Source organism: Neovison vison, chromosome 1 (genome assembly GCF_020171115.1).
Source record: "Neovison vison isolate M4711 chromosome 1, ASM_NN_V1, whole genome shotgun sequence".
In the NCBI taxonomy this organism is placed as follows: domain Eukaryota; kingdom Metazoa; phylum Chordata; class Mammalia; order Carnivora; family Mustelidae; genus Neogale; species Neogale vison.
In genome coordinates, this window is record NC_058091.1 from 67,583,359 (window position 1) to 67,655,447 (window position 72,089).

Below are 72,089 nucleotides of genomic sequence, written 5' to 3' on the forward strand. Positions count from 1 at the left end.
CAATGAAAAAATTAGTATAGAAATTAGAGAAAATCATAAAGAAAGAAGAGATGGATAATGTATGGATTATATGCCTCAGATAGAAATGGAATAGTTGAGAAAGGAGAAAGGTTTGAAATGGACTTTTTGGTTTATATCTACATTACAGAATTTAAATTAGAAGCTAGAAGATATTGTAAATTTTTTTTTTGTAAACAGAAATCAGTGGTATATTTAAATCTATAGAATTTTGATTATGGTAACTGTAATTGAATTTTATCAGAGTAATATTTCTCCAAAAGATGATATTAATTTTATTAAGGAATTGAATTAGGATAAGAGATGACTATAATATTTAAAATGAAATGAAGAAAAATAAGAGAAATAGTTATTCTAAACTCACAAATGCAGGAGGTCAATATGGAAAGAATTTGAGCCTTTAGTCTTTATACCATTTTTCTCAGTTTTATAGTTTTAATCCTCATTATGTGGAATGACTGCTTAATGCACTTTAAGGACTGCATTGTGTATCTCCAAAATTTGTATGTTGAAACCTTAACTCCTAATGTGACTATATTTGGAGATAGGGTTTCAGGAGACAATTAAGCTTAAAAGAGGTCATAAGGGTAGTGTCCTAATGTGTTAGGATTGCTGGTCTTATAAGAAGAAGAGAGAGATCTTATTCCCTCCTTCCCTTTTTCTTCCTTCCCTCCTCCATGTGTGCACAAAGAGGTCCTATGAGCACAGAGTAAAATGATGGCAGACAAAAACCAGGAGAAGGGATCTCACAGTAAAATCTACCTTGCTGGCATCTTGATCTTGGCCTTCCCAGCCTCCAGAACTATGAGAAATAAATTTCTGTTGTTTAAGCCACCCAGCCTATGGTATTTTGTATGGCAACCTAAACAGAATAAGAATGAATTAAGTGAGGGGCGCCTGGGTGGCTCAGTGGGTTAAAGCCTCTGCCTTCGGCTCAGGTCATGATCTCAGGGTCCTGGGATCGAGTCCCGCATCGGGCTCTCTGCTCAGCAGGGAGCCTGCTTCCCTCCTTTCTCTCTCTCTGTCTACTTGTGAGCTCTCTCTGTCAAATAAATAAATAAAATCTTTTAAAAAAGCTAGAATGTTATACTGTAATTCTCCAACAGTCATATTATGTCATGTAGTATCACCTCCTCATGAGAAGACTCATTCTAAAACAGGTCTTTGCAAAAGAAAAATGATTAGAGTATATAAATCTCTTTCAAATTCCACTCTGACTAGATTTTCTTGTTCAGTTATTTACATGTGTTTTCTTTAGGAACATCTTTTCTGAAAGATGTCTTTTCTGAAAGTGTCTTAAATATTAACATAAGTATTATGAATACATTTAAATACTCTTATCCTTTTGGTATCTTTAACAGCTATTAGCATAACTCAATGAAAATCAGGCTAGATCAAAGATTAACATCACAATTCACTTTAAACGTCAAACATTATTGAGATGCCTGGGTGGCTCAGTCAGTTAAGTATCTGCTTCAGCTCAGGTCATGATTGTTGGGTCCTGGGATTGAGTCCCACATCAGGCTCTCTGCTCAGTGGGGAGTCTGATTCTCCCTCTGCTTGCTGATTCTTCTGCTTGTGCTCTGTCTCTTTCTTCCTCTGATTAATAAATAAAGTCTTAAAAAAAATAAACTTCAAACATTATTACTGAATTTATATATAACTTGGTTCCACTTTACATATCTCTAAAATATTAATTCTCAATAGGGTCACAAATTGTCCTTCAAATAATATTTTGAAAACAGGAAGATAATTATTTTATTTCTACCTCATGGTAAGGCGTATTTCCCCAAAATGGCCCTGGCATTATCCCTCAGTCTATATTTCTTCTTACAATGTGACTATGGCACTCATCCTATTAAGAAGTGGAATCTAGGTTCTCTCCCCTTGGACCTAAGTGGGCTTGTGCCTTATGTGACTTCAAAGGTTGGGTTGTAAAAGGTGATGCAGTGTCTACTTAGCTCTTTTGTAATGGTCTAGGAACCTAGCCACCATGCCATGAGGAAGTGCAAGCAGTCACATGGAGAGAACACTTGCATGTGGTCTGCCCAGTAGTTCCAGCTGAAGCCTCACCACCTTATAACCAAAATCCAGAGTTGGATGTGTGTACATGAACATTCAGATGATTCTAGTCCCAGTTACTGAGTCACCCTTAGCTCTCAAGTCTTTCTAATTGAGGCCTCAGATGTTGTGGTGCTGAGATACATTGTCACTGTTTTGCTCTTTCTGAATTCTCAATACCCAGAATTTTTGAGTCTAATAAAATTGTTTTTATTTTTATGTTACTAAATTTTGTGTTGTTTGTTATGCAGCACTAGTGACTGGGATGCTTCTTGAACATTTATATATTGAATTTGACATAATTTTAATATAAATTGCTTTGTTTTAATTTACTTTATTGATATAAAATATTATGTATCTAGGTATCCATATTAGTCAGCATTCTCCAGAAAAACAGAAGAAATAAGATACACATCTATATAAAATTTATATCTATATCTGCTTCTGTATCTGTATAGGAAATGGCTCACATGATTATGAGGGCTAGCAAGTCTGATATCCACAGGCAGACCCAAGGAAGAGCACTTATTGTAGTCTTGAGCTCAAAGAGACAGAAATCCTTCTTCTGAAGACCTCACTCTTTGGCTTAAGGCTTTCAACTAATTAGAAAAGGTCCACCACACTATGGAGAGTACTCCGCTTTATTCAACATCTACTTATTTAAATGTCATCACATCTAAAAAGGAATAAAGTCCCTGCAAGCTGGAGAGGATCAGGAAGATCTCTATTTTTCTTTCTTTTTTCATTCTGGGATCTGCCTCAAGGCCAGTCACAGGTGTTGACTATACAGTCTCAGTACGAGGCATGTGAATCTCCAACAGAAAATCTTTTTCTGAATAAAAATACCTTCCAAAGAGTCCTTTGTTCTCATCCTAAAATTTACATGGAAAGGGGAAGGAACTAGAAGAGCCAAAATAATTTTGAAGAAGAAGAAAGAAATGAGAGAACTCCGAATCCCTGCTTTTAAGATTTACTGTTAAGTAACAGGAAGCAAGGCAGTATGGTATTTGTGAAAGGATATCCACATGACTCAGTGGAGCAGAATAAAAGAGTCAGAAATAACCCACATAAATATTTTCCCTGCATTTAAAATAAAAAATAAATTATAAAGCCAAGAAGTTACAGGATAGTTTTATAGCAGCACTTTTTTTATACGGTGTAATCTGATATACTAAATGCTGATTCAGCCAAATATTGTGATATAACTATATTGGAAGAATAAGAGAAAGGGGCATGTCTATGTGGCAGTAAGGGTTAAATGTTGGCTATCTACTGTAGGTAGTCAGTAGATCGTTCCCAATGTTAAAACATTAAGAAACATGTTGCAGGAAAGAAATAGTTAAGAGTTGAAAGTGGTTAAAAAAAGAAAAACAAAACAAAAAAACAAAAAAGTTGAAAGTGGTTGTTTCTGTGTGGTGGGGTTCTGAGGTAGGGAGCCGGGTATGAACTCTCGTTTGATAATGTACTACATGGATAACTTGGGCATAGTTAAGTCTCTTTGTTCTCTAATATATAGTAGAAAATAAATGGGATAAATGGGATTTTAAAGGGTAGGAACCATTCTGGGTGAGGGAAAGAGTGAGAGCAAAGACTAGCTCTTTCAAACCAGGAGTTCTTCACCTGTAGATAATCTTGAGTCTGGTGGGTTCAGGGGACTATAAAAGAAATGAGCTGTCTAGAGTAAGGGGGTGTGTTCAAGAACAGTAGAACAGGGCGCCTGGGTGGTTAAGTGTCTGCTTTCAGGTCAGGTCATGCTCTTAGGGTCCTGGGGTCAAGCCCTGTGTGATGGTCTGGCTCCCTGTTCAGCAGGAAGTCTGCTCATCCCTCTAATTATCCCTCTTTCAACTACCCACCCCCACTTGTGCTCTCTCTCTCTCTCTCTCTCTCCTCTCAAATGAATAAATAAAATCTAAAAAAACAAAGAGTAGGACAAGTGATTGGGTCAATCTTGAATGCCAGGCTGGGAGGCATGGACTTGCAAGTCTGGAGGTTTTGAGTCCAGATTAGAACTGCCTTTACCATGTGACCTGGTACAAATCAATTATCCTGCTGGACCTCAATTTATCACTATAAAAATAATATCTTTAAGAGTTACTTCTGATTGTATGATAAAACTCAAGTTCCTGGATGATGATTAGTCTTCAGCAGTGGGAAAGGGAGAGATTCAAGCTGGCAGTCTAATTTGGAAGCATTGGAAGTATTTGTTTTAGAGGCCCAGGAGAATACACTAGGTATGTATTTTCTGAAAGAAATGAAGTTAGCGGGTTTAAGAGTATCAAGGTATATATATATATATACAGGGTATAAGACAAAATTTTGCAAATGCTTGATCATAGAACTCCCTGAATTTTTTTAAAATTGTTGAGCATTCTAAAGAACTTTTCTTATCTAGGTTATATAAACTGATATTTCTGTAATAGAATAAAACATGAATGTACACAAGCCTACACAACTTTCCATTCCATTTCAGAGGAACCCTGGGCTTCCCTTGTGGCACATTTATGGATTATAGGTTGAAAACCTCTAATAGACTAAAGTTTGATGTTAAAGTAAATGTGTAAGGCAAATATGATTTTGCCAGAATAATTTAGATTGGTTCTAGAACATGAGCTACACAACTTTGGTTTCATGTTGCCAAGTGAAAAAATTCTTTGGTGGAAATCATATTCCTGGACTAGATGACCTTTAAGAATCCCTTCAAGCCTAACTTTGTGTTATTCTATGAATCATTCTTATTGGCTAGTTAGACTGTTCTGATTTCATTGCTCTGTTGCACCACCCTTATTTCACAGGAATTATATCCAACTGGCCTCATGTTTATTCCCCAGAAACTATAGTCATAAATTTATCTTCCAGTTTCCTTTGCTTAATTTGGGAAATGTCTAGTGAATTAAAAAGTCTATTTCCAGGGACTAAAAAGCAATGGCAAATAGCCTATTTATTATACACATGCATACTTCTGATGACAAGGAACAAGAGAGGAAGTGTTTTTTGGCTAAAGCATTGCATTTTTACAATTCAGAATTTTTTTAAGCCAGTAAATTTCATCATTCTTTATTGCACCATTTTTCCATTTGAAGAAGATTTTCATTAAGAAGAAGAAGGAGAGGAAGAGGGAGAAGGAGGAGGAGAATGAGAAGGAGGAGGAGAAGGTCGAGGAAAAGAAGCAGCAGGAGGAGGAGGAGGAAGAGGACAAAGAAGAGGAAGAGGAGGAGGAGGAGGGAAAGAAGAGAGAGAAGGAGAAGGGGGCAGCAAAGGAAGGGGAAAAGAAGTAGAAGATGATGACATCCAAGTATACATCCCAGATGAACAAGGTCTTCTCTGTTTGGGAAGGGTTACCATGCCAGAAATAAGCACACGCAGACATTTTCAGAAATGGCAAGAACAAATTGTGACTTTGAACATATAATGTATTTTCCAAAACTTTAGGAAAAACTCGGAGGCAGATGATTCAACAAACGTCAGATTTGTATTTATATAACATGAAACAACCAGCTGATCACTATGAAATGCAGTCCTAAATGTGATTTCTTAAATATAGAAATGTTCAATATTAGAAAAGAAAAAGTTCAGACTTTTTTTTTTTTTTTTATAATTTCAGGGTTTGTTGTAGAGAGAGAACTCAAATCTCTGAAGACAGTAAGAAGAATTCCTAGGTTTGCTGGGAGGAAAACTGAATTCATATAAATAAATAATGATCATGATTCTCTCCCTAAATTCTCTTGGAGTGAAATTTGGTTTAGCCTTTATCTGAAATTTAAGCCAACTAACTGGCGTGCCATTATATTTCCAGTTGTCTTTCTGCCTTGTCCTCTTCCTTACTTAGCTTAAAATTCTTGCCAATGTGAAATTCCTGGTGAAATGCTTCTGTGTAACCTAGATTAGAATGCTAGCCCTCTCCTGTTAGTGCAGAATAGATATAGTCTATACTCATTAATAGTGCATTAGCGAGTTCACCTTGTTTCTGAGGGTAATGCATACATTAACATTAATAAGAAGAGGCAATGAAGTCTATATCCTTGCCTCTCCCTTTCCACACACACCCAATCCCCTTCCTGCAAAAAGCAAACCTGAATGCTTCCAAGTTGTGGGATTAGGCGCATCCAGCCCAGAGCTACTTTCAAAACCTGAGCAGTGGGGATGTCCAGGATAGACTGGTGATGCCTTAAGTCTTTTCTGTCAGTGGTGTAAGAATGAGTGGCCCCCAAAATTGCTGTCTTTCTTCCACAAGGTAGGGAGCGCTGGGATGGTACACGAGAGAAGTAGATGTTTTTTTCTCTCTGGTGGTCTCTGAAGGTTGTTGCCAGGCCCTATTCCTAAGCTATGAATGAATAAAATACATTAAAAAAAAAAAAGGAGTCATGTACTCAAAAGTGCAAGCATGGTAGAGAGGTGCATCTTTATCAATCTGAATGGCATTAATTAGCCTATCCTCTCAAATTAGGGAAAATTCCTTCTCCCTCACAAATCTTCTGCAAAATCAACTCTACCAACTATTAAGAGAATGTGGATCAATGGGAACTCGTAGATGCTGATAAAGTAGATCAATTGTTTGGGAAAACAATTTGACCTAACATGTGATGTGAAACAACCAAACAACCAGCAAATCCCTTCCAAGGCGATCACACTAGATGAGGAGTGGCAGGAGTGCTCCGGGAGCCATGGGCAAGGACGTTCAGAGGAGCCCCATTCAGACTTCTAAAAGCCAGAAACAACAAAGTTCAGAGCAGCTCCAGTTCAGACTTCTAAAAGCCAGAAACAACCCAAATATCAACAAGGAAAACAAATAATTGCACTCTAGGCTAGTATACCATATATGATCTCTACTCTACAGAATAGCATGGATGAACTTTAGAAACATGTCGGTAAGTGGGGAAAAAAGCAAGTTTTGGAAATCTGTAATAGTATGGTATCCTATCTATAAAATTCAGAGACTAAACCTTATATTGTTTAAGCTTACAGACATAGGTGATTGGTAGGATTATTTTTAAAAACAAGGGAATGATAAACATAAAATTCCAGAAACTGCATAACTCAAAATTGGGTCCAGAAAGCAGAGGTGTAGGCTAGGAGAGAGTAATCTCAATAGAGGCCAATTATTGGAAGAGTTGCTTTTCCTAGATTGCAGACACTATAAATTACAGAGACGAAGAAGAAAGGAAGAACTAAAGGACTATCCACTTTCATTTATTTCTGCCCCTAACCAAGGAAAAATAAATAAATTGCTGAGACTTCCAGAGAAAGTCTGGTTGTGGGAGAAGTTGTAGTTGAGTCCCTCCTAGAACCTCTTTTCTGTCTTCAACACATAGGAAGGATCCAGGGCAATGCTCACTATCAACTCCAAACATGAAACCTGCGTCCAAAGGCACATGGGAGGCTTTTTGGCTGCCAGAAGCTGCCCCCAGAGAATCCACTCATTCTATGTGCTTGTCGACTGTGTCATAGCTCAGTTTGAGTCTCAACAAGATAAGCTCAACAAGGCAGAACATTTCCAGCTGTTGTGGTCAGACAGCAGCAGGTTCTTATCTGAGGACAGCAGGGCCATGTGGCACACCGCAGCCGGGGCAGTGTCAGGGAAGCATGTGGTCTCTGTACACAGTAGCAGGTCCAATAGACAGCAATTAGCACCAGGAGAATGAAGATGAACGGGACATATACATAACCTTCATAAAAATGTCACAGGGAAAAGACTCACAAACCATATGGATCCGTGCCGGGGCTCTCCCAAGGATGGCCTTTTATATTACGCTAGTCCAAGTGATGGCTTTTTAAAAGAGATGTCTGTTCATTGCTGCGTCTTTCTGGCTAGACCTACGGAGAGAAGTAAAGGAATAGCCTACCTCTGTGGGGTTTGTGGAAACATGAAGAACCCTTGGGCTTTGACATGTTTTGGCTTTCTCAGCTCCGAGTTTTTGGGCTAGGTTGTCTAATCTGCATATGTTGATGGTTAATGAAGTGGGTCCCCTCACCTTGTAGTATTTTCTCTTTTACTTTTAGTGATATTTTTCTGAATCTATAAGTATTTCAAATATATCCTTATCTATTTTCAAAAGCACCCATGTTGTGTCATCTTTCTTCATGAAGAAAAATTGTTTTTCAAAAGGACTTTATCCCCCTTACAAGATCACTGACCGAGATGGTTACAAAATCAGTCCCATGGAACAAGCGGGCACCAAGGAAAAAGACTGAGCAGAAACCGTAGCCAAAATCCACCCACAGCTGATGGCTGTGAGGTCAAGGCTGACACTGCCAGAGACCACGGGATCACAGGGTTTTTTTTTTGTTGTTCTGGATTTTTTAAGATTTATTTATTTACTTGAGAGAGAGAGAGAGAAAGTGTGAGTGAGTGGGAAGAGGGGCAGACCTGAGCTGAAACCAAGAGTCAGCTGACTACCCAGCTGAGCCACCCAGGCACTCCTGGATGTGCTGATTTTACTGCTCCTGGATGCTCCTCCTGGGAAGGTAAGGGTGGGGTCATAACAGCCAGAATGAAAAATCATTTTGACTTTTCTTCTTTGAGATTTCAATTCCTGATTCAAAATCCAGAGATCAATATTCAATTAATATATAATGAGCTCCTAAAATATGTGTGGCTCTAATCGAGGAGCTTAGGATACATCACTGAAGGAAAAAATGAATGCTTCTATCCTCTTGGAATTTATATTCTGGTGGGCTAAGGGGCAAGCAGGGCTTTAGGAGATAGGCCATAAACAAAAAGAGTAAGTTATGTAAAGTGATGGTAGGTGATAAGTGCTTTAAGGAAAAAGAAAGCAGAGTAATGAGGATAAGGAAGGTAGAGGTATGGGCAGGTGTTGATTACAGGTAAAATTTTTAAATGGAGTGGCCTGGGAGTTCTCATGGGAAGAGTGACATTCCAGCGAAGATTCCTGAAACATAGGGATGGGAGATCTTGTGGCCACTGTAGAAAATACAGTCAGGCACTTGAACCATGAATTTCAGAGGGCACAGGGAAATAGCTTGTGGGATTGGAGATGGTAGGAGAGCAGCAGTGTAGGAAGTGTGTTGAACCTTATGGGGAATAAAGGGAGATAAAAGGTTTAACTGGGAGCCAGGGCTTTCTGTGATGATTTATAAAAACAGGAATAACGGGGCGCCTGGGAGGCTCAGTGGGTTAAGCCGCTGCCTTCGGCTCAGGTCATGATCTCAGGGTCCTGGGATCGAGTCCCGCATCGGGCTCTCTGCTCAGCAGGGAGCCTGCTTCCTCCTCTCTCTCTCTGCCTGCCTCTCTGCCTACTTACAAATAAATATTTACAAATAAATAAATAAAATCTTAAAAAAAAAAAACAGGAATAACAAGCTAAATGTGAGTATTTCCTGGACGAATTTAAGGCAGAGAATGTGCATTAGGGGATTGGGAAGGCAGTGGTATCTGCAGTTCCCTATTAATAGGGGTAAGGTAATCTGGGGGAGTTGGTTGTAGGCCTTTTCTGACCCTTAAAAATAGTGGTGAAAAGGATGGGGGAGCAGTGGCCACAGACCCAGTGCATTTCCTGGAGGAGATTGAGGCTTATATTAGGTGTTTGGGTTCTGTCTTGAGACCTGCTACTGGAGTTGTTATGAACTGAATGTTTGCATACCCCTGATATTTTCAAGTTAAATCTTAATGCACAATGTGATGATAATTGGAAGGTGGTACCTTTGGGAGGTGATTAAGCTATTAAGATAGGGTCCTCATGAATGGGTTTAGTGCCCTAATGAAAGAAGCCTTAGAGAGATGGCTGTCTATGGGCCAGGAGACAAGCTCTCATCAGACACTGAATCTGTCAGTACCCTGATCTTGGACTTCCGGCCTCCAGAACTATGAAAAGTACGTATTTGTAGTTTATAAGCCACGGCATTTTGTTACAGCAGCCTAAGTAGACTAAGACAGGAATTGAGAATTTTGGAGAAATCAGTAGTGGGGACCCTTTGTTGGCTCTTGATGATGGGGTAGAAAGTCTAGGTAATCTCTGTGGGATCATCTGATTGGCTGCAGCTAGGATGGGTGCTTAGCCCTATTCACAAAGGAGGCTGGTGAAGAGAATATCTGACCATATCTGACCCATATGATGGGAAATACTCAGATATTATACAAGGATTTCAATGCTGGACCATCAAAAAAGAGAAGGAAGATATTCATATTTTTTAGTCTTGCTTTTTAAAAAAAAATATAATGAAATTTTGATGTTCTTTAATGTATACACTCCTCTTTCATCACTTTCTTTTCTTTACAATTTATTTGCTGAAGAGCCCAGGACATTTGCCCTGTAATTAATACTCTGGGGTTTGCTGATTGCACACTCTTGATGCTGTTCAACAGGTTCCTCCAGGCTCTGTATTTCCTGAAAATTGGAGCTGAATCCAGAGCTGTGATCTGACTTCACTTCTTTCCTTTATGCAAGATTGCATGGAGCGTTTTTCATTAAGATGTACATGATATCTAGTTATCTCTTTATGTGGGACTTACTGGCTACTACTAATGCTAAATGACCTAGCTCAATTAATTCATTCAGGTTGAAAAGTTATTTTTAAAATTCCACAAATTATTTTTTCTTTATTAGTTTTGAACTACCTTTTTTTTTTTAAGGAAACTTCAGTTTTTAGTATAGTGTTAGATTTACAAAAAAAAAAAATAGCAGTTAGTACTTAGTGTAATATGTATGGCACATTTGTTATAATTAATAGACCAATATTAGAGTCCATACTTTATTCAGGTTTCCTGAGTTTGTACTTGATATTCTTCATGAATGCCCCTCCCCTAACCAGATCCCATATAGGATACTATAGTACGTTAACTCATCATGTCTCCTTAGGCTTCTTTTTGGCCATGACAATTTCTTATTTTCCTTGTTTTTGATGATCCTGACAGCTTTTTTTTTTTTAAGGATTTTATTTATTTATTTGACAGACAGAGATCACAAGTTGGCAGAGAGGCAGGCAGAGAGAGGAGGAAGCAGGCTCCCTGGTGAGCAGATAGCCCGATGTGGGGCTCGATCCCAGGACCCTGGGATCATGACCTGAGCTGAAGGCAGAGGGTTTAACCCGCTGAGTTACCCAGGCACCCCAGATCCTGACAGCTTTAAAGAGCATTGGTCAGATATTTTATAAAGTATCCATCTACTGGGATGGCTCTAAGGTATTTCTTATGATTAAGCTGGGGTTATAAGTTTGGGGGAGAAGATCACTTTTCCCCTCTACCTGCCAAAGTGTGGACAAGACATTTCTCACAACTTCACCGTGAGGGTTTCTGGAGGTAGGACCCATGAAAGTGTAGATGCCCCCAGTATTGTGGTCCCAGGAGTTTCTGCCTTTTGAGCTAATCCAAACTCAGCTACCAGCAACCTGTCAAAATTACCATGTAAGTGTTCCCACTAGTTTGCAGCTGTAGTGGATTCACCACCCGGTAAATAGAATTTGGCTATAACAGTGTAAATTCGCTTATCTCCCCAGATTTCTTATGACCTCATTTCCAAAAACTAATAAATAGGAATTACCCAAGACTTCTAATTTCATCCCTGATATATAAGGAGCTTGGAAATTATCATGCTTGTTTTTTTGTTTTGTTTTTGTTTTTTTCCAATTTATTTATTTTCAGAAAAACAGTATTCATTATTTTTTCACCACACCCAGTGCTCCATGCAAGCCGTGCCCTCTATAATACCCACCACCTGGTACCCCAACCTCCCACCCCCCCCGCCACTTCAAACGCCTCAGATTGTTTTTCAGAGTCCATAGTTTCTCATGGTTCACCACCCCTTCCAATTTACCCAAAAGCACATACCCTCCCCAATGTCCATAACCCTACCCCCCTTCTCCCAACCCCCCTTCCCCCAGGAACCCACAGTTTGTTTTGTGAGATTAAGAGTCACTTATGGTTTGTCTCCCTCCCTATCCCATCTTGTTTCATGGATTCTTCTCCTACCCACTTAAGCCCCCATGTTGCATCACTACTTCCTCATATCAGGGAGATCATATGATAGTTGTCTTTCTCCGCTTGACTTATTTCGCTAAGCATGATTCGCTAAGCTTGACTTATTTCGCTAAGCATGATACGCTAAGCATGATACGCTCTAGTTCATGTTGTCGCAAATGGCAAGATTTCGTTTCTTTTGATGGCTGCATAGTATTCCATTGTGTATATATACCACATCTTCTTGATCCATTCATCTGTTGATGGACATCTAGGTTCTTTCCATAGTTTGGCTATTGTGGACATTGCTGCTATAAACATTCGGGTGCACGTGCCCTTTGGATCACTATGTTTGTATCTTTAGGGTAAATACCCAGTAGTGCCATTGCTGGGTCATAGGGCAGTTCTATTTTCAACATTTTGAGGCACCTCCATGCTGTTTTCCAGAGTGGTTGCACCAGCTTGCATTCCCACCAACAGTGTAGGAGGGTTCCCCTTTCTCCGCATCCTCGCCAGCATCTGTCATTTCCTGACTTGTTGATTTTAGCCATTCTGACTGGTGTGAGGTGATATCTCATTGTGGTTTTGATTTGTATTTCCCTGATGCCGAGTGATATGGAGCACTTTTTCATGTGTCTGTTGGCCATCTGGATATCTTCTTTGCAGAAACGTCTGTTCATGTCTTCTGCCCATTTCTTGATTGGATTATTTGTTCTTTGGGTGTTGAGTTTGTTAAGTTCTTTATAGATTTTGGACACTAGTCCTTTATCTGATATGTCGTTTGCAAATATCTTCTCCCATTCTGTCAGTTGTCTTTTGATTTTGTTAACTGTTTCCTTTGCTGTGCAAAAGCTTTTGATCTTGATGAAATCCCAACAGTTCATTTTTGCCTTTGCTTCCCTTGCTTTTGGCGATGTTCCTAGGAAGATGTTGCTGTGGCTGAGGTCGAAGAGGTTGCTGCCTGTGTTCTCCTCAAGGATTTTGATGGATTCCTTTCTCACATTGAGGTCCTTAATCCATTTTGAGTTTATTTTTGTGTGTGGTGTAAGGAAATGGTCCAATTTCATTTTTCTGCACATGGCTGTCCAATTTTTCCAACACCATTTATTGAAGAGGCTGTCTTTATTCCATTGGACATTCTTTCCTGCTTTGTCAAAGATTAGTTGGCCATAGAGTTGAGGGTCTATTTCTGGGCTCTCTATTCTGTTCCATTGATCTATGTGTCTGTTTTTGTGCCAGTACCATGCTGTCTTGATGATGACAGCTTTGTAATAGAGCTCGAAGTCCGGAATTGTGATGCCACCAACTTTGGCTTTCTTTGTCAATATCCCTTTGGCTATTCGAGGTCTTTTCTGGTTCCATATAAATTTTAAAATTATTTGTTCCATTTCTTTGAAAAAGATGGATGGTACTTTGATAGGAATTGCATTAAATGTGTAGATTGCTTTAGGTAGCATAGACATTTTCACAATATTTATTCTTCCAATCCAGGAGCATGGAACATTTTTCCATTTCTTTGTGTCTTCCTCAATTTCTTTCATGAGTACTTTATAGTTTTCTGAGTATAGATTCCTAGCCTCTTTGGTTAGGTTTATTCCTAGGTATCTTATGGTTTGGGGTGCAATTGTAAATGGGATTGACTCCTTAATTTCTCTTTCTTCTGTCTTGTTGTTGGTGTAGAGAAATGCAACTGATTTCTGTGCATTGATCTTAAATCCTGACACTTTACTGAATTCCTGTACAAGTTCTAGCAGTTTTGGAGTGGAGTCTTTTGGGCTTTCCACATAGAGTATCATATCATCTGCGAAGAGTGATAATTTGACTTCTTCTTTGCCGATTTGGATGCCTTTAATTTCCTTTTGTTGTCTGATTGCTGAGGCTAGGACTTGTAGTACTATGTTGAATAGCAGTGGTGATAATGGACATCCCTGCCATGTTCCTGACCTTAGTGGAAAAGCTTTCAGTTTTTCTCCATTGAGAATGATATTTGCGGTGGGTTTTTCATAGATGGCTTTGATGATATTGAGGTATGTGCCCTCTATCCCTACACTTTGAAGGGTTTTGATCAGGAAGGGATGCTGTACTTTGTCAAATGCTTTTTCAGCATCTATTGAGAGTATCATATGGTTCTTGTTCTTTCTTTTATTGATGTGTTGTATCACATTGATTGATTTGCGGATGTTGAACCAACCTTGCAACCCTGGGATAAATCCCACTTGGTCGTGGTGAATAATCCTTTTAATGTACTGTTGAATCCTATTGGCTAGTATTTTGGTGAGAATTTTCGCATCTGTGTTCATCAAGGATATTGGTCTATAGCTCTCTTTTTTGATGGGATCCTTGTCTGGTTTTGGGGATCAAGGTGATGTTGGCCTCATAAAATGAGCTTGGAAGTTTTCCTTCCATTTCTATTTTTTGGAACAGTTTCAGGAGAATAGGAATTAGTTCTTCTTTAAATGTTTGGTAGAATTCACCGGGGAAGCCGTCTGGCCCTGGGCTTTTGTTTGTTTGGAGATTTTTAATGACTGTTTCAATCTCCTTACTGGTTATATCATGCTTGTTTTTACAACAAGAAAAAAGCTAAAGAATAATCAATTTGATTTTCAGCTTCTTTAGTGTTTTTTCTTTTATAAAAACAAGTTCCTTATACATCAGGGATGAAATTAGAAGTCTTGGGTAATTCCCATTTATTAGTTTTTACCTTTTAAGGAGATACTTTCCCTTACCTACTATTTGATTACCCTACAGTAGTATAGTTCATGGAGATGGAAGGTAAATACTTTATTCTTTCTACTTACTTTTACTAAAGTTAATGAATTGGTTACCTCTTTCTCTGAAAGTGACCAGTTAGCTTCTTTATACCTACAAACTCATGGACTAAAACACAGTTAATAGATTTCAATCCTTTTGCAATTATTATCCTTATTAAAGCTCAAGTTCCATTTTTGGACGATAAGATCCTCTTCAGCTTAGCTCCTCAGTCCTTTTGACATGACCCTAGTGCTTCCTAGCTATTAGTTATTATAGGATGGTTCTGTGTCATCTTGAACATTTTCTGCCCTAGACCTGAATCAGCCATGGATTCTTTCAATGGGAAATGGTATTTAAAGACCATAATCTGAGCACTAGAGATTTTTGTTCTTACTGTGTTAATCAGCGCTTTTAAGAGTTTTCAGTGTAGAGGGGTCCACACACATATATGCATACAAATATTATAAGTCACAATTTCATAATGCTATTTCCAATTAAAATTCACTATTACGAGGATTACATTTAGACCTTTACTAATACATGTGCATGTCCTTTCTTTTATACCACATATCCCAGTGCTTAAGCTGTCCTATCAAGTTTATAGAAAAATGGTTTTAACATAAAAATCTAGGAGATTATGGATTTGTTGGCTCTTTTTGAGGAATTTAATATAGTGATGACTTGGGAAATTAAGGCAAAACAATGGAGGGTAAGTATTTTCAAGTAATTAATGTACAGCTAAGATGGAAACAAAAGCAAAGATGACAGTGGGAGACTAAGGATATTGTGATATGAATAGATGACTCACAAGAAAGATATAAGAATGCCTCTCAAACATATTTTCAAATGTTCTACCTCACTCACAGAGAAGTGGAAATTGAAGCAACATTAAGATACCATTTGTCACCTATGAGACTGACAAAAATAAAAACATGATGACACATTCTGTTGGTGAGGCTATGCAGAAGCTGGCACTCCCACACTGCTGGTGTGAATGCAAGATACAACCCCTTTACAAGGAAATTTGGCAACACCTAACAAAATTATACATTCACCTACCTTTTGACCTAGCAGTCATACCTCTAAATGGAGGCAACTACCGATACCTATGTTGTTCGTTGCAGAGTTGTTTGCACTTGCAACATACTGAAAACAAACTAATGCCTACACATAGGAAGTGGTTGAATAAATAATGATGAATCTGAAAAATGAAGACCTTTGAGAAGAGGGAGAAATGACAGCAGGTTAGTAGGGTGTGAGGGAGCAACACTCCTCCAAGTACACTTTTTTGTATATTTTTGCCTCTTAGAAACATAGCAACAGTTTTTAAATGTGACCTCCCCCCAGTAAATAAATAATTTAAAGCAATCAGGATGTGGAGAGATTCAAAATGGAATAGAAACACCAACAGTCCAACGTAACTGCATTACAAATGATGAAAATAATCACACCACAGAAGATGGAGAAGAAAAGAATATACCTAACTTTGGATAACAGTATTTTGACTAGCTACTGTAAAGCTAAAGATGAAAATAATTGTTCAAAAACACTATGCTTTAGATAGTACACTGTTCCTTACAGGGGTTTGGGTGAGCATCTTTGTAACTATTTTTTTTCCAATTTATTTATTTTCAGAAAAACAGTATTCATTATTTTTTCACCACACCCAGTGCTCCATGCAAGCCGTGCCCTCTATAATACCCACCACCTGGTACCCCAACCTCCCACTCCCTCCGCCACTTCAAACCCCTCAGACTGTTTTTCAGAGTCCATAGTCTCTCATGGTTCACCTCCCCTTCCAATTTAACCAAATTCTCTACTCCTCTCTAACGCCCCTTGTCCTCCATGCTATTTGTTATGCTCCACAAATAAGTGAAACCATATGATAATTGACTCTCTCTGCTTGACTTATTTCACTCAGCATAATCTCTTCCAGTCCCATCCATGTTGCTACAAAAGTTGGGTATTCATCCTTTCTGATGGAGGCATAATACTCCATAGTGTATATGGACCACATCTTCCTTATCCATTCATCCGTTGAAGGGCATCTTGGTTCTTTCCATAGTTTGGCGACTGCTATAAACATTGGGGTACAGATGGCCCTTCTTTTCACGACATCTGTATCTTTGTGGTAAATACCCAGGAGTGCAATTGCAGGGTCATAGGGAAGTTCTATTTTTAATTTCTTGAGGAATCTCCACACTGTTCTCCAAAGAGGCTGCACCAACTTGCATTCCCACCAACAGTGTAAGAGGGTTCCCCTTTCTCCACATCCTCTCCAACACATGTTGTTTCCTGTTTTGTTAATTTTGGCCATTCTAACTGGTGTAAGGTGATATCTCAATGTGGTTTTAATTTGAATCTCCCTGAGGGCTAATGATGATGAGCATTTTTTCATGTGTCTGATAGCCATTTGTATGTCTTGATTGGAGAAGTGTCTGTTCATATCTTCTGCCAATTTTTTGATGTGTTTGTCTGTTTCGTGTGGGTTGAGTTTGAGGAGTTCATTATAGATCCTGGATATCAACCTTTTGTCTGTACTGTCATTTGCAAATATCTTCTCCCTTTCCATGGGTTGCCTCTTTGTTTTTTTGACTGTTTCCTTTGCTGTGCAGAAGCCTTTTGATTTTGATGAAGTCCCAGAAGTTTATTTTCGCTTTTGTTTCCTTTGCCTTTGGAGACGTATCTTGAAAGAAGTTGCTGTGGGTGATATCAAAGAGATTACTGCCTATGTTCTCCTCTAAGATTCTGATGGATTCCTGTCTCACGTTTCCGAATCTCGTGAATGAAACCAGCGTTCATGTACTAGAGGCTGAACGATCTCCACCCAAGATTATACACTCCAAAAAGACATCACGACACCTGATAGTCAAATTGAGAAATTATAATTGTAGGTATAATCTCTTGAAAGCCGCCAGGGCAAAGAGGCTCCTTACTTACAGAGGGAAGCCCATCAGAATAACGTCAGACCTGTCCACAGAGACCTGGCAAGCCAGAAGAGGCTGGCAAGATATATTCAGGGCACTAAATGAGAAGAACATGCAGCCAAGAATACTTTATCCAGCAAGACTGACATTCAAAATGGATGGAGAGATAAAGAGTTTCCAAGACCGGCAAGGCTTAAAAGACTATGCAACCACCAAGCCGATACTGCAGGAAATATTAAGGGGGGTTCTATAAAAGAGGAAAAATCCCAAGAATAGCATTGAACAGAAATATAGAGACAGTCTACAGAAAGAAAGACTTCAAAGGTAACTCGATGTCAATAAAAACGTATCTATCAATAATCACTCTCAATGTGAATGGCCTAAATGCACCCATAAAATGGCACAGGGTTGCAGATTGGATAAAACGACAGGACCCATCCATATGCTGTCTACAAGAGACCCATTTTGAACCTAAAGATACACGCAGACTGAAAGTGAAGGGGTGGAGAAGCATCTTTCATGTCAATAGGACTCAAAAGAAGGCTGGGGTAGCGATTCTCATATCAGATAAATTAGACTTCAAACTAAAGACTGTAGTCAGAGATACAGAAAGACACTACATAATCCTTAAAGGGACTATCCACCAAGATGATCTAACAATTGTAAATATCTATGCTCCCAATATGGGAGCAGCCAATTACTTAAGAAAACTGTTAATTAAGATAAAGAGTCATATTGATATGAATACACTAATCATAGGAGATCTTAACATGCCTCTTTCAGAATTAGACAGATCATCGAAGCAGAAAATCAATAAAGAAACAAGAGCATTGAATGACACATTGGACCAGATGGACCTCATAGATATATACAGAACATTCCACCCTAAAACAGCAGAATACTCATTCTTCTCAAGTGCACACGGAACCTTCTCCAGAATAGACCACATACTGGGTCACAAATCAGGACTCAACCGATACCAAAAGACTGAGATTATTCCCTGCATATTCTCAGATCACAATGCTTTGAAACTGGAGCTCAATCACAAGGAAAAGTTCCGAAGGAACTCAAACACCTGGAAGCTAAAGACCACCTTGCTTAAGAATGCTTGGATCAACCAGGAGATCAAAGAAGAACTGAAACAATTCATGGAAACCAATGAGAATGAAGACACTTCGGTCCAAAACCTATGGGATACAGCAAAGGCAGTCCTAAGGGGAAAATATATAGCCATCCAAGCCTTGCTCAAAAAAATTGAAAAATCCAGAACACACCAGCTGTCTCTACACCTTAAAGAACTGGAGGATCAACAACAAATCAAACCAACTCCACACATAAGAAGGGAAATCATCAAGATTAGAGCTGAGATCAATGAGGGAGAAACCAGAACGTATCAATGAAACTAGAAGCTGGTTTTTTGAAAGAATCAATAAGATCAATAAGCCACTGGCTACACTAATCCGAAAGAAAGGAGAGAAATCCCAAATTCATAAAATTATGAATGAAAAGGGAGAGATCACAACTAACGCCAAGGAAGTAGAAACAATCATCAGAAGTTATTACGAACAGTTATATGCCAATAAGCTTAGCAACCTAGATGAAATGGATGCATTCCTGGAAAAATATAAACTACCAAAATTGAACCAGGAAGAAATCGACAACCTGAATAGACCGATATCTAATAACGAGATTGAATCAGTGATCAAAAACCTCCCAAAAAACAAGAGCCCAGGACCTGACGGATTCCCTGGGGAATTCTACCAAACCTTCCAAGAAGAAATAACACCTATTCTCCTGAAGCTGTTTCAAAAAATTGAAGCAGAAGGAAAACTTCCAGACTCTTTCTATGAAGCCAGCATTACCCTGATCCCCAAACCAGGCAAGGACCCTACCAAAAAGGAGAATTTCAGACCAATATCACTGATGAATATGGATGCTAAGATTCTCAACAAGATCCTAGCCAACAGGATCCAACAGCACATTAAAAAGATTATCCACCATGATCAGGTGGGATTCATCCCTGGGCTACAAGGATGGTTCAACATTCACAAATCAATCAATGTGATACAACAAATTAATATGAGAAGAGAGAAGAACCACATGGTCCTCTCAATTGATGCAGAAAAAGCATTTGACAAAATCCAACATCTGTTCCTGATTAAAACGCTTCAAATTATAGGGATAGAGGGAACATTCCTGAACCTCATCAAATCTATCTATGAAAGACCCACAGCAAATATCATCCTCAATGGGAAAAAGCTTGCAGCCTTCCCATTGAGATCAGGAACAAGACAAGGATGCCCACTTTCACCACTCTTGTTCAACATAGTATTAGAAGTCCTAGCAACAGCAGTCAGACAACAGAGAGAAATAAAAGGTATCCAAATTGGTAATGAAGAAGTCAAACTCTCTCCCTTCGCAGATGACATGATTCTTTATATGGAAAACCCAAAAGACTCCACCCCCAAACTACTAGAACTCATACAGCAATTCAGCAACGTGGCAGGATACAAAGTCAATGTGCAGAAATCAGTGGCTTTCTTATACACTAACAATGAAAATACAGAAAGGGAAATTAGAGAATTGATTCCATTCACTATAGCACCAAGAACCATAAGATACCTTGGAATAAACCTAACTAAAGAGGTAAAGGATCTGTACTTGAGGAACTATAGAACACTCATGAAAGAAATTAAAGAAGACACAAAAAGATGGAAGACCATTCCATGCTCTTGGATCGGAAGAATAAACATTGTTAAAATGTCTATACTATTTTATATATAGAATAAGTAACTAGATAATGAAAGCCAGGATTCTCAGTATGGGAGAAATAAGCTTAAAAAATAAGATGAAAGGGAAATCTGGAATGAAACTTCAGGTTTTGGGTTGTAATCAGAGGTACTCATGAATTTTGGGCTTTTAACATATACACAGATAAATATAGAATTAACTATAGATGTGTGTTCATGAATGGGTCCATGCACACCCGTATATTCCCCAGGAGCAATGACATCTCAGCAGGGTGAGCACATCTTACACCAAGTTATTGTTTTCTAAATACTATTCTCCAAAAGCAAAGACCCAGTGGCTGATTCCAGGAGTGAGACAGCAAAAATACAAGATAAACCTGGGGCTAAAAAGTAGAGAAGTACTCAAAAAGGATGGAGACAGGAAGGGCACAGGAAGGAGTTTCCCACCACCAAAGGGAAACAATTTGAGCAACATGCAAATGATTGTATTGATAATAGCTTATGGACTAAAATATTCATGAGAACATGCAGACACAAATAATTGAATAAATAAATAGATTGAGAAAAAGTGATCTAGCCTCCTTACAAAAAAATACAGAAAGAAAGAGGGAAAAACAAACTCACCATTTGGCAATCACCGCAGTAATAATTGTTGCATGCAAGATGCACTGATGGAAAAATTGGGAAGTTTGAGGAGAAAGGGGATATTTACATAGGTTTAAAGACTATACTTTCAGGGATCATTTCTATAGTTTGTTACATAGGTTTAAAGTATCTCTCCCTAGATATTTATCAATCAAAAAGGGGAAACTAGTAACTACAGTGGAGAATCTCAGCAGATGCCACTTAACCAAACATTAAGCTTAACATTGCCAGTAGAAGGACATACTGACAACATGTGCCCCGTTTGTAAGATGCATTGAGGACAAAGCATTATTTCTGTAGTATTCTAGCCAAAAGCTGCATAACTTCAGTATAATTATTAGAAAACATTGAACAAGCCAAACAAGAGATATTCCTCAAAATAAGTCACCAGTGCTCATCAAAATTGTCAAGGTCATGAAAGAAAAGAGAAAAAAAATGTGGAACTTCCACAGATTGGAGATTAAGAACACACAATAACTAAATGCAATGTGGTATCCAGAACGAGATCTCGAAACAAGCAAACAAAATGTCAGAAAAAAGCTGATGAAATTAGAATAGGGTTTGTAGTTTGGTTAGTAGTGTTGTACCAACATTAATTTCCTGGCATTGATAATTGTATTTTGATTATATGAGCTATTAACATAAGAAATTGTACATGAATTATCTGTACTATTTGTGCAGTTTTTCTCTAGGGTTCAAATTGTTTCCAAATAAAAATTTGGAAAAAAGAAGAAAATACATAATGAAAAGGCATGACACAGTGTAATAGAAAATAATTGCAACACATGTGAAGATCAAAAGACTTGTATCCAGGGTAAACCACAAATCAATTAGAAAATCACAGATAACCCAATGAAAAAGTAGGCAAGAGACCTGCAGATACTTTACAAAAGAGGACGCCAAAAATTCCAATGAACTTGCTCAGTATATGAATCATCAAAGCAATACAAATTAATATCACAATGGACAATATATTAGTTCGCCAGAATGACTAATATTAAAAAGATAATAAAGTCAAGTATTGGTTAGAATGCAGAGCAACTGGGACTCTCATATACTGGTAGGCAGAATATAAATAGGAACAATCACTGAACAACTATTTGACCTTATCTGCTAGAGTTTAACATACATATAAACTTTGATCTAGCAATTCCACTTCTAGATATATAGCCATTAGAAATGAGACTATGTGTTCACCAGAAGGTATGCCATAGCCAAAAACTAGGATTTATTTAAATGTTTATCAATAGTAGGATGGATAAAGTATGGTAATCATAAAATAGGTTATTATAAAGCCATGAAAGTTAATGGTACACAGAATAACCTGAATGAATCTCACAAGCATAAAATTGAACAAAAAAGGCCAGACCCATAAAAAAGTATACTATGGGGGTGCCTGGGTGGCTCAGATGGTTAAGCATCTGCCTTCAGCTCAGGTCATGAGCCCAGGGTCCTGGGGTTGAGCCCTGCTTTGGTCTCCCTGCTCAGCAGGGGGTCTGCTTCTTCCTCTCCTTCTGCCTTTTTGCCCTACTCATGTTCTCTCTCTCTTTCTCAAATGAATAAATTAAAAAATATATTTTTAAAAAAGTATACCCTGAGGTTATTCATGTGAAAGTAAAAACAGGCAAAACTAACCTATGATTTTAAAATTTACAATAGTGATTAATGTTTGGAGAGGAGAGTAGGAGTAGTAATTGGAATGTATGGGTTGGAGATCTGGGGGATTTGGTAACATTCTGTTTCTTGATTATATCATCAAGTTGTCCTTTCAGTATTTTTACACTTTGATGTACATTTTGTGGACATCAATACAAATATTTTTAAGCCTCTGATAGAAAAGATTGTTACTGAGCCCCTGGGTTGCTCAGTTGGCTGGGTGTCTGCCTTCAGCTCAGGTCATGATACCAGGGTCCTAGGATCAAGTCTGTATCAGGCTCCCTGCTCAGCAGAGAGTCTATTTCTCACTCTGCTCCTCCCCTTGCTCATGCTGTTTCTCTCTCTCTCTGAAAAATAAATAAAATCTTAAAAAAAAAAAGACTCTTAACTATTCAGGAATAGATATAAGGTTATATGTAGATATCTTTTATTCCTTTCTTTGAAGAATTTCCATATTCTTCAAAGAATACAGAATATGTATTCTTTCCAATTTCTACCCACTTCTGTCTCTGATTTTTATTTAGAAGAAATTCTGTGACTCTTTTTTATTTCTTTTCTTTTGATTATTTTCTTTCGTATGCCTCAAATTGATACTAATGTGGAGCATAGGTTAACTTCCTTGATTTCTCTCCAAAATACTCACAGTGTGGGTCCCAGATTTTACTTATGAAATTTGGGACAAATGGGGCCAAGTAAGAGACTCTTGCACAAGATCATATGGTTTAAATATAAAGTTCTAAACTTAAAGGTCTTTCTTGTTATCCTTATCCTCTCCCCCTACACAATCTCCTGCAGGAAAAATGTCAGTTTATCTCCTCTTCTTGGATTCCCAAACCCCATCATGTTTCTTCTCTTCACCAATGTCATGGTTTTTCTTCTCCTCCCTAGCTAGCTTGTTGAAATCTCTCATATACTTTTTTAAAAACCACTTTATTTCATGCATAGGTTATATTGGCCATACTCTGAAAGCTAATTTTCCATATCAAAGATGTCTCATTAGTTAATTAACCCCAAACAGTCCTCCCCACTAAGATAAGGGTTTTCTACTCTCCTCTAGGTAGAATTCCACTTCTGGTCTTAATCTGACAGTCTATCCACTCTCTTTGAGCTCTACACTGTATTTATTCACACATGTTTTTCTTGGTGCAAGCCAAATGAATTTCTAAAAATTTTAGAAGCTTATCGTATTGATGAAAATTTTATGGCTCAGTGGTCTGGGATGTACTGGAACAACCCTTCTGAGGCAAAAGACAACTTCCTATTCATTGCAGCTCTTCTCACTAAAAAGGAAGCTCAGTGTTTTGTGAACCTCTGAATTTTGAAGCAGTATATACATTCTTGGGAATTATGCTCTGAATCAGGGTTAGGTGGCTCAAAGGGCTAACAGTTTTGAGTGGTAGACAGACTAAAGAAAAATTGTGCACCAGATTCAGACTCAGTGAGAACAGCCTGAAACTTGGACTATTAGTTTCAACATGAGAGTGCTAGAAGTTTCCATAGTGGTTAAGTATACAGGATAGAATGTCTACTAAGCTCTACCAAAAGAATCGCAGTTCAGACTCCCAGAATTCTAGGGCAAGATCATTCTTGTTTTCACAGAGAACCAACTCCTTGCTCTTCAGAAATAGTTCCTAGTGGGCGCTTATATGCCTATAGATACTGAGGGTCCGACCTTGGGACTCCAGTAACTATTATCCAAAGATGAGCTAGTTGAAACTCTGGATGTGGCACATTCCCTTGAGAAATCAGACAGTTATCTGGTGACAGATCTGGTGACATTACACCAGACCCCTTCAACCCTCAGGGAGCAGTGATGCATGCTGACCAAAATTGACACATGCAGTGGATATGGATTTTCCCTATCGGTCTGCAGTGTCTTTGTCAGCACAAGAATTTGAGGAATAATGAAATGACAATTTATTATTATAGTATGGCATACAACAGCAACTCAGATCAAGGTCTCGTGCTATGACAAGAGACATATGGCTCCAGACTACAAATTTTATTGATCAGAAACAGCTGAGCTAAAGCACTAGCAAGGTAAGTTGTCATAACCTAGAGTGTTGTATGTTTATCCATTTGGTACCAAGTCATTAGAATAATTGGGTCAGGAATATTTGGTGCTGAGTCATTAGAATAACTGGGTGAGAGAAAAAAAGAGCAGAAGTAACGTAGGATCCCCTCATCATCACAGTGACCCTCTTTTAAAATTTGTATTTCCGGGGTGCCTGGGTGGCTCAGTGCGTTAAAGCCTCTGCCTTCAGCTCGGGTCATGATCCCAGGGTCCCGGGATTGAGTCCCACATCGGGCTCTCTGTTCAGCCGGGGGCCTGCTTCCCACTCTCTCTGTCTTTGCCTGCCTCTCTGCCTACTTGTGATCTCTCTCTCTCTGTCAAATAAATTAAAAATAAAATAAAATAAAATAAAATTTGTATTTCCCATTCCTTATCTGTCAGATCAAAAGTCCCAGTTTCCAGGAAGGGAACACTTTTATTAGAGAACGCAGTAAAAATTCCTCTGAACTTACATCTCTAACTATAACATGGTCACTTTGGGTTTCTCATGTCAACAAAAAAGGGGTAACTTAATTTAATTTCCCAGGACTCTAATTTCCCTGAAGATCTAGGACTTCTGCCATATCACGGGAACAGAGAGGCTCTGGTTATACCACAAGGCATTTCTGGGTTGTCTGTTTGATTCTGTGCTCATTGATAATGGTGAATGCAGGGAGAAGTAACAATTGCAGCTTTAAAAAGGAAAGATATTAAGAGCTCAGACTCTCTGGAGAAGAGAGTCTAGGTCACGCTAGACATGCAACCTAGGCAGGCTGAGGCACAGGCAAAGGGTAAAAGAACTCTAGAATGGTTAGTAGAGGAGCTAGGTGGTAAATATCAGTTTCAGACTCAGGACAATGAGGGAATGTATCTTGTTGCCTTGAGCCTTTTGTATTGAGCTGTTAAGACATTGCTACTGATCATGACCTATAAAGGGACTTGGGGCTGAATTTGACTTAATGGGATCAATGAATGGAGGGCATAAGAAGATCCAAAAGGCACAGAGGGTAGACTATATCATATACTTCTTGTATACTAGTTCATATCCTCTGAAGATCTCCACTAGCTTTGCTCAGTTGCTTTTTGACACAACCTCATTCAGAACTGTGTCACATAGTTCTCGCTTCCTACCCCAGAATATCTCTGATGTTGAAATATAAGATGTTTGCATGAACACACTTGGCCTTCATAGATGCACAAACTAGGACTGCAGAGAAGTTAGTATCTCTGAGGCCATCTTTGACTAATAGGGGAAATGGAGCCAATTAATAAATACTCCTCTCTTTTTGTCCTGTGGTTGGACAATCTTAGACATATCCATGAGGCTCCTGAGAAGTTCCTTGCGTGATGTAGTACCAGCCCAAATCATGATGGCCAATTGAGTATGCACCTTAGATTAACTTTCCCTTCCTCCCTCTCTTACTCCTCATGTCCTTCTTCCTTTATCCCTGAGGTCAATACCCAAATAAACTATCTTCATGCAAGGCTTTGTCATAGAGGCTCCTTTTTGAGAAAACTAGATTAAAATAGATTAGAGAAGTGATTAAAGCTGGAGAATAAAGCTGATTAAAATTTTATTTCATTGACTCTGAAGGGATTGTAAAAAAGAATTTTCATGGGCTTTGCTATCACACACTTCTTATTGTGAATCCTAGAAATGAAGCTAGAGAAGCTTAGCCATCTGAAGAAAATGACACCATTATTATTCTCCAGTTTATTAAGAATACAGTGAGGTTCCAGTGGCCTGTATCAATTCAGCTCACCCCTCAGAGAACCCTCAAGAAACTGTCTATAGCCAAATTAAATTCTATGCTCACCTTATCAACATTATAAAACAGTTTCCCCTGTATTTGACAAGCATAGTAGCAATAAATCAATTTTAGTGTTTTAACATTAAAACCTTATCTTTTTTTTGATTGGGTCTGAAAATGATAACACTTCATTTGTAATGAGTCTGAACCAAGAATGCCCTCTTATAAAAGTCCTCAGTTTGTTTTTTCTCCATAGAACAATATCCATATAAACTGCAGGGACTCCATTGTTAAAACATAGAAACTCTCTTTGATGATTTTAACTATACTATGTAAAAAGTTAATTTTGATTCAAATGCAAAAGAAAACTCTACACTCTTATTTTATTTCTGTCTTATTAAAGAAAGGTCTAAGTATTAATTTAGGATATTGTCAACTTTAAATGATAAAGGAGATGGTTGTTTAGGTACCAATAATTCACAAATTTATCTTGAATATGTCAGCATTTGATAAGAAAAAGAATAATGAAGCTCGTAATAATTCTGTTTTGCTGTTACCAAAAATTGTTTTCAACTGGGGCAGTGTGTCTGGGTTTAATTTAAATCAGTCTAAGAGAAAGAGAGAGCATTACAAATAATTAGAAAATACAATTGAATAATCTTGATTCTGTTATCTCTCTACAGCACATCTAGGCCTGCCCTTCAAAACTGTAAAGGTGCTTTTCTGGTTCACTTTCCTTTTCCCAAGTTCACCTAGAAAAGATGTGAAGACCCAAGCAAGACTTCAGTTTTACCATATGCATTCAATTCCAAGAACTTGCTTCACTTAAAAATTCAACCTAGTCTAATGTGATGTGATTGTTATTTTTTTTTCCAGTTACAAAAATGTGACTCACATTTTCTAACTGATATCTGATTATGGTAGAGCAATTAGAATTAGTCCAAAACATTTTTAGATGAAATGGGAAGTTTTGAAAGTATAGGAGGATAAGAACCATGGAAAATCATGTAATATGATTGTTGCAAAAATTAAATGCAAGCTTTGAATCCTGCATTAAGTAAGTGACAACACATAAGCCAACTACACTGTCTCTATGAAAAATCAAGATGATGATTTTTATATCAGTTCTATATATGAGAGGCAGTCCAAAAGACATTAGTATCCTTTGAACACATTAATAATTCAGAGAGAATAGGAAGAGTAATTTATATTAAAACTATCTAAAAAATCCACACCAAATGGTCATTGCACTTAAAAAGAAAGTTTCAGTCACCATTAGTAACTTTTTAAAATATCCAAAATCACAAACACTAAAATAATGACATCTAAAACTAAGTATTTATTAATATTTTGCCATATTTGATATATCCGTATAATTTCCATGCATATGCTGTATTTTCACTACCTGTGTATTTAGTCACAATAATACATCTTATTATTTGTTTTTTAAAATGTTAAACAAGTGACATTGTGTATGTTTTCTTTCTGCAATGTTTTTTCAGCATTAAGTTCTTAAGATTTTTCCATTTTGAAATCTACTGTTAATGGCTGTGAAGTTTCTACGGACTGTTGTTTTTACTTTTGTTTAGTTTAGTTTGTTTGGTTTTTGTTTTAACAACCAGTGCTGCAATAAGCCTCACAGGATATGTTTCTTTATGCATGTGTGCTAGAGTAGCTGGTTATAGATTATACATTTTTCATCTTATTAGGTGTAGAGAAGCAGTGCATGATACAGTAGGTATGTTGTTTGTGTAAGCTCAGGGCTTGACTTCTTCTTTCATTCTGTGGGTAACTTTACCTCTTTGACTCTGTTTTCAGATCTCTAAAATAATGATAGTAGTAATTGCCTATGGCAGAGTTCTTGTTGTACTCCAACATCCTTTCTCCCTTCTGTCCATCCGAGAGTTTCAGGTGCACTCATGGCTATCCAGATACAGGTTACATTTCTCAACATACTCTCAGCAGGATGTGGCCATGTGGCCACATTATGGTTAATGGGATGTATGTGGAAGTGATATACATCCGTGTGCATGTTTGTCTGCCTTTTGCCCCTTCCTGCTCTCTAGGTAATGTTGAGAGAACAGCTGTTTCTAGAGATGGAATCTCCATATTGAACCTGATGGAGTTGCCTTGTTAGCCATCTACTGATGGACTATTATAGGAAAAATAAATAGACTTCTTTCTTACTTAACTATTGGATTTTGACTAGTCTCTCATTTCACATAGCCCATTTGCCACATACATAGCCACATATACAGCCCATTTCACACCCTAAAAAAATACAACTTGTAATATTGTCAAATGAAATGACAACTCTTGGAAGAGTACTTAATAAGTATCAATTATTTTTTATCATTACAACTGTTGTGAAATTGCTTTTGAAGATGGTTCACTATAAACTTCGCAGCAATCCCCAAATCTTCACACTTCATTGCATTTTTTGTATTTTGGCCATCTGATGGGTGTAAATTTATTTTTATTAACTTATATTTTCTTATTAAGCTTTTCAAAAATAAAGAACAAACAATTAGAAAAGTACACAAATCATCAGTATATAGCTTAATGAGTATTTACTAACTGTATTATCAGAAGCCAGAACTCTAGAGCTCCTCATGCCTGTTCACAGTCATTATTACCACCACCCTCCCTAAAGGTAAGCATTGTACTGAATTTAAGTGATATATATGGTTATGGGCTGAACCGAAGTCCCAACACACATCACCTCAGAATACGACCGTATTTGGATATGGGGTCTTAGCAATGTAATTAAGTTAAAGTGAAGTCATATGGGTGAGCCCTAATTCAATGCAAGCGGTATTCTTATAAGAGGAGATTAGGACACAGACACATACAGAGGGAAGACCACGTGAAGACACAGAGCATCTAGAGCCAAGAAGAGAGGCCTCAGGAGGAACTAATCCTTCTGACACCTTGGTCTTAGATTCTTAGCCTTCAGAAATGTGAGAAAATAACTATCCATTGTTTAAGCCACCCAATGTATGATACTTTGTTATGGCAGTCCCCCAAAATGAATACAGTAGGTAATTTTTAGCAAGAATGATTAATGTTAAAATCAATATCAGATTCAGAATCTTTTGTGTTAGATCTGTTCACTCAACATTATGTTTTGAGATTTACTATATTCTTGAACATGGTGGTAGTTAGCCAATCTTGTTGCTTCACAAAATTCTTTTTTTTTTTAAGGCTTTATTTATTTATTTGACAGAGAGATCACAAGTAGGCAGGGAGGCAGGCCGAGAGAGAGGGGAAGCAGGCTCCCAAAGAACCCGATGTGCAGCTCAATCCCAGGACCCTGAGATTATGACCTGAGCCAAAGGCAGAGGCTTAACCCACTGAGCCACTGGGGGACCTGCTTCACAACATTCTATTATGTGTGTATATGAAAATTTAGTTATCCATTTAATGTGGATAAACATTTGAGTCATTTTCAGTGTTTGGTTCTGAAGATTCTCATGAATCTTTTGGAGAACATATATTTTCATTTCTCTTGGGTATTGACATAGGAATGGAATTGCTGTATCATAATTCCATTACAGGAGGTTCAGCCAAAAACTTTTCTAAAGATTTTATTTATTTATTTGAGAGAGAGACAGTGAGAGAGAGCATGAGCGAGGAGAAGGTCAGAGAGCAAAGCAGACTCCCCATGGAGGTGGGAGCCCGATGTGGGACTCGATCCCGGGACTCCAGGATCACGCCCTGAGGCAGTCGTCCAACCAACTGCGCCACCCAGGCGTCCCCAGCCAAAAACTTTTCTAAAGTAGTCATACCAACCTACACTTCTAAGAGTAGTGTATTCCAGTTGCTCCACATTCCTTTCAGCAAGAGATATTTTCTTTTATTTTTCATTTTGGCCATTCTGATGTGTAATAATGGAATTTCAAAGTGACTTTAAAGATTTATTTATTTATTTAAAGAGAAAGAGAGAGAGAGAGTACAACAGCAAGAGGAGGGGCAGGCAGACTCCCACCTGCGTGTGGGGCCCCTGGCAGAGTTTCATCCCAAGACCCTGAGAGCATGACCTGAGCTGAAATCAAGAATTGGAGGATCGACCAACTAAGCCACCCAGTGGCTTTTAATTTGTATTTTTGTAATTTGTCATTTTAATTTGTATATTCCTAATTACTGATAAGACTGAACACTTGCTATATGAACTAGCATATGGTGATTTTTCACAAATATTTCAAGTATACTTGAAAAGAATGTGTATTCTATTCCAGTTTGTGTATTTCAAGTATACCTAAAAAGAATGTGTGTTCTATTACAGTTTGTGCAGTATTGTATATTATTTCCATTCAGCCAAACTGGTTATGTTTCTGAAATTCTGAAATTCTCTATATCCCTACAAATTTTCAGAATATAATTTCCCAATGATTCTGTATCTGTCCATTTCTTCTTAAGATTCTGTCATTTATTAATTTATACATTTTAATATTTTATAAATTGTTTATATATGCCTAGGAGATTAGAACTTTTTTTTTAGATTAGAAGTTTTTTTAAATTATTATTCTATTCTTAACCTCCTAGTACTTTGTAATTCATTATTTTACTACTCTTTTACTGGTTATCCTAAATATTAAAACATGAACCCCTGATTTATTATATTTAAATATAAGCTATTACTTTTACTACTTTTCAACAATACATATACTCCTTTCTTACCTATTGTTATTTTGTATTTTACTTCTTCAAATATTTTAATATTTTATTTTTTAAAGATTTATTTATTTATTTGAGAGAGAGAGAGAGAGCACAAGCATGGGGGGGAGGGGCAGAGGGAGAAGAAGAGAATTCTCAAGCAGACACCCCACTGAGCATAGAGCCTGACATGGGGCTTGATCCCAGGACCCCAAGATCATGACTCGATCCAAAATCAAGAGTCATTCTCCCAACCAAGAGAACCACACAGGTCCCCCAACTTTTTCCAGTATTTTAAAACACACAGTGTATTGAGCAATTTATTAGGCATTCATTCAGGTGTATTTAAATATTTATCCTTTTCTGTATTCTTTATTTCTTCCCATATTTCTATGCAGGCTTACTTTTTTTCTGCTTAAAGAATGTAATAATTTTTTAATTAGTAAATCTTCAGGTGACCAACTCTGTTTTTATATATCTGAAAATGTTTATATTGTGTTAAATTTTGATAGATATTGTTGCTATATGTGTAAAATTCTAGACTGTTAGTTATTTTCTTTCAGCATTTAAAAGAAAAAAAATGCCATGCCATTTTCTTCTGGTTTCTTAATGTTTGTGTTGAGGGGTTAACCATTAGTCTTTTTCTTACTTTTTGAAAATAACTTATTTTCTTTCTGGATGCATTTGCTATTTTCTTTGTATCTGTATCTTTGGATCTTTGTTGTGTCAGTAGTTTTATTGTGATGTATATCTTTGCAGACTTTCTTCATATTCATCTTTCTAAATAGTGGTTCATAAAGGTTTGTTTGTTTGTTTGTTTTTCCAATTTATTTATTTTCAGAAAAACAGTATTCATTATTTTTTCACCACACCCAGTGCTCCATGCAAGCCGTGCCCTCTATAATACCCACCACCTGGTACCCCAACCTCCCACCCCCCCGCCACTTCAAACCATAAAGGTTTTTAAGTCTGCAATTTGATATATTTTATAAATTCATGGAAGTTCATAGTCATATTTCTTCAAATATTGTTTCTGTCCCATTTTATCTCTTTTCTCCTTTTACACACATTACAATTATTATACACATTCATCTTCTTTATACATGCGAGACATTTTCATTATGTCCAATATACTTTTCTTTTTTTTTAAAAAAGATTTTATTTATTTATTTGACAGAGATCACAAGTAGGCAGAGAGGCAGGCAGAGAGAGAGAGAGGAGGAAGGAGGCTCCTGGCTGAGCAGAGAGCCCGATGCGGGGCTCTATCCCAGGACCCTGGGATTGTGACCTGAGCCAAAGGCAAAGGCTTTAACCCACTGAGCCACCCAGGTGCCCCAATGTCCAATATACTTCTTACAATACATTCTGTGCTCTCTTTATTTTCTTCCTGTACTTCATTCAAGCTCTTTCCTATCAACCTATCTTTCAGTTTACTGAGTCTCTTTTTTTTTTTCCAATTTATTTATTTTCAGAAAAACTGTATTCATTATTTTTTCACCACACCCAGTGCTCCATGCAAGCTGTGCCCTCTATAATACCCACCACCTGGTACCCCTACCTCCCACCCCCCCGCCACTTCAAACCCCTCAGATTGTTTTTCAGAGTCCATAGTCTCTTATGGTTCACCTCCCCTTCCAATTTACCCAAAAGCACATACCCTCCCCAATGTCCATAACCCTACCCCCCTTCTCCCAACCCCCCTCCCCCCAGCAACCCACAGTTTGTTTCGTGAGATTAAGAGTCACTTATGGTTTGTCTCCCTCCCTATCCCATCTTGTTTCATGGATTCTTCTCCTACCCACTTAAGCCCCCATGTTGCATCACCACTTCCTCATATCAGGGAGATCATATGATAGTTGTCTTTCTCCGCTTGACTTATTTCGCTAAGCATGATACGCTCTAGTTCCATCCATGTTGTCACAAATGGCAAGATTTCGAGTCTCTATTTAGCAGTGTCCAATATCCTGATACATCAACTCACTGAGTTCTTAATATTTGTTACCATGTATTTTAAAACTGGAATTTTTATTTAATTCTTTTCTATGGATTCTGATTCTCTACTAAAAGTCTCTGTCTTGCTATGTATCTTTCTGGAACATATTAATCACAACTCTTTTAAAATCTTTGAGAGCTCTAATATTTGAATTTTCTATTGATCTGTTTCTATTTTCCCACCTTTTTTTCTCTTTGTTTTAAATAATTTGATTCTGTTTCTGGTATAACCAGTCATTTTCACTGGATGTCAGGCACTGTATATGAAAGGTTTAAAGAAAATCTGAGACTCATAATGTTAATTTCCTACAGAAAGAACTAACTTTTGCTTCTAATAGGCAGAAATTAGAATAGATGTAGGTCATCTTAACCTACCTTGTGTTAAACTAATTCCAGATGTTTTTCAGTAATAGTGATAAACTTATTTGCAACTTCCCTAGTCTCAAGGTATAACTCTTTTGGGGTCTCAACTGAATGCCCAGAGGACTTTACCAGGATCTTCTCCTGATGAGGCCTCTTTGTCCCTCCAGACCTTGTGACTATTGAAAATTTTAAAAAGTTTCTTAATCTCATAGTCACTAGTTTTTGTTTGGCTTTTATCTCTTTGTTGAAAATAGCAAATTGGCAACTATTTTACAAGGCAGGCAAGAGTAAATGTTGAACTTACATCTTTATTCTTCCTTTTACTTTGGAATTGGCTCCTCGAGTCTTAACTATTTTGATTACTCTTTGAAGTCTAAAACAGATTTTTAAATTTTTCCAGATTTGTTTTGTTTCGTGTTAAAAGATTTAGTCTCATGCAAAGTTAGTCAGCTGTAGCCGGAAGTACACATCCTTTGATTCTTATTTTAATTTGCATGTCCATTTATTGTCATGAAGTTGAGGATACTTTTATATATTTACTGATGATTCTGTTTTCTTGTCCGTGAATCCTTTGCTCACTTTTTATTGGGTTGTCTTTTGGTTTATAATGCATGAAGAATTCCCGATATTATTTTGGGGAAAGGAGGCTTTAATATGCCTGCAAATATCTTCTTCTACTTTGTGATTTGTCTTAATTTTTTAATGTTATCTTTTATCATACAGAAATTTTAAATTTTAATAGATAAATTTCAAACATTTTTTCCTTTATAGTTTGTGCATTTTGTGTCTGGTTTAATAAATTCTTCTGTTTCCTGATGTCATAAAGATATCTTCCTAGATTTTCTCCCAATAGTTTTGCAGTTTTAATTTTCATTTGAGGTATTTAATTTACCAGGAATTTACTTTTTCTGGGTTGTATGATGTAGGGATAACCAAATGTTCTAGCATCATGTATCAAAATGACAAATATTTCCTAACTGTTTGGTAACGCCATTGTCAATGTTTTCTTTTTAAAATTAACTTTAGTGTTTTTATGTGTTAACATTATTAATAACATTTTTATGTTTACATAACATTTTAAGAACTGTGATCACATCTTATTGTTTTTTGACTCAATCAAACTCCTTAATGTTCATAAAAATTAAGTTCAAGAAAATATTTTTAATAGGTATATTGACCTAGTTGAATTGATGCTGAGTATTGACAAAAAACAGCACTTTCTACTTATCACAAATTCACATTCATGATTTCTATCAGGTCTTGCAAAAATTTTTGGACATGTACAACAAAATAGTCACTTCTGGTTGTCCTAAAATAAAGCTCTAAAAAATAATATTATTAGTACTAGCTAAGATTTATTGATTACCTATTATGTGCTTGGGAATGCTCTAGAATCTTTGTGTATGTGTTAACTCATTTATTAAAAAAACTACTGTATGGTGACTAACATAACATAACAAAAAAAGCAAAAAAAATGTCAAGTTATTACTAATGTCAACATATTTCATATGAAAACTCCACATTGAAGTTTTACTTATGTTTATAAGATAGGCAATGCAGATCCACTTTATTTAAATCCACTTCATTTTAATTTATATAAAAAATGAAGTTATAATATAACTTTCAGGTGAACATTGAAATATAAATATATCTGTAAATAAATTTATAATTTTTTGATGTATGTCCACATTTATATTTCAGTTTACAAATGCTGTTATCATAATCATCAATAATAATTTATTGGAAGCTAAACAGGTTTGTGGTATCAAAAAGGTGTTAAAATTAACTATAATTTTCTTGAATCTATGGAAAACATTTGGTAGTCTGACTTTCACTAGTCTTTCCTTGATAATGACTGCATTTCAAGGAATAATGCACTTTACATGCTTCTCTGGTGGTTAAAAACACATTTCACATAAATGGAGTAAAGGGCATTTAATGAACTGAGCTCTATGCATGTGAAAGCCAACAGCAATATTAGAAATGGTGTTTATTTTATGGCCCAGAAACTGCATTTTAAATGCTAGTATATGTTTATATGACAGTTCTATTAAATATAAAAGAGTCCCATTACAAGGGAAGTCCTTTACACGGGCCTTTTATATGGTCTAAATAGCATACCCAGCCCTGCAACTCCTCATATGAGACATTTTTAGAACCTTATTTATGTTAAAGCCATAACAAACTAGCAACTAGAAAACTATAATGGGCACAAACGGCTAATAAAAATGAGATTGTTGAAAATACTTCTTAATAGCAACTAAGGAAGAATCCTGATAAAACAAAGTCAAGCCTTGGTGTCTCTGGAAGCCTGCCACCCCAGTAATCACAGACCACAGGTACTCCCCCTCTTCCATCTTTGTTGCTTTCTTGGCTGGAAACTAAACAGCCAATGCACTTTAAGATTGGTATTTGCCCTATTTTTCATTCTAGTGCCTACTAAACTGCTGTGCTCTGGGAAAAATCCTAGGATTGTTCCTTCTCTCTCTACTGATGATTTACTGAGTAGATCAGGAGAGTTATGGCAAATGTTGCAAAACTGGTCAAAGGGGAAAGAACGCCAGGATGGGTACGTAGACGAGTCTGCATATGTGTGTAAATGTGTGCATGTGTATTATATAGGTAAGGCCCAGACATGTGAAATCTGGATCACTTCTCAGCTGAACTGCTATGTTTAGACAAGCTAGCTAAAATGAACAGGTCAAATCCTTTATTTATAGAGTAAAAACTATTTGATCTGGGGTAGATATCAGCCCTACAGTCAAACATGTGGGCCAAAGTCATTTTTATTGCTACATCTTACAGAATTCTGAAATGGTTCATGTGGCCATCCATGTGAGCGGAGGAAAAATTCCCACAGAAGAGTAAGCCATTCAAGTATAAAATGTTGCTCGAATCACCAAAAAAAAAAGAAAAACTCAAAACCCCAAACCAAACCAAACCAAAACAAAAACAAAAACCGTACTTGTTTGTATAATTCAGAGTGTAAAACGATGGAGAAAGGAATGACTTGAAGTTCTGAACTAGAAGGAATCTCCTAATGAATTTTGCTTACCCAGGCCCTGGTAGCACTTTACTAAGGTGGCAGCTGAGGCAGACACCAAAATAATCTCTTTCTATGCTTGGGGATACTAGAACCCTGTGAAATATAGTTTGAAAATGACATATAATGTAGTTATTTATGCTATAACAAATGGTTCAAAACCCATACATTTTTGGAGTTGAATGTCAACTTTAAAATCAGTGATATTTGCCTTTCACCTAATGTAGAAATTTGCTCCTCCACATCCATGATGAAGGTCCTCCAGTCCGCTTGTGAGCTCAGTGTTGGGAAGCTCGTGACCTTAAAATTGTCCATATTTATGTGTTAGAAAATTCTTTACAAGACTGTTCCCAACACATAGATGGTTAATTTATATAAGACTGTCATTTGAAATAAAAATGACCACCCCAAAATAGTTGGCTCATCTTATATGCTTGCCACTGCCATTTTTGGAATCTCCCTTTATGACAGAGAAAAATATTTAGTCTATATCTGTATCTCTATCTCTATCTGTGTGTGTGTGTGTGTAATGTATTTTCAGCCTGTGTCATCCTGTTGATCTCCTGAGACCATTGTGTTGAGTAAAAAAGAGAACTGGGAGAAGTAAGGTCTCCCAGGAGGCAGTAGATTTGTTTACATTGGAAAGGCAAGAAAGCCTTGGTGGTAAACTGGAAAAGATCTAGAAACCAGGATACAGCAGCAAGAATGAGCTATCATAAGCAGAATTTTAGGGAAAAGTTTTGTAAGAAATTTCTAGCACATAGCTCTGTTTTTACACAAATATATATAAACAGTTTTTAAATGATATCATATTAACTCATTAATCTATAATCTGTATTTTCTCATTTTACATATTATGGACAGCTCCCCATGTTTTCCCTTGAAGTCATTTTTTAATAAAGCAAGTATTCCATTTTATCGATTTTCTATTATTTATTTAATTAGCAATTAAGGAACTTTCATATTATTACCATTACTTTTCCCCTATAAACAATGCTTCCACATTCTTGTATAATAATCTTTTTTCTTCTATAGGAAAAATCCCAAATGTGGGGTTATTGAATCAAAGGTTATATACAGTTTATATTTTAATGATATTTTCAGATTCTTTTCTTGAAATACTTCCTAAACCAACCCACAAATGTACTAACTTCTTATCATTGCAATCAAATTGAATGTTATCTATCATTTTTAAAAAACGATTAATTTTAGAGAAAGAGAATGAACACTGGGGGTGGGATGTGGGAGGGGCAAAGTGAGAGGGAGAGGGAGTCCCAGGCAGACTCTGAGCTGAGTACAGAGCCTGACGCTGGGCTGTAAGCCATGAGTCCACAATCATGATCCTGAGATCACGACCCCAGCTGAAACCAAGAGTGGGATGCTCAATTGACTGCAACATGTAGGCACCCCATATTATTATCTTTTAAATTTTCTTTATAATGACACTTTAAGTTACATTTTCTTCAACTGCAGTAAATCCCTTGCCCATTTTTCTATTGGATAATTTTATTTTTTATTCATTTGTAGATTTTTAAAAATATTTTTGTATTTGTTGTAGTTTCCTCTCCCTTTCCTTCCTCTCTCCTCCCTTCCCCTCTGTCTCTTTCTCTTCTTTTTTTTTCTTTCTTTCCTTTTAACTCCCAGTCTATTTTTTTCATCTGATCTTGTTCATGGTGTTTTTTTTTTTTTTAATCATGTCTCAAAGTTTTTGTGTGGCAAAACAAATACACCTGTCTATTCTCACATTTCTTCTGAGTCTCCATCTTGTTTAAAAAAAGTCTTCAGTTTATCACAATTTTGGGAATTCATTAGTCCAATGTTCACAATTTTAGTCTTCTATCATACTCTACTATGATGAAGGCATGCAGCTGGAGATATAGTAGAAGGCTTGTCCTCTGGTTTATTGCTACTCCAACATAGCATGTGGAGAAAGTTATTTCTAAAAAATATATAAAATATAAAAAATACTTTTAAAATATAAAGAATTATTTAATGTTACAGTCTGGAGTATTTCTAACAATTGGTTTACTAATTGTTTCTTTTAATTTTAATTTCAGTAGAGTAAACATACAATGTTATATTAGTTTTAGGTGTACAGTATGATTTAATAATTCTATACACTACTCAGTATTCATTGTGATAAGCGTACTCTTAACCCCCATCACTTATTTCATCCATTCCCCCATCTACCTCCCCTCTGGTAACCATCAGTTCTCTATAGTTAAGAGTCTGTTTTTTAGTTTGTCTCTTTTTTCCTTCTTCATTGTTTTGTTTCTCAAATTCCAAATATAAGTGAATTCATATACTATTTATCTCTCTGACTGATTTCATTTAACGTTAATCTCTCTAGATCTATCCATGCTGTTGCAAAAGGCAAGATTTCTTTCCTTTTTATGGCTGAGTAATATTCTGTTGCATAGGTAAACACACCACATATTCTTTATCCATTCATCAATCTGTGGGCACTTGGGCTGCTTCCATATCTTGGCTGTGGTAAACAATGCTAGTGTAAACATCAGGGTGCATGTATCCTCAGTTGTTGGAACATAGGGTAGATATATTTTTAACTTTTGAAGAAACTTTATACTGTCTTCCACAGTTGGCTGCACCAGTTTGCATTCCCACCAACAGTGCACAAGGGTTCCTTTTTTCCACATCCTCACCAATACCTGTTGCTTCTTCTGTTGTTTTTAGCAATTCTGACAGGTGTGGGGTGATCTCTTTGTCGTTTTGATTTGCATTTCCTTGATGGTTAGTGATTGTTATGCATCTTTTCATGTGAATTGACTATCTTAACCTTTGACATCTTTTTCTATCTGCACAATAATACATTTTGGGTTAAGCTCTGATACTTTGTTTTCTTTCTACACTTTCATGACTTTTAAAATTGTACTACCTGTGCCTTAAATACAACATCTCCAAGTTATTTTAAGACCCTGAATATAATACTTTGAACTTGGAATATGAAAAAAAAATTAAAATGTTCTCTATTTTCTTATTCTCCATCTTGAGTTTTCATTCCCTCCTAACCAAGCTGATTCTTCCTGTTTAGAGACTTTCTCCCTGGTTCTTACAACAATATAGTTTCTAATTATGGAATAGAAAGACTCTGAAATATCAATAATATCAATTTGTATTATTTTAGTTCTTTTTAAATCTGATTTCTGATTAAGGGTGCTAGCATCATGATTTGGGGAAGAAATGTTAGTTTTTAACATCTATAAGTTTTAAGATCCCCGAGCGTACTAAGAGAGTTAAAAGAACTTTGAAAATAAAAGGTAAAGTTAGAGGACTAACATTTATGATTTTAAGACATGGGATAAGCTACAGAAATCAAGACAGTGTGATACAAGTACTAAGACAGAGAAATGGAAAACCGGAACAAAATAGTTCAAAAAGTGATTTATATGTAATGAACAACTGATTTTTAACAAGGGTGTGAAGGTAACTCAAATGGGTAAAAAGATCATCTTTTCAACAAAAGGTGCTGCAACAACTGAACATCCATTTGCCAAATAAAAGAATAAATGAACCAATTTTTTATCCTTTCTTCACACTATATGTAAAAATTAACTCAAAATAAGTCACAAGCTTAAATGCAAGACCAAAACCTACGCAATGTCTAGAAGAAAACATAGGAGAAGACCCTTTATGACCTTGGGTTAGGCAAAGATTTCTTAGAGGCAATCCTAAGAGCATAATCCATAAAAGAAAAAAAATAATCAGTTGGATCTTATTAAAAATAAAAATTGTTCCTCTTTGAAAACCACTGTTAAAGAAAGAAAAGGCAAACCAAAACTGGGAGAAAATCTTTGCCAAGTATACATTTGATAAAAAACTAGTATCTAGAATATATAGAAAGCTCTCATAACTCAATAATATGAAAACAAAGAATCCACTTTTTTAAAATGAATGAAAGTTTTGAACATGTAATTCATCTGAGAAATTAAGTGAATAACTAATAAGCACCAGAATAGATTTTCAATATTATTAGATAAATGCAAATTAAGACTACAATGCTAGGGCAGAGATTCATCATAACATCTTATTTCAATAGTCCTTTTATAGAACCCAGCTCTTCCCACGATCCCAGTTCTACCCTAGCTAGCCAACGCCTCAAAGCCAGTGTTCCAACACTTCCTCACAGATCCTTTGAAAGTCTCCAGGCCCCTGCTGTCAGCTGTGATGACCAGCCTCCCTCGCATGTGTATCTGAACTACCACCAGGACTCAGAGGTCACCATCAATCACCAAAATGACCCAGAGATCTACATTACCTATATCTACCTGTCCATGTCTTACTACTTTGACTGCGATGATGTGATTTTGAAGAACCAAAGAAAACTCTTCACTAATTTCATGAGAAGAGGGAACATGTTGAAAATTGATGAAGCTGTAGAACTTGGATGACCACTGTAACCAACTTGTGTAAGATGGGAGCCCTGGGTCCTGACATTGCAGAGCCTATCTTTGACAAGCACACCCTGGGAGAGAGTGACACTGATAGGTAAGTCTTAGGTTGGCTTCTCCTTAGCCATGTGGATAACTTCTGTCACCAAAAGGCTATACATGCATTTGGGTTTATCTTTTCCTTCCCTGTAAGTTGTACCAAAATATCAACGTAACTTCTTTCATTTGTACAATTCTTTCAAATAAAGCAATATTGTTATGCTCCTCCAAAAAGAGAAAAAAAAACCTACAATGAAATAATACTTCACTGCATACCTATTAGAATAGCTAAAAATTTAAAGAGCTGACCATACCAAGTGTTAGCAAGGAACTAGAGCTCTATACATTACTGGTGGGGATGTAAAATGGTGCAGCCACTTTGGAAAAAAGTTGGTTTCTTAAAAAGTTAAACATATATGTATCATATGACCTAGCACTTCCCAGTAGATACTTTCCTAAAAGAAATGAAAGTGTATGTCTATATAAAGACCTATACACAAATGCTCATTTATATATAATAGCCTAAAAGTGGAAACAATTTCAAATTCCCATAAAAAAGGGAACGTGGGGGCGCCGGGGTGGCTCAGTGGGTTAAAGCCTCTGCCTTCAGCTCTGTTCATGATCCCAGGGTCCTGGGATCAAGCCCCACATCGGGCTCTCTATTCAGCAGGGATCCTGCTTCCCCCTTTCTCTCTTCCTGCCTCTCTGCCTACTTGTGATTCTCTCTCTCTCTGTCAAACAAACAAATAAATAAATAAACCTTTTAAAAAAAGTGAATGTGTAAATTAAGTATGATACATCCATCCAATGGACTACTACTCAGTAGTAAAAATGGATGAAATATTTGTAAATGCTACAACATGAATGAATCTCAGAATAATTATACCAACTGAAAAAAGCAAGGAAATGAAAGAACACATCCTATATGATTTCATTTTCATAGAGTTCTAAAAATGCTAGCTAATGTATTCTGACAGAAAACAGATCAGAAGTTGCTTAGAGGAAGCAGGTGAGGACGTACTACAGGTAAGGATTACAGAGTGGTGCAAAGAAACTTTTAAGGGTAATGAATATATTTATTATTTTGCAGGAGTGGCTCAAATATGCATTCTAAATATGTGCAGTTTATATATGTCAACTGAGCCTAGATAAAGCTGTTCAAAAAAAATCTCTGTGTGGCATAAGCTTATGCCACATACACCCATAGGTTTATCTTAAATACATCTTTCAAATGCTACTTTGGAAATGACTTTGAAATGTTGGGTCTAGCACAGGGGTGAGAGCACAGGGAGCAGCAGTGACTGCTCCTTTCATTTGCTTGGGTTCTAGCCACCATCTCTCTGGCATCTTGCTGCTCTCTCTGGCTTTCAGGTCCAAGTTCATGCAGGGTCACTGCTGTTACTGCTTGCTCTTTCCCTGCTTATCTTTTTCTCCCTAACATTTTTCTCAGGGCTTAGATTCTCAGTGAGGTCTTTTATAAAAAGATATGTGCAAAACTTAGAAACACCCCTCTTCCCTTTCGTCCTGAAAAAAACATACTGGTTCTTAATATAAGTGACACTGTTTGGGGGGCGGGGTTCGTTTTTGGTTTATTTTTGGTTAAAGTATTAACTTTAGCCTTCTATCTGACATGTTAAAGTGAGAGAATTAGGGGTGCCTGAGAGGCTTAGTCATTAAGCATTTGCCTTCAGCTTGGGTTATGATCCCAGAGTTCTGGGATCAAGACCTGCATAGGGCTCCTTGCTCAGCAGGAAGTCTGCTTCTCCCTCTCCCACTCCCCCTGCTTGTATTCCCTCTCTTGCTGTCGCTCCCTCTGTGTCAAATAAATACAATCTTTTTAAAAAATTTAAAAAAATAAAATGAATTAGGAGAAGCTATCCTTTTTCTTGTTTCCCTCTGTAATTAATTAATTATTATTAATTAATATTGTATAGTTGGTATACAATATTATATTAGTTTCAGGTGTACAACATAGTGATTTGACAATTCTATACCTTCTGTATTGCTCACCATAGAAAGTGTAGTATTATTATTGACTATATTCCCTATGCTGTACTTTTCATCTCTGTGACTTATTTTATAGCTAAAACTTTGTGCCTCTTAATGCCCATCACCCATTTCACCCATCCCTCCATCCACCTCCCCTCTAGTCTGTTCTCCATATTTATGAGTATGTTCCTCTTTTTTGTTTGTTTAGTTTTTATATCCCTCACTTAGCATAATACGGTCTAGATCCTTCCATGTTGTCACGAATGACAAGATTTCGTTCTTTTTTTACAGCTGAGTAATAGTCCATTGTACGTGTATACTACATTTTCTTTATCCATTCGTCTATCAGTGGACACTCAGGTTGCTTCCATATCTTGTCTATGGTAAATAATGCTGCACTAAACTTAAGGGGACATATATCTTTTCAAATTAGTGTTCTGGGCTTTTTTTGGATAAATACCAGCAGTGTAATTACTGGACTGTATAGTACTTCTATTTTTAGTTTTTTAGAGGAACCTCCATTGGTTGGCATACTTTCTAGTGAAAATTGGTATAAGTAGATATATTTTTTATTAATTTGGCTAAGGAAATTTAACAGTGTGAGGGCTGTCTCCTAGATCTTATCTTGTTCTTGACTTAATTTCAACCTACAGTTAAGCAGCTTATGTGACAAACTGTTTTTTCCTTCTGTGGAAAGCATTCACTATCTTCATGGGTTTCAAGCAACAAAAACTCACAGACCACAGGATTAAGGTACCGCTCTGTGAAAATCTGTCCTGCTTGTTGCTGTGTTAAAGGCTGTGTCTCTCCCTTCCTAGGGCCCCTTCCTTTATCTCTTTCTATGTAACTGTGTGTGGTCTCCTTGCATGTCTATTTTTCCTCCCTCTTCTTTAGCTCTCTTAACTATATCTTAAAGTTAGAATTTTTTTTATTGTTTTATTTATTGAATGGAATGTTTGAATTGCCTTCCTTAAACATAGATAGGTGGCATATTTTATTTCTTTCAAAAAACCACTCCAATTAGAATGAAACAAATTAAATCTAGTTGCTGTATTCCTTTACATGTATGGCCTTTAGTTTGCTTTTCTCTGGGCTAATGATGCCGTTCTCCTCACCTCTCTCCCTGCCAGCTCTAATTAACATGTAACAATGTAGTGAATTATTATAGTTCATAGGCTTATTTATAGATGGTGTCATAAAGTGCATTACCATGGAGTTGACAGTGTATGTATTTGTTATTTTTCTCTTCGAGACTTTTTTTTGGCCTATTTTAATTGCTAATAAAAATAGGATTAAAGTAAATCTACTTAGGTATATGTATTTCTAAAAACTTGCTTATTTTACAAAATTGTCATCCTCCAAGAAAGGACTTGGTAAATTCATTTTGATTATGAAATCAGTAGCGGTCAATGAGAAATGTCAATTATTTTATATTGGCGTTGGCTACTTTTCTTATCTTTGGATAAGAAGGCAATTGTGACCATACCATTTATACTCACAGAATATCAAGGACACTGGTTTTAGATATTCAGTTTCCCACAGTATAAGACCCTTGAACTTCTCAGAAAATTTACTTCCTAAACTATTGCTAATCATCTGTGAGTCTGGTATTCTATCATAAAACATAAAGCCATGGACTACCAACAATTAAAGTGCAATATGCAATAATAATAGAGCGAGGCAAATGAGAGAGCTTATTAAAAAGTTTTGGAAACTTTAAGCAAAAATTATTATATATTGATTCAGTCAATTCTGCAAGGAGCTTTGGGGAAAAAAAAAAACCCTGCTTAAAAATCCAGTACCTCTAATTCTGTATTACATTTTAGTATTTTAATCACAGAGAATAAACAGCACAAGACAGACGATTTTTTTTTAATACAAGCTGAAGAGAACTTCTTTTGCAGCTTCTTTATTGTATTACTATCTCTTTCCACCCTTGCTCTTACTCTGTGACTTCCTGATAAAGAACCGTTATAAAATTTCCAGAATTGCACCCACCTGCAGCAGCAAGATTGTAAGATAGGAGTATTTCCAGAAGGGGAGTTCAACCGCATTCCCACTGACCTCTGGGGGTATAAAGCAGCCTCAGAGTGACAAGGAGAAGTGAGGCTCTTTGACAATAGATACCTATTTAGAAGATGCTCTTCCCTGAAACCCCCACCCTGGCCCATGGGCTTTCTGTCCTTTGAGAAAACAATGATGTCTGAGCAATTAATGCTCCTCTATGGACAGACCAATAGGCTGATGGAATGTTACACTGAATCTGGAATAAGAAGTGACCATCACCGAGACAAGGAGAAATCACAAGAGCAGCTCAAATTCGAACAGATGTCAGCCTTGGGTATTTCCATACTGCAAAGAACACATACTCTTGGAAAAGAGCAGCCAGCAGGCCTAGCAAGCTTTATTCAAAAGGCTGAGGGTCTCAGGGTGAGACTAATTCCTCATGCCTGCCTGGAAAGGAGAACTGGAGGCTGCAGCTTTCCCTGGGATTTTTTTTTTTTTTAATATTTTACTTATTTATTTGACAGAGATACACAGCAAAAGAGGGCACGCAATCGGGAGGAGTGGGAAAGGGAGAAGGAGGCTTCCTGCCAAGCAGGCAGCCCAGTGCAAGGCTCGATCCCAGAACCCTGGGATCACAACCTGAGCCAAGGCCGACACTTCATGACTCAGCCACCCGGGCGCCCCTTTCCCTGGGATTCTTAAAAGACAACGAACTTCTGGTAGCAAGGGCTGATGTTTATCTCCTCTTTTGCTGCCTAAAGTCAACACTAGACTGAGACCAGGGCAGCAGTATCCAGACCTTGGTTTCTTGAGTTGAGATCAGTCCCAGAATTCCTTACTCTATGGCCTCATTTGCCTTCGTAAAGTCACGAGAGCAGCCCCCACCATGCTACTGCCATCCATGCTGCCCTAACCTCCATATGGGCTCTTCTCAACTGCAAGCAGGGAATATTCTTGCCAACCCTATGCCCTGGGGATGGTCTGAGCTCAAAGATTTGCCATGTCAAATGGGCACCAATCTAGGAAGAGGCAGATTTCAGATTACGTGGGAGGAAGAGCTGGTATTAGGAGTAAGAATTGATTTAAATGAGGTGGATCAAGTTGGGGATAAAGATGACTAGGTTCAAGGCTGTTGTGACATCACTGAGTGATCAAGAATTCATGAGCACCTGCTCAGGCTTAAAGGATTATCCAAGACTAAAGCAAGGAGGACTCAAGGCTAGGGACCTCTAATATTATATCAGTAATAGTTATTAGTTGAAGTTTTTCTATATTCCATATTAGCTAAATAGTTGGTGGATATTTGTTTATCCTCAATAACTATTGAGAACCGTTTTAGGTGGATGTCAACAAATATTTATAAAGAACTTATTTTGTGCTGGATTAAATGCTTAATTATGTGGACACTCAGGTTGCTTCCATATCTTGTCTATGGTAAATAATGCTGCACTAAACTTAAGGGGGCATATATCTTTTCAAATTAGTGTTCCGGGCATTTTTGGATAAATATCAACAGTGTAATTACTGGACAGTATAGTACTTCTATTTTTAATTTTTTAGAGGAACCTCCATTGGTTGGCATACTTTCTAGTGAAAATTGGTATAAGTAGATATATTTTTTTATTAATTTGGCTAAGAAAATTCTAGAACTCATTTGGCTTGTTCCTCATTGCTGTGCACTGGAGAACTTCCATTCTCTAACTGAAGAGGACTCTTCAATGCAGCTTCTTTATTCAGTTCAGTTGTGTTCAGTTGTGTTCAGTTGTGGCCTTTCTGTTTCAGTTTCTATCTGAGTCATAAAGGCCTCTTCTGCTGGATACAGCAGTCTTGAGCACAGAGATACAGGTACAGGATTCACAGCATTCTTACCTTATATGATAAAATTGGATATTTGAGGTGTGTTAATATTTGCTTGGAAAGACACTTAAAAACTAATCTTTTTTCTAGAGTCATAGTTCTCTCTCACCTAAACAGAACTTTAAAGATATATATATTAGAAATATATATTTATATAAATATATATATTATATATATATTGAAAAAATATATATCTTTCTCTAAATGTGATTTGGTATAGAGAAAGTCCCTTCTTACATAACAAAGAAGAGGAGGAAACTGTTACATATGCACTTATTGGTTCATATTCTAACAGAAGTAGTCACAGTGTAAACAAAACCATGTTGAAATGTTTTTAGGTAGGACAACACTGCATCAGTCAGGTTTTGGTAAGGGATTAAGAAACCAGTGTAGGCAGTTCAAGTACGTGGTATTGGACACAGGGAGCTAGATGTCTTTAAAAATCAATGGGAAAACTAGAGGAGCAGAAGTGGAGGCTGCAAACTGGACATTTACATTCAAGGTCACACCATTGCAACAAGGATCTACAGGCCAGGAGACTGCTGCCACCCCACCCATCCCTCACCCAGAATCTGGAGAGAGACCAGGGAACACTGAGTCTGGCTGCTGTATACCCATGGTCTATCCAGCACGGCCACAGGAAGATGGCCTGTCCCACCCTTCCGCCTTCTAAATCTCTCGGGAGTGCTTCTCACTGGTGGAAACTAAATCATGTCCAAGATGCAAAATCAGTCCCTGGTTGCAAAAAAGCTTCAGAAATATAGTGTTTGCCTTTCCACCTCTAAAGGAGATAGGGGAGGTTGTAGAGGGCAAAAACTATCTAGTCTACATCTGCTGTCATGTTATACTAAAAATACAGGAAACATTGCTATTATCTTCCATGAGCATAGGATCTCTGGCAAAGTTAATGTGTTACCAACAGATTGGAGACTTCAAGGGTCCAAAACTACAGGCTATACTTACCAGGATAATTAAGTTATATAAAAATTTTTTTTGGTAAATTCAAGTATGCTCTTCATAAGAAATGATATGATTATGCCATTTTAAATTCTCACCTCTATGATTCTTACGGATTAAGTATTTTTGACATTTTTGCATATAAATAGCTTGAAATTTTTGAGTAAAATGAACCACTAATTGAACAAAATAATTTAGATTTTCATTAACAAGAAATCTTAGAGTTGTAATCAACCTAATAAAGATCATATTGATAATTATGTTTGTGTTGATTTTTATTTTTATGAATAAAATGAACAATGCTAATAACGCTAATTTTAGTGTATTAAATTTTCCTGTGGTTCAGTTTTCTTTTCCTTCTTCTGTGACTAGATGTGGGACCTAACATATATCAGAATGTTATTTTCTGGTATGAAACACACAAAAGAATATTAAATTGTTGAATAATAGTAACTGAAAAATGGAGAAATTTTTCTAGTCTTCAGCTGGTGCAGGAAACAGACTGAGGCAGGAATTTGCCTGTAGGTGGTTAATTGGTGAGTGTTTTTTTTTTTTTTTGTATACAGAGCTGCAGTTTTTCACTTTCTGTGTATTAAACACTTTTTAAAAAAAAATTTTTTTTTCCAATTTATTTATTTTCAGAAAAACAGTATTCATTATTTTTTCACCACACCCAGTGCTCCATGCAAGCTGTGCCCTCTATAATACCCACCACCTGGTACCCCAACCTCCCACCCCCCCGCCACTTCAAACCCCTAGGGAGGGAGACAAACCAAAAGTGACTCTTAATCTCACGAAACAAACTGTGGGTTGCTGGGGGGAGGGGGGTTGGGAGAAGGGGGGAAGATTATGGACATTGGGGAGGGTATGTGCTTTTGGGTAAATTGGAAGGGGAGATGAACCATGAGGTGAGTGTTCTTGAAAGAAACACCCATGAGGGCTGAGGGACACAAGCTTGGGCAGAGAGAGTAGCTGAGCTAATCACAGGGCTCAGAGGATCCTTCAGAGTTGTGAAAACCCTTTAGACTTGTCCTGAGTCAAGGCAAGAAGGCTGACCCTTTGTATACCTGTCTTGACCATCCTGGATGTGGACAATGTCCAGGGAATAGGTGTCACCTTGGGTGAGAGAGTATCTTTCTAAAAAAGGAAATGTGTAGAGAGGAACTCATCTATTAGTAGTCAACACCCTTGTATCTGGAAGTGTCCTAGCTCTTAAGGAGGATCTGGCTGGCAAACCACAACATAGACCACACCTCTGATATACACCACATTAAAGACACTCTAAGAGAGCCTTAATTTTCAGTGCTGCCTTATTTAAGGAAAGCATTATTTGCTTGGACATGTTGATGCATTCTGTATCAAAAATACAGTGTATGTCCTGTTAAGTTTTAAATTCTGGAAAACATTGAGCTTAGCCTGTACCTAGATGCACAGACTATAGTATCTTTCTATGTCAGAAGAGAGTTTCAGTTTATTTTATAACTACTTTGAGAAAGTCAACTTCAATTCTGTGTTGTATGAATTATAACTACTATGAATGTTCTCTTATTAATCTAGCCTAATGGATACAGGTATATGGGTAGCCTATTTTCCAGACAACTTTAGGTATCTTGCATGAGAAAAGATTTTGTTTTTAATCTTATGTATCATGTTATAAAAAAATGAATCTTGAACCTTTAAGAATCAATCCAGTTTTATTTCCATTATTAAACTAATACTTCAGATCCTTCAATGAATAAGTTTCAGTTTTATGAATTATAGAGTACAATACTGTCTGGCTAGTTAAAATTAAAGGAAAGGATACATAATTTCTAGTTATATTTGCCTTACACTGTCTTATATTGGAAGTCAAGTAATCTATAAAGCTGTATAAACAAGAAGGCATGTAACAGAGACATGAAGTTGATCTTGTGGAACATCCAACAGAGATCATGTACTTAATTAGAGGAAGTTACTTCAGAACGATAATATATGTGGGGTGGCTCAGTTGGTTGAGTGGCTGACTTTTGATTTTGGCTCAGGTCATGATCTCAGGGTTGTGGGATTGAGTCCAATGTTGGGTTCCAGGCTCAGCATGGAGTCTGCTTGGAATTCTCTCTCCCCCTCTCCCTGTGCCCTTCCCCATGCTAGCCTCACTCCAAATAAACAAATAAATAAATAAAATATTTTTTAAAATGATAATGTATGTAACATATACAATTATAGAAACATAGGCATGCAAAAGTTGTTACTGAGTTTGGCTCAGGAGCCAAGTGATCAATCTGTGTTACAGAAAAGAAAAATTTTACTATTCATCAGCAGCGATCAGCAAAGAAAGAAAATTAAGAGGGAGTTTTAAAGAGACAAATAAGGAGAAACTTTCAAGTGAAGAAATTGGAAGCAAACCTTGGGAAATACAATTGATACAAAAAATCAGTCATGGTTGAAGATAAATCATATTATGATTGCTGTATTAACCACCATAGGAATGACAACTATTTTTCTAGAGAATATTAATATTCTAGTATTTTCTGGTATTCACTAGACCTTGCTTCTTCTGCCAAATTTATTTTCTTAAAATATATCTTTTCTTCAGAGAGATTGCTATTACTGATCTTTCAAAAGCTCATGGGAATAGTTTTCTCCTTTCTTCTAGTTGCATTTAAATCATTCTGAGACTTTTCTAATCAGACACACATTTGGCTGCTGAACAAAGAACTGGCTCACCAGTCACTTAATTACCTGAGGCTGTAACAATGATTCATTTACACTAAGATGATTAAGGAATGCTTATGTTCTAGCTGAAAGCCAAGAATCCAATGGTGAACATCAATGACTTTTTATGAATCTGGGGGATATTCTACCCCAAATTTCTCTTATCATCAAGTAAAAAACAAACAAAACAAAATACAAAAACAAAAACAAAACAAAAAAATAAGAACACTGAAATTACCTTGCAAAATTAACTTTGGAAGTTGGAATATCCATTATATAGATCAATTTTATGTATTATGGCCTCTTTCTTGGCTGTCAGTTGTTTTGAAGTGACCAAATGAGACTCACCACATAAAACCAAGGTATCGTAACAAGGGACAAGAGAGAAATAGCATTATCACTAAAGACACCTATCTTCCAAAACACCATGATTTCTCCAGGCTGAGCACTGAATCTATTTGACCTGATATGCTCAGTGTTTCCCAGCATACCATGGACCTCTGGTTTCTCGTATCAGCATCCCCACAGTCAACCTGACTTTAGCTGCACTACACAGTTCCAGGCAACCTTGGGCTCACCTTAGCTGACAGCATCCTACCTCCAGGCCCATGTTCTCTGTGATGGCCTTCCTGCACTTAAAAGTAGCCCACATGTTGGAGCAAGTTTTAATGTCCTGATGCAATCCTCACTGAGGAGGGATAGAAACTGGTAGTTAAATACCCCATCTTCCTCCCCTTCTTCAGAGGACAGTTCTAGGAGGCATTCTGTACATTTCCCAGGCAGTCCCAGAGGAACTGAGCCCATTGTGCAAAGTAGCAACCTCAGTGATGCACCTAGAGGCTGGATGTTCCTCCTTCCTTGCCTCACTTCTCTCCCCATCACTTCTCCCAGGGACCACCTCCCAAATAAGAAACCTTAATCTAAAAACCAAGTTCTTAAAAAAAATAAAAAATAAAATAAATAAAAAATAAAAACCAAGTTCTTGTCTTGGCTTGCCTTTTAGGGGAGCCCTGATTAACACACTTCTGATTATTGTTATTATCATCATCATTAATAATTATCATTTCGCGACGCCTGGGTGGCGCAGTTGGTTGGACGACTGCCTTCGGCTCAGGGCGTGATCCTGGAGTCCCGGGATCGAGTCCCACATCAGGCTCCCAGCTCCATGGGGAGTCTGCTTCGCTCTCTGACCTTCTCCTCACTCATGCTCTCTCTCACTGTCTCTCTCAAATAAATAAATAAAATCTTTAAAAAAAAAAAATAATAATAATTATCATTTCATCTCAAAAATGAATAATCTCAAATCCTCCCTGATTAAATTTGGTAAATATTAAGTTTATGTATGTACTTGGGTCTCTATTTTTGGACTGTTTTGTTCCATTGATAAATTTATATATGGCTTAGAATTATGTCTACATTATAATATATTAGTATACATTAACTTATGCTTGCCTTTAATTTTTTCTCCTTTTCAAGATATTTGCAGCTTTTCTCAGTGATTTATTTTCATAAATAAATCTTAAATAAATAAATCTTATTTCATAAGAATTTTAATATAATTTTATCCATTTCTAAGATTATTCATATTCATAATTACAGTAAATGATTTCTGAAATTGCATCACTTAAATGTGAATTTGGAAAAATTGCATCTTAAATATTTTGTTGCTTCATTCAGAGAGAAGATGTATTTTCCCAAGCATCTTAGTGCTTTTGCGCTACTTATAAAAAAAATACCACATACTGGGTGGCTTATAAACTGCAGATATTTTTTCTTCACAGTTTTGGAGGCTGGGAATTCCAAGATCAAGGAGGCAGCAGGTTCTGTCTGGTGAGGGCCCACTTTTTGGTTCAGAAGTGGTCATCTTCCTTCTTGTAACCTTCTCCTTGTGGAAGGAGCAAGAGGGCTCTCTAGGGCTTCTTTCATAAGGGCACGAATTTTCTTCATGAAGTCTTCACCCTCATAATATAATCACCTCCCAAAGGCCCTACCTCCTAATACCATCACATTAGGGGGTAGTTTTCAATACAATTTTGGAGGAATACAAACATTCAATCTATAGCACTGAGCATTCAGATATTACTATTATATTTTCTTTAAGTCCTGTGCTTTTCTTACAAAACTATTCCTAAGGATTTTTTGTTTGTTTGTTTGGTTTGCTATTATTGACTGATTCTTGTTTTTCAGTTTGGATCTTTAACTGGTGGCTAATACAAAGAAAGTCTTTTTTTTTTGTTATTTTTTTTTCTTTTATCTGATAACTTCACTAAATTTCTTTATCATCGGTTTTGTATTCATCTCATAAGGATGTATGAGCAACTTTTCCTCCTCTTCTTTAATATGGGTTAATTGTATTTGTTTTCTCATGGCATTTATTAAAGCCTCCCAAGTGTTGCTGAATTATAGTAGTGTTCGCAGGTATCTTTCACATTGTTCAGATTTTTAGTGGAAATTATCTCAGTGGGTTATCTGAGTGGAAATATCTAACTATTTCATACACTAGAGTTTAGGTTACTAGTGTTTATCAACTTAAGTAGTTTTCCTCTGTTTCCATTTTATGTAGAGATTTTATTATGAGGTTTAACATAATTTTAGGAATTGAGGGGGTGGAATGGATTGAGAGGAGAATGTCTCATTTTATATACAGAGAGAAAGAGGCCAGTAAGTCCGAGAGTTTGATGAAAATAAACAAATTATTTAGCAAGGTTGTGAATGGGGAGAGTTACATCTGAAGTTTATAGGTGGAGAGAGATGGGCTTGAGAAAGAGGGCAGAACTCCTTCTCTGGCAAAGGGGGAAAAAGGGAAGGCAAGGTTCTTGGAGCCCCAGAGAAACTCTGACTTGAAGAAGGGGACTGTTTCTTTCTTTGTGAATGACCTCATCTCTTTTCATGAAAGAGACTGGTTGTAAAATGGACAGAAAAACAGGACTTATCTGAGGTTTGAGATTGACAGGTGTGAATGACAGATTGTGTCACAAGGCTATAGGACTCAGATTGGTCAACATGAACTGGGGCACAGGAAAACTTAAGGAATTTAAACAAGTGTTGATTGGTGATAGTGAATTCAAGGGGGCTGATGGATGTAAAGAGGCTACTATATGGTCAAAGGGGGTGATGTCAAGATTCCACATGAAAGAGTGTCTCACATGCTGAAGGTGGATGAAATGGTTTAGCAGAGTAGTTATGAATGCACTTAAAATCAGAGCACTCCAAGGCAAGAGTTTTGAAAGTGCCATGAGCATGGAGACTGAAGGAAATTTAAATTGATAGTAGAGTTTGGAAAGAAAGAACAGAAACAAACCAGGGCTGAGCCACTGAAAAAGCTCATATCTGACGATGGCATTAGTGAGGTGAGATTCTGGGGGTTAGAAGGAGAATTCAATCGGCTGACAGATGTACACCTAGATGGGAAGGTATTGCTGGGCAAGAGAGGAACATGTGTTCATGAGTCTGTAGATGGGCGAGGCAAGTGAGCATAAAAAGGAGTATGAAGCAAGAAATCACAAGTTAGTTTGGAATCTATGTGCTATTTGCATCTGAGTTTGGTGATCACGCTGTATCTTATCAATGGAGGGCTGTGTAAAACATCCAGACCCAAAGTTTCGACTAGAACTTAATGGTGGGTGACTTTGCAAAACCTTGTTTTACAGGAGCTCAGAGAAGTTAAGAGATGTGTCCAAGAATATGTAGCTAATAAATGATGGAAGAAGAATCCAAAATAAGGGGGCGCCTGGGTGGCTCAGTGGGTTAAAGCCTCTGCCTTCAGCTCAGGTCATGATCCCGGTGTCCTGGGGTCAAGCCCCGCATCGGGCTCTCTGCTCAGCAGGGAGCCTGCTTCCTCCTCTCTCTCTGCCTGCCTCTCTGCCTACTTGTGATCTCTGTCTGTCAAATGAATGAAGTGAATCTTTGGAAAAAAAAAAAAAAGAAAAGTTAAAAAAAAAAAATCCAAATAAGGTCTCAGCTCCAAAGCCCATTTTTGCCCCATTTCACAATGGTTCTATTTGAAGTTTGGTTAGCTTTACAAGTTTACGCAGCTAGGAAACGAGAGATGGAGGATTCAAACTTAGGTAGGTCTGACTTCTAAGTTCATGAAAATTAGCATTTAATAAGACTAATTAGACCATTTAAAAAACTTTGATGTCCATAGCAGGTCCAAAAAAGCACCACATATCTTTCATTCATAAATTTCAATAATTCGTGTGTATGTGTGCTTGATTTGGTGAATGCATGTAGCAAGTTGCCTTAAGAAAGATGTTAAGAAGTCTTGAAGTGTGACCTACCGCTAGCTTGCTCCTTTCCCCAAGCCTTAGTGCTAAAATTGGGTAAACCTGGGTGTTTGACAATAACTACTTTATTCACACAGCAATGGGGATTATGCTGATGCCATTCCTCCAATGACAGACGTCATGCAACTAGAGCTCAGACAGAATCCTGGTGCATTTCTTGAGCAGCAGAAAGCATCAGAGTTCAGATATACAGAAGAAGTATTGGATACTTTCCTTAGAAGATAAAACAGGAGGTAGGTGGGAGTCTTTTATGGGTATGAAAGATTAGAAGACACTTAACTCCTAGCTTTATCTTTGCAACTAATTCTCTGTGTGACTTTGGAAAGACTGCTTAACCTCTGTCTAGATGGGGCTGGCCATACCTTACCATCTAGCTGTGCATCCATCAGCTCATTAGATTCTCGTTCTAACCCCCCAGAATCCCCAAAGTATTCCACTGTCTTTGTGTTTATTTACCTCTTGCATTTTCTAATATTGTGACTTATTTTTCTGTATTTTGTTTTCATCTGTTAAAACGTAAATTCCCTTGTAATGGACTGATGGCTATGATAGAATTCCTCTCGAAAGCACAATAAGGGTAGACATGGAAAAATGATATAGCAGGTAAACTGACCTTTTAAAAAGTGTTAATTAATTAACATACAGTGTATTATCAGTTTCAGATGACAGTTTAGTGCTCCCTACTTCTTATATGTCCTCCAAACCTGTCTCTTCTGGACCTCATCCTGGATCTCACACAGAGGCAATGCACACTATGATTCTACCCCTGGGCCAAGATCATCTGGGTTTTAATCTTGGGTTCATCATCTCTCAGCTGTGTGACACAGGGAAAAATACTTCACAGTTCTTTGCTCCAGTTTTCTCATCTGGGGAGATGATGGTTCCCACCTTATTAACACATTGTGCTCATTAAATGTTTTAATGTAGAAAAGTTTAGCATAGTGCATGGCATACAGCAAATGAACAATATATGTTGTATGAAAGATAGGGTTAGATGTTTCTGGGTGACTTATGTAACCAATTAGTTGTACATATGAACTCATGGATGGCTATGATTATGACTATACATTTTTTTCTACCCTTGAACATGAATGTGCATTTTCCCATTTTTGTATATTAATGATATGAATGGAATTCCCAGCAATGGCTTACTATGGAGGCAGACATTTTGGGTAAGAACCCTTCCCGGGTTCTCAGATCACACCATATAATCTCCCTTGGAATCACAGAGCGGGCTCTGTGAAAGCACAGATTGACAGCATTGTGCCGAAGGCTGTCCACACTTGCTAACACCCCTGACAAGAGTGAACAAAACTTATTACAAGAATCACCAGAGTCGCATTTCTTATTGCTCCCCTTAAATGGTGTTCGTGTGGCAACTATATGTGTTTACAGTTCCCACTAGGCTCCTGTCTAAAAGAACTATGAAAGCATCATAGGGCATCTCTAAATGCAATTATTTCCCTCTGTGCCAATCTTCAATATCTCTCTACCTATGGGATCCTATGCTGCAGGTCCTGCTTCTATTGACTTCGAATGGGAGAGAAAAGACTATGGATTGGTATAATCTCTTGTCTTGAAATAATAGTCTATATTTTAGAAGTTGGTAACTATTCAATGTGTGAGCAGAAAGCCTGCATTTCTTTTTCAACTGTTATACATTTCCTTTTAGTAAAATTTTAGGACAATTTTTTCTCCTTTTCTGGTTAGGACCAGAAAATCATAGAGAATGTAAGTAAACTAAACAGAAAAACAAATCAGAAGGAATCTCTCTTTTACCAATGTCATGCTTTGCTTCATTAGTTGAATTTGACATTTAGAAATTTATGAAAGGTTTGCCATTATGGGTATGAGGACTTTTCCACATGGCATAGGCATTTTCTACTGAGTCCATTTGGCAATTTTAAGTGTCAAGTGCTAAAGTAATTAAACTCAGGCATCTAAGTGGTTTGCTTGAATAACCAATGGGGCTCTTTATTATAAAACCCAACCTGGTCAGGGATTGGTTTAAAAGAAACCATGTAATTTGTTAATTAGTATTTTTTTTAATAAAAAATTTACAGTAAGTATTTTGGAAAGCAAAATGAAAAGGACATATGAAATATTTCTGTCTGAACCAGAAGAATATTCAGAATCTAGAGCAGAGCTCCAAAGCTAAATATCCAACTGAAAATATCAAGAACAGCTGCAATGTGTAGTGGCTTGGGAATAATGATGGGAGCTACCTGGGATTGTTTTCCTTTATAAGATTGGTATTTTTGTCTTCTATTCTTTACCATACTCCAAAGTGTCCTGACTAATAAAGATTATTCTGTGAATGAAATGAATGACTAAAACGACCTCTATAAACCTCCAGGGGGCTACAAATCCTGTCCATGGCCGTGTGTCTTCTACTAGAGGAAAAGGTCTCACATTATTTAGACATATTCACGAGGTACTTCTCCATTCAGTTTTCAAACATATTTTGTTTTGCACTTTTTACTTACAATAACTATCTCTTTCATTGAAGGGACATTTAAACAACTTCAGGGGAGAAGAAGCACAAGGTAAGATATCTATATTTGAAAAAAGATATTAAAATATCAAAAAGCATGGGGGAGAAAACACTCATGTTTCCCATTTCTTTTCCAAAACAAAGGAAGTAAGAAATTCTTTCATGGTTTTTATTTGTTTTTCAAATCACATTGTCCTCAACTTTTAAAATAATAATCTTCCTTGACAGTCATTTAATAATTGTGAGTGATCTATGACTTCATTATAAAGTATTCATCTAATGATCTATTTCCTCTACCCCAGGGGCCAAGTACAAAGCTAGGGAATTATCTTGGTGATACTTTTAATAACTTCCTGTGGGATTGTGAACCTCAACCGAAGCTGACTCTGCAAAGGAGTTAATCATGTAATTTCACAGATTAGACACCACAGGGTTACTAATGAGAAACTTCAGTTTGGTGATAAACTTTTTTTTTCCAGGAATATTTTGAGAGGCCCGTAACCTTTGGCTGACACCCAGCAAGGCTATTAGTTTAACCATGGGATGCACTACCAAATGCATGAGAGTCAGCGGAACTTCTTTTCTGAAAGTTGATTTGTAAGAAAAGTTTGGTTAAAGAGACCACAGAAACAGATGGAATGGGTGAAAGGGGACAAAAAGACAAGCATCAAGAAACTTGACTTCCGTTGGTTGGCATAACTGCAGCTTCTAGTGTCTTTTCAACCATATGTTCAAGATGGAAACTGCAGCTCACATTTAAATGTCACGCTGCCCTTGGTTCCATAAACATGTATCATCCATCACTAAATATTTAGATCTGAATTGTTGAAGCTGAGTTCTGTGCCAGGGGTAGGGGGATTAATTCCTCTCAAAGTCCTCACATGATGGATTTTCCACTGAAGTAAACATCCGAGAAGAGCTCACACTAAAGCCATAAAATATATAAATAAAGTTAAAAGTTTAATTAAGTCAACATTATTTAAAGTGGTTGTCATATTTTACGGTGAACTTTCCATGTTTATTTTGTATAACTCCTAATAAATAGCCCCTCCTGATCAGACAAAAAGCACAGCTAGGTTAAAGTCAAGGGCTCTAAACTTAGGACCGGAAGAATATTCCTGAGTTGGGGATAAGACAACTTTTTTTCATTCTGTTTTTGTTTCAGAAACTAGCCTGTTAGCCAGACACTGAGTCAGTATCTTAAACAGACAAAATGTTTGAAAACCCTTCAAGGCTTTATCAGTTGGATTATGGGGAAACATACCCACACAGATCGGAACACAGAATAGCATATAAAGAAGAATAGCCCAAGTGATAGAATGAATTTCATTTTTTAAAATTTCTTATAAAAATAGAAAGCATAAGAAGAAAAATAGCTGGTTCAAGTTAAATTCATACTGGGTTATTGACTTTTTGAAATGTTTTCTTAAAAGCTGGATCATTTTAATGCACATAGCCCTCTCCCCCCTAAAAATAAAACGGTAATCTAGGGTACTTGGTTTTCTCCCTTAATCAATAATCACATACTTTTTCTTGTTTGATGGATATAGTATTGAAGGAGAGAGAAAGCAAAGGACACAGATCCCCTAAAGTGAATGTTTTACTGCTTAGTGTTCAATCATAGCGGCCACCCAGTATGGACTTTCTCTTTTTAAAGCAAAAACTCTGTCAGTGTGATGGTGAGAGCCTTAGTTCTTCCTACAGAAGAAATTTCTGTCCAGAAAAGTATTTAAACTGGTAAGGAAACTTTCGGATTTGGACTAACCCTCTAGCTATCTTGTTGCTATCCTGATGTTTTGTGAGAAAACCAAAGCTGGGAGAAGTTAATTGTCACAGTTCACATAGCTAACTGGTGGCAAAGTCATCCAATGCCCATCTTACTGGTTTCTCTGCAGAGTATTGATATCACAAGGTGGATATCTGCTGAGGAGATGCACGGTAGGTATAATTGATGGTCTTGGAGAAGATGAAAAGTATAATAATACCTTCAATGTTTCTTAGGTTAAATATGTTCAGAAACCAGGTGATTTGATGCAAAAGGCTAATTACTAAGATTCTGTTACCTTGTGAGTAAAACACAGCTACTGTGAGATACTGATTAGAGATACTATTTGTCACGTGTATCCTCCATACACTCAGTAAACACCATATCAGTGGTATCAGTTACCATTGGTTTCATGTCCACATTTTAGAAGCCACATATGAAAGGCAGTATGTCTTTCCAAATTACCAAGTTCCAGGTATGACTGAGGAAGATTTCACTTCTTTTCCTAGGTTGGGGCTTACATTTAATTTAGACAAGCTCCGATCTTTTTTTATAGAAAAAAAAAAAGAATCTAGTTGTATTTGTTTTCTGGAGTAAAATATGTATCAAATGAAAGGATACATGCTATCAAAATGGTTTATTATCACTTGGACTAGAGTTTGAGGTTTTAATGAACTGAAAAAAATTTTAAAACATGATGGAAATTTGACAAGAAAAACACAAAATTCATTTCATTCTTTTCTCCTGAGAAAATGTCTCTTTACGTCCTCACACTTAGCATTTTGAAATGTGACAATTAATCATACAACAAATGATTAGGAAATAAGCAATATTCAGTTATATATGTATATTTTAGCCCAACCCTCAAAGAAGATTACAGGGAAAAAACACTACCTACAGAAAATAACAGAACTATGATCATTTCAAGGACTTATATCACTACCTACAAACTCTCTTATCATTTTAATTTTATTAGTTTTTCTCAACTCCTTACATCATTCTTATGTGAATTTTGGTTCCAGATTATTTTCTCTCCTTACTTCTACATAGTTCTCTTTGTCACAGGGAAACAACTGTATTTTCTATATAAATATATCACAGCCTGCTAAATCTCTCTGTATTTATATAAATCATGAACTTATGATTTATATGTATCTTCTAAAATGTGGACATGAAACCCATGGTAACTGATACCATTGATGTGTTTATGGAGGGTATGCGGGACATACCTGACAAATAGTAATCCTCTGCAGATTACATGTTTCATGAAATAAACATGTGATTAAAGGGAAAATAAATGGAAATGAAAGTATCCTTTTACACTAAAAGAGAATTGATTAAGATTGTTATTACAGAACACAAAAACATTATGCCAAATACAGTCCATTTTGCGCAAACTTACAAGGAAGTAATAACTCTAATTAAATAGCTCATGGTTTCAACATCTAACAGATCTATTAAAAGATCTCTAAAGTTTACTAAATCAAAAACAGGGAAGCATAACCTCTACATGCCTGATGGATGCCATGATGCTTATCTCATATAAAATTATGGGGACGCCTGGGTGGCTCAGTTGGTTAAGCAGCTGCCTTTGGCTCAGGTCATGATCCCAGGGTGCTGGGATCGAGTCCCACATCGGGCTCCTTGCTCGGCAGGGAGCCTGCTTCTCCCTCTGCCTCTGCTTGCCTCTTTGTCTGCCTGTGCTCGCTAGCTCTCTCTCCCTCTGTCTCTGGCAAATAAATAAATAAAATCTTTAAAAAAAATTGTATCACTAGATAATTCTAATGGTTAAAAATTCTTTATTAATTTGCATATTCCAAAATCACATTTTAATTTTTCTATAATAGACATGTCCAGACTTATACCTACATATATCCAGGCTGAGGAAACTTTTATTATTTATTTCCTATAGATGTGTTAAAGAAATCAGCTCGGATAAGAGAAATTTGCATTTATTTATTTATTTATTTAGTATTTTCTGTACATGGGTGTCCAAACTAATAGATCTTTTAATGAATATTTATAAAATGTTATCCACAAAATTCTGCTTCCTTTTCTAGTATGTTGCTTGCCGAGAAAACCTCTTCTCTTGATTCACACCTAACCTCATCCAACTAGCCTTTCAGGAGAGCAGTTTCTGATGCTCATAAACCAGCGACCTGGAAGGTTCCCTGGAGCACAAGTTAATTTCATTAATGCACTCTCAGGGTAAGCACATGGGCAGCTAGGATTTCCAAATTATTTATTTTGTCTAAACATTTTCCCTCCCTGAGTTATTTATATATTATGCAATAGAAGTGGAGTGGGTGCTAAAGGTGGGCCAGATGAGAATCTTTCTAGGTTTAGCTCACTGGTAGTAAATCTGGGGCTTTTCTCAAGGGAACTTCGGCAAATAGAAATGTTCATGCAGAAGCACAGGCTTTTAGACAGAACAAGTTAGGTAATGAAGACATACACTTTTTAAAAAATTTTATTTATTTTTATTATTTTCAGTTAGCCAAATATAGTACATCATTAGTTTTTGGTGTAGTGTTCAATGATTCATTAGTTGTGTATGATACTCTTAAGCTTTAGCTATTTATTTTCCCAAATATTTATTATGAATACATCAGTTTGTTCCACTGTATTTGCTGAGAGCCTTTTCTACGTTGTTGACTATCTCCTGATATCTCAGTTAATGAGATTTAATGAAAAGTAAGCTTTCTCCACCATCACCTTGGGATGAAAAATTCCTTTAGATTCTGCACACACACTCGAAAATATAGGACTGTGTAAATATATGTGTACATATTTGGTTTTAATATTTTATGTTAATTATGTATTTTTAAAAATTCAATTTAATTTTACTTTTTTTCAGTGTTCCAAAATTCGTTGTTTATGTACCACACCCAGTGCTCCATGCAACACGTGCCCTCCTTAATACCCACCACCAGACTGGCCCAACCCCTCACCCCCCCTCCCCTCCAAAACCCTCAGTTTGTTTCTCAGAGTCCATATGCTATCTGCATAAACACATATCATTCCATGCATTTTGGCATTATTCTATCTGTTGACAAAAAAGGAGGGAGTGAAATTAAATTCATTAAACCTAATCAGTCCAGAAATGTCATTGACTTTCCAAGTTTCCAAATTCTAAGTAAATACAGGGTTTTCATTGTAAATTGGGCTGCATAAATGAGGGTACTAACAGGCTACCTTTCTTTAACTGGAATGACAAGATATAAGGTAGTGATATGAAGGTGGAAATTTTGTCTTTTAGGAAACTTGAAAGAGGAAGTCCTTTATTTAAAATATGAAACCATAAGATGAAAACTTTAGAAAATAACTTGAGGTAATAAGTCATTAATATTATGAAACAAACTGTGGTCAGACATATGAATGGGAGAAATAAAACTTTAAATTACGATAGTATGACATTACAGTATGATTGATTAGATTTGATTATAAAACCTCCCAATAAAGCTATATTGGTTCTTGGAAGACATCCCCATCCTACTTCAGAGCTGGCTGCACATGACCAATGGAAGTAACATAACCAGGATATACAATCATTACATACATAAAATTCAAGAAAGCACATGAAAAACAGAGATAAAGTTAAACAGTGGAAAGTTTATTTGTGCACAGAACTGACTTCACAGTTATTTGTTGATTTTATTTCAATTAGCAATTTACCAGACGTAACCAGTGTTATCCCAATAGTAAGAACCATTAGATACCTACCCATGCTTGGTAAACTCCATACCTCTTGCTCATTCTCCAATGGCCATGTGTAGGAGGCTCATTATCTCTATTGGAAAGAGGAGGTAAGCAATGCTCAGAATGAACAACCGACTTCCACATGGTCACACAGAAAGTGACAAAGCTGTGGTATAAACCCAGACTAGTCTGGTATATAATCATTCTTGTTTATTACACTATGCTGTAAACACTAAAAATATAATATAAAATGTGATTTTTAAAGGAAATACGGGCCTTGTTTCAAATGTCTCTTCATTCCTTCTCCTCTCCTGAAGCCGGACTATACTTTGGCTTAAACTGTAAAAACAGTCATGTGAACACAAAAAATTCAAGAAGAAGGGGCGCCTGGGTGGTTCAGTGGGTTAAAGCCTCTGCCTTCGGCTCAGGTCATGATCCCAGGGTCTTGGAATCAAGCCCCGCATCGGGCTTTCTGCTCAGCAGGGAGCCTGCTTCCCTCCTCTCTCTCTGCTTGCCTCTCTGCCTACTTGTGATTTCTGCCTGTCAAATAAATAGACAAAATCTTTAAAAAAAAAATTCAAGAAGGAGGTGACATGGCAGAAGGATTGGTATGAAGATTTGGAAGGAAGAGGAGTGGGAGACTGCAAAAGATGACCATAGATTATTCCCATCCCTGTATGCATACCTATTGCTAAGGGACTTTGCAGTTACTCCCATCAAAAAGTAAAGTCAGTTTCTCTATCTTTTGAAACTTGTCTTGAATACACGTCTTACTTTGGCTCATGGACTTGGTAAGTGTGACAGAAGCAGAGTTTGCTTCCATCAGAACATGAGTCCAGTCTACCCAGCAGAAGAGACCACGTTGGACAGGACCCAGGTGCCCTGACCAGAAGCCTATCAACTGCCAGCCTGTGAGTGAAGCCTCCTGTCCCAGGCAAGGTGCCAGATGACTGCAAGGAACCCGGAGGAGAACTGCCCTGTCGTTGTTCAATTCCTGACCCACAGAATACGAACTAGTCAATGTTGTTTTTTTCAAACCACAGAATTCCATTGTGGTTTGTTAGCATTGTAAACGTTGCAATAAGTTAATTTTTTAAAGCACATGTGGGCGCCTTGGTGGCTCAGTCAGTTGAGCCTCTGCCTTTAGCTCAGGTCATGATCCTGGGGTCCTTGGATCAAGTCCCACACTGGACTCTCTACTCAGCCAGGAGCCTGCTTCTCCTTCTGCCTGCCTGCCACTCCCCCAGCTTATACTCTATCTCTCTGTCACATAAATAAATAAAATCTTTAAAAGAAATAATAAAGTACAGGGAATTTCTAGTCATTCTCCCCAGTAGTGACAGAGTTTGCATTGAGCCATGTAATTTTTGCTATATCCAATCTCACTTTGTGATCAAGTAATGCATTTGGTAGACGGCTTGGTTGCTATGGAATATTTTTTCTCTGAAGCAACTAAATTTCTTAGGAATTCTCTGAAGTAACTGAATTCTTTAGGAATGAAACCCAAGATCTTGGCTTCATGAGCATCCTGCTTCTGGAACTGAGAGTCTTGGCTCACTTACTGTCTTCAGATGGGTCTCTACAACCATCTGAATGGAGCACAGACATGCTGGCCACCATATGACTTTTAGGAGCCTTTATCCCATTTGCCCTTGTGGGCGGCATCCCTCATAAAAAATATTAATGACTCTAATTTGTAACTGCATGGGTATAAAAATGAATATATTAATATTACATATTAAAATATTTCCTACAAGTCAAAGGTTCTTCTTTCTTTTTTTTTTTTTTTTTTGCTTCTAATTTTAAAAGAAACTTAAATACTTTTGTGGGCTCCTCAAAGTATTGTAAGCCTGGGCCCTGACCCTATCTTGTCTAATGAATATGTTAGCCTAGCTAGACGTTATAAATAATAAACTAACCGGCTTTCTTCTTATTTCTGGCTCTTCAGAACTGCATTTATTTATTTATTTTTGTTAGAGATTTTTATTTATTTATTTATTGAGAGAGAGAGAGAGAGAGAGATCACAAATGAGGGAAGGGGCAGAAGGAAAGGGAGAAGCAGACTCCTCTCCGAGAAGGGAGTCCAGTGGGGATCTCGATCCCAGGACCCTAAGATCATGACCAGAGCTGAAGGCAGGCATTCGACTGACTGAGCCACATAGGCACCCCAGAATTGCTTTTATAACCAGGATCACAAAGTCATGTGTATGTGTGCGTGCACGTGTGTGTGTGTGCGTGTGCACACACATATGTGTGAACATTTAACCTCCTTTCATTACTACTATAGGAAGCTACCCCTCCACCCTCTCCCGTGTCCTGTGTCCCAAGCCAGGGACAGCCTTCGAAGAGGAAACTACATAGGGATTACAGAGGCTATAACCATTCATATCCTGCAGTGACCAAAAAAGAAAAAAAAGGGAGGGGGGAGAAAGAAAACCAACACTAGGGAATCTTCAATATAAACATTAATAGTTTCCCACATCTTTGTTTAGAGAATAGCCTGAGGATTTCTAAACTTTTAGATCTTATTCATTCCAGAAGAACTGTTTCGCTTATGGCCACATAAATCTTGGCCCTTCAGAAAGTTCCAAGATTAAGACTGCGGAAAGTAGAGTCACAGAGGACTCACAGGTGACCTATGTAGAGCAAATCTGATTCAGGCCAGTCAGGAGACATAACATTTGCTGAGATACTTGAGTCTGGCTCTGACATCAGTTACAGAGACAAGAGACTTGGTAAGAGAACACAGAAAGGAAAGTTGGGTAGCAATTACAGTATTGTTTTTTAAACAGATTGTACTATTTTTTTTTTTTTTAGTACAAAAGACAGACAAATTCAATAAAGAAGAATCTAAAGAATTTTTTTTAAATAAAAAATAAACACCATGAAAAGTTGTAGTAAGGGTTTTCAGGTCAGATGTGACTAAGAATTTAGGGGTTTATATATATTTTTTCCTCTACCTACAAGCATGTTTCACTGACACTTCATTGTTTTAAATTTATGTCATTTTGAATCTAGTCATGTGAAAGGCTCTGCTCACCACCAGGTTCCAAAGAAGTAAATGTTCTGAAGAGAGTTAAAATGAGAGTCCAGGAGCCCATGACCTACATTCCCTCTGTAAGGTTTAGATCCTCATATCCTCTCCCGTTCCCACAGTGTTTCCCCTCACCTCACCTTCCCCCAAACACTGGTTGCTGGGGGGAGGGGTGCACAAATGTGGCTCTGACATGCAAGCTGAGAGGCTAGAAATAGAGTTGAGGCCAGGACCTCAACTTTTGACCTTCTTTCTTCCCTCTCTCCTTCTCTGGAGTACTTGGGAAAATCCCATAAACACACAAAGCAGGGGAGGCCTAATTTCCTATATTGTGTCCTGTTGCCCCTAAAGCTACAAAAATGGCCTAGAAATTAAATACATACTTATAGTCAAACTCTATCTTCGAGGCTTCCCTTTCTGCTCTGGAGTGGTTCAAGCTCCAACTTTGGGTTCGGAAGTGTCACTGAAGTCTGCCACACAGACAGGCATTCATGTGGTCTTCAGGGACAGGGGAGTTCTTCCTGGCTGCTTTGGAAGTGCTTTCCAGCTGCCACAGCATGGCAGGACCAAATGCGTTATAGGGAGAACAGCATCACAGTAAGGCTCACAGCGCATGCTCAAGAATTTCACTTACTTCATTCCATTGTCTTCACATCTTCTGAGGTCTCCTATGTAGGTCACCTCAAGAGCTGGTAAAAGGCTTCCATCCTCATTTTTTTCCAGGCAGGTGCTGCTGGCTTTGCAGTTAGACAAGGTGAAGCAACAAGAAAGGACGGCTTGTGGCTGTGGTTCTCCGTTTTGGAGGATGCTGTGAACTTGGTTCTGAGCCCAAGCTCAGTCCCCACAGCCCTTTACACTCTGTTGGAACTGACTTACCAGACTTATTAGCAGTTCTATTTCTCATTTCCAGATTCAGACTGAATTCTGGTAGCCATGTTAATTTTACACTCCTCACAACATAATTCATTAAAACTCTATTTCCTTAACCATCCTTGATTGCCTTCCTTCTCTTTTACTCATACTGACAGTCGCGAGGAATTCATTATTTCTCATCTAGATCACAGCAATGACCTCCCAACCGCTTCTCCTGTCATTAGTCTCGGTTTCCCAAACCATAAGACATATTGTTTCCAGGCTATTTTTCTTAAAAAAAAAAAAAAAATCCCATTATGCAACAGTCTTGCTTAAATTAATGCAATGATTTCTTACTTACCTATAACAAACATTTACAGACGGGAAGATCCTGGAGGAGCATGACTGTCTTGAATTTATTTGAAGGTAAAAAAATTCTAGGAATATTAAAATTAGAATTGGTTATAAAATTCACACTTGTTTTTAAACATGGGACCTCAAAGAATCTTAACACAAGCAACACCCCTTTTAGGCTATACTACTACATCATTGGAGGTAAGCAATCCTTGTTTGCTTTGGGGGTTATTTGTAAAAATGATAGAAGTAAAAAGGAGAATTAATGCATAAAATTCAAATATCTTAGTATAGTCCATAAAGCTTGCTATGAGCTGGCCCTCTTTATCTCTTTAGCCCTACCATGTGTCTCTTTTGGCCTCATCCAGCCACTGTGCCTAACTTTCCAACTTGTCCTTAGGTTTCGGCATGGCCACATCAGAAAATCTTCCTTGTGTCTCCCCCTACCCAGTCTGAGTTTGGATTTGTATGCTTTACAATTTCCCAGTATCTTGTGCATGCCTGTATCAGAGTGTCTTACTACACTGCTCTGCCTTTGCTGTTCTCATGTGTGACTCCTTTATTAGACTCTAAGCACCTTAAGTGTAGGATACATTTAGTTTTGAATGTTGGGTGCCTAATAAAGTGCCAAGCACCTCGTAAGTGCTCAATGAATGCTTGTGATTGGTTGAATAGTAATTTTCTTCAGAGCACAGAATAGGTAGTCAATAAATGTTTAATTTAACAAATAATCAGAAAAATAGACATTTCTCATTGATTATTTCCCTTTACATGTGAGCATTCATAATGTTCCACCTCTGAATTCTTAAAATCCAATATCCCATCCTCTGATCACAACTTTCTGTGTTCCTGCTGGGCTGGGAGCAGGGGGCTGCTGAGGGCAGTCAGAATGCAGGTTTGTAGCTGGAAATTGATCCTTCTCAGTCCCAGCTGGGACATCTTTGTCACTTAGCAACCTTTTAAATTGTTCTTTTCCGTCGGTGGATGTTTCAAATATTGCCTACTATTATGGATTCCATGGTCGTCTCAGCATCAAATCCCATGTCCTAATTCACAGGCTAGCCATAAATGTCTGCCTTCCATTCAAAACACTGGCAACTGCATCTTCATCCATATCCTCTCTCTTCCTCTTCTCCCTTGAGAAAAATATTATCCCTTCTCTTCAAAAGCCTTCTCCTGGGCTCTAGGTCCTGATAATCTAACAGTTAGATTTTATAAATGCTTTTCATTACGTTATCTGTGGGGTCACTCTGTGGCACTTGACAAGATGAGTGATTTCTTCTTACTGGAAACTTTTCTTCCTTGGTTTGGGTGGTTGATCTTTCCTCTACTTCTGACTGCTCTCCTTTGTGTACCTCCACTATCTGTGTTTTCTAGGGTTCCTTCTTCCACTAATCTTCTCTCATTAAGCACATTCCGTCAACATCTAAAGGATGTAAGTGCCACAATGTACTCAGATCTATATACTCTGACATATAGCTCCCTAGGCATCTTAACCTGGAAGTGTCACAGAGATTTTGAACTCAACAAGACACAACTTACTATCTTTATAGCATATCCTCTCCTCTAATTCCTCTAAGTTGCCCCTTTTCCTGTGTTTCCTCTCTGGGTTCACTGGTGGCATCATTAATTTGCCCAAGTCAGGAAAAAGGACGTCAACTCATGATGTCCCTTCTCCTTAATGGCAACTGGTTAGTAAAGAGGTCTTGAAAACTCTTCCTCTAAACCTAATCTCAGTTCATCCCTCCCTCTCTAACACAACTGTCAATGCTCTTATTCTGGTCTTCATCAGTTTGCACATGCTCTGTTACAACAGGCTCTGAATGTTCTCCTTTTGGGCCTCTCTTTCTCCCAACCTACCTTTCTCACAGCTGCCAGAGTTGGTTCTTTGAGCCAGCCAGACATCACTTCCGGGAGAACCAATGACCCCATCACCTGCTCCCCAGATAGAGATGGCTGACTTGTCATGTGTGTACCTATAGCCTTGCACAGCCTGAAGTCCTGCTATGGTTCTTATACACTAGGGCACTCATTCATTTTCTGTTTTCCTCCCTTTTTCTCTCTTCTGCCAAATTGTAATTTCTTTGATTAGAGGAGCTGTGTCTTCTTGAACAACTCAGTAAATATTGTCGTTCCAGCTCAATAAATATTTATTGGATAAAATGTTTATTGAATAAATTCTTCTAATTCTTTACCCTTTTCCACTTCATTTTGCTGTTATTGGTTTTTATTTAGAGGTAGCAGAGCACAGTGTTTAAAAGTGCAGGTTCGGGGCGCCTGGGTGGCTCAGTGGGTTAAGCCGCTGCCTTCGGCTCAGGTCATGATCTCAGGGTCCTGGGATCGAGTCCCGCATCAGGCTCTCTGCTCAGCAGGGAGCCTGCTTCCTCCTCTATCTCTGCCTGCCTCTCTGCCTACTTGTGATCTCTGTCTGTCAAATAAATAAATAAAATCTTTAAAAAAAAATAAATAAAATAAAAGTGCAGGTTCTGAGTTAAAACGGCCCGAGTTCAAATCCCAGATGTACCACTAAGAAACTGTACTAATTTTGCAAGCTGCTTCACTTTTCTGTGCCCATATTCCTGATCTAAAAATGGAGAATGTAATAGTACCCATTTCTAGGATAATATGAAGACTAAATGAGTTAATCTACAAATATTTAGATCTATACTATTACCTGACATGCAAAGCCCTTAATAGATGTCAGCCTTGTTCTGTCATTTTTGCTTTTCTTTCCTTCTCTTTCTTTCTTTTCTTTTTTATTCTTTCTTGTTTGTTTGTTTGGGATCCAATTTTCTCCTTTCCTTCTCTATTAGTTTTATATTTACTAACAACTCATAGTGTTTCGGCCACAGAGAAGGCCTTGCTCTGAGAAGTCACACAAACAAATACCTCCTCTCTAAGGTCATGTTGATGTGACATTTCAAGAAGGAGTAAACAGTTGCATTATGGCTCTGGAATTTGGCTGCAACACAGCCCTCTATAGCATGGAATGCAGAATAATGATTTCAAGAATCCCACCCAAAGAGGTTAGAACATTTCTAGGATATCATTTGTGTTATGGTTTTGAGCATGACACTGTGGCAGGCTTCAAGATAGTTTCTTCAGGGTCAGTATCATCTGATGGAGAGACCTATTCCAGAACCTGGTACAGAATCTGACCTACTCTTTCCGCTGGAGCAAAGACCACTCCAGGTTAGGTTTGGGTACTATATGATTTTAACCCTCAAAGTTAGGTTTCTCTGGAAATTTGCTACCCTTTTTTCCAATACTTTGAGAAGGATAAAAGTGGGAAGACTAAACCACTAGCTGTCATGCAAATGTTTGACTACTTACGGTATCGTTCTGATCTACCATTCAGAGTAGAGGCTAACAGAGGTCAGATGATCATTGGAGTTTTAACTGGAGGTGGTCTCGAGCTGGATCCCTGAACCTATCTTGTGGTTATTTGGTGGGTTCCAGAATAGATAACTGGAATGGACATACTCAGCAACTGGCAGAGTTCCCACATTTGTTCTGTGACTGTGGAGAGATCAGGAAAGGTAGGAGGAAATGCATGGTAGAAGCCACTAGAACCGCTTCTATGTAAAAAAAATAGTAAACCAAAAGCAGTACTGTATTCTTGGAGGGATTGTAGAGTTCAGTGGCACCATCAAGGATTTGGAAATTGCAGGGATGGTGATTTCCACCACATTCCCTTTCAGCTCATTTGTTAGGCCTGTGCAGAAAACAGATGAATTTGGAGAATAACAGTGAATTATCATAAACCTAATCAGAATCACTCATCATACTAAATGTGTATCAGTCAGAGTTCAGCTGGAGAAACAGAACTAGGCAGTCCTCACAGCATACCGTCATCATACCACATCATTGCCACATGACACCATTACCTCCTGACACATGTGGCTCCATTATGACACCACATTATCATCACACCAAACCATCATCATGCTATTCCCTCATCATACTAAACTGTCACAAACCCACACTGTGTTCACACCACAGCCCCATCTTCCCACATCATCATCGCTGTACACCAACTTCACGGAGAGCAGCAGCATCCTCATCACTACAGTTTTTGCTACCAAATTAGATTAATAGATTCACACGAAAGCATAATCAATCATGTGTTTGCCTGAAACAGTAAAATTCTGGATGAGAAAGTAAAAATCAATTCATATGGATATATGATCACCATTCCCACATAGCTCTTATCATTCCCATTAGTACTACCATCATCTATTCAAGTACTACAGGCTCTCAATATTTCATATATATCATCTAATGTGATCTTTGCAACAATCTTCCAAGATATGTATTATCACCTCCATGTAGTAAGTGAGGAAACTGTGCTTTACCTCTCTGGTAAATTGCAGATCTAAGACTTGAAATGATGCCTGCCTATTTTTAAATCTTGTGCTTCTTACCTTCCACCATGCTGTCAACTCTGGAAATACACATTATTTACAACAGCTTTGAACAAATACATATCTTTTATTTTTATTTTTTTATATCTACGTAACCTATTGACACAGATAGGAAAAATCATACATCAAATAAGTTTATCTCTATAGCTAAATTATGTGAGACAAAACTAAAAGTACTAATTCTACTCTACAAATAGTTTAAGATGTCCTCCAAAATATTAGAATAGTTGAATGATACAGTCCTTTGTTTGATTTTCTTTGGCATAGGACAAAATGTCACATAATAACTGCATCTTGATAAGGTAAGTTTGTTTCTCTCAACATGCATATAACAACACAGTCCATGAAAACAAGTGGCATAGAGCTCATCAGAAATTCTGAGAATAGTATTGTCCAGAACATCATAATGATCTAGAAGGCAAATGACAAATGACATCATATTTTAATTGAACTTTCAGTAGGAAAGTAATGGAAACAAAAATTAAACCATTCAGTTCACCAGAGAAAAAGAATTTTAAATGAGGGTAAGTAAAGTGCAATGAAATAATCTGGAAAATAACTAAAGAACTTTTAAAACTAATAATAAATAAATGTTATCTGAATTGAACTGACAGTTTTTAATGGGCCATATGTAATTCATTTATGTCCCAATG

At 37.3% G+C, this 72,089-nt stretch overlaps 1 long non-coding RNA gene and 1 pseudogene across 1 annotated transcript; both read left to right on the forward strand.

The window, feature by feature from the left end:
• The first annotated feature begins 8,427 nt into the window (after nt 1-8,427).
• LOC122906506 lies at nt 8,428-58,233 on the forward strand. Its single transcript, XR_006384552.1, has 4 exons — nt 8,428-8,541; nt 54,892-55,047; nt 57,324-57,360; nt 57,788-58,233. It is a non-coding gene; the product is annotated as an uncharacterized LOC122906506 (long non-coding RNA).
• Nucleotides 21,139-21,225, forward strand: LOC122897007 (annotated as a pseudogene).
• Nucleotides 58,234-72,089: the final 13,856 nt, after the last annotated feature.